The sequence below is a fragment of the Medicago sativa genome, chromosome 1, assembly GCF_051527215.1.
Source record: "Medicago sativa cultivar Bolivia chromosome 1, Bolivia_mono, whole genome shotgun sequence".
In the NCBI taxonomy this organism is placed as follows: Eukaryota; Viridiplantae; Streptophyta; class Magnoliopsida; order Fabales; family Fabaceae; genus Medicago; species Medicago sativa.
The window spans coordinates 84,717,698-84,789,350 of NC_140749.1; the positions used below are offsets into that span (position 1 = coordinate 84,717,698).

Genomic DNA, 71,653 nt, shown 5'->3' on the forward strand with positions numbered 1-71,653 from the left:
AAATCAACTGATTTTCTCTAGCAGTTCTGCATAATATTGTTTGACTCATCATGAAGAGCCTGTAGTGGTAAATCAAATATACCAAAGATTTTCAATTGAGCCTGAAGGGATAGTTTCCACAACCTCGACAACAACAACGTAGTCGCTAAACGTAGAGAGATATTGAAGAGAGGAGAGAGAATTGTAGTTAGAGAGAAGAGAGGATAGAGTGGAGAGAGAGATTGTACTTAGAAGGAGGTTGATATGTTTGGATTGAGTGTGGAGAGGTGTAGGTGCTCTTTTGCTGAGGTGGACTAGATCCAATCCATTGTTATAATCCTAAGGTTAAAAAAAAGCATCTTTTGCTCCCTCACTAGATGAGGGACCTATTGGCTCCCTCATGTTAGACTTGGCCAAAATTCAAATCAATTTTGCACTTTTAAAACCAGTTGTAACCGATTCAAAAGTGAAATAAAACCTACACACAATTCTTATGAAATATTGTTTTTAAGCAATTTATATAGAAATGCATTTGGTGATATTGACAATTTTTTTTTTTTTGGGATAGTGGTTACTAACTACCATAACAAGACATTAGTTAGCCATAACTTGAACTCAAAGTTAGCAAAAAAGCAAACCCCACCATTGCAACATGGTTTGGTTATGGTTATCATCTTGATCCATATTCTGTTTGATGGTGGGTCCATTCCACACCACACACACTCCCTTCCCTCTCAAAATTCCTTTCTCATCCAATTTTTCTTCTTCCAATATATTCATTCAATAATAATACACTTCCTTCTCAATACGACACCGCGCACTACACTACACTCCTTATAAAGCTTTCTACAAACACACATTCTCACATTTCATTCCTTTCACGCTTCTCTTTCTTTTTCTCTTTTTACTTTTCCATATTTCTATTCTATCAACCTTTTACCTTAGATTGAGCGTGCGTTTTATTAATTCTCCATTTTTATCATCACTAATCGTAATTAGTAATTAATTATTTATTGTTATGGCCACTTTTTCATGACCAAATCAATGAAGCCTCGATTTCAATTACGTGGATTTCCATTTCCGTTTACGTTTCTTTCCAAATCCATTGTGATTTACCATTTCTTCAATATTCTTTTAAGACAAATAGCAAAACAACAACAACAGAGTAGTAGTGATACAACAGTTATATTTAGATCTCACTTTCATCTCAAATCTCTTTTGTATTGAGAGAATTGGAAACAAGTGGAAAAACTAAGATTCATAATTCGTTTTCTGTTACGATGAAATTCGCGGTGGCGTTCGCATTGTTGTATCTAATCACAGTGGAGGCATGGCGTGTTCACTCACAAGAACAGAAGATTTATGTGAACATGACGCTCGTTAACAACGCACGTGAAACCGGTGCTTGTAAGTTTAATTAATTTCATTGAAATTATTGGCTATTATTATTATTATTATTATTATTATTTATTGAAATTTTGAGTGGTGTAAATTTATAGTTTGTTTGGATGGGAGCTTACCGGCATATCACCTGGACAGAGGATTTGGAGCTGGTAAAGACAATTGGCTTCTACAATTTGAGGTATATTCATATTTTTCTCATTGTTCTGTTGAAGTTATTTTAAATGACATGACAACTATATGATTTGAAATGATATATTAATGTCTTTGAAGGATATTATGGAAATTGTTACGTAGAACGTTTTTTCTTGATTACTCGGTTTGAATCTACAATCTCCTTGTTGCTTTGAATGACAAAAAATGTTAATAAAAACTGCATTAAATTTTCATATGAATAACTGGCTTAGTTTATGTATATGAGTTTATTATTTGCATCAAGTTATAAGATCGAATACTATATTTGATTTCAGTATAAAAGAAAGTTAATCCATTGTGTTGGTCTAGTGATATTGTTTTTGGATAGATTTAATTTTTTTTTTAAAGTATAAAAGAAAGTTTTTTTTTTTTAAGGAAGGAAGTATAAAAGAAAGTTTAGTCAACAAAAATGAATATCAATAAAAAATTTGAACTTTTTGAATGAACTTTTGTGACCAAATATTCTCTTTTATTTAAGATACTCTCTCCATCCCGAATTAATTGAGTCATTTTCTCATTTTACACATATTAAGAAAAATGTATAAATAAAGGAGAGAGAAAAGTGGTTTTAAGTGCTTTTGTTAAGTATTGGTGCAAAGTGGAATATATTGAATTGGGAATGATGAAAGTAGTATTAATTAGAGTTATAAAGGGGAAAAGTAATTAATATTGTATTAAAAATTGAAATGACTCACTTATTTTAAAACAATTTTTTTTATAAATGACTCAGATATTAAGGGACGGAGGGAGTAAAAGAGAGTAATATGATGTAAAAAAAAAAAAAAAAAGTGAAAGTGTACAAAATGGTGAGTGAAAAAGTTACGGAGTGTCAGGGTTGTTTTGTAGCGTTTGAAAAAGTGGGGGTGGTGTGTATTTTTGGGTTGTGGGGTTAAAGTGTGATGATTGATTGGTTGGTTTCGAAATGCTATACTACGATAGAGTGTGTTTTCCTGTCGTCTCCGCCTAGACTTTTGCGCACGCACTGCTTTACGTTAGCTTTTTCTTCCAACCCCGTCCTTCACAATATTCACTGTTCATCTTAATATGAAACTTTTCCCCTTCATTTTTAATTGTGGTATTGTCCTTGACATGAAATTTTTGTTTATATGTAACTGTTGTTTTAAATTTTAATCCAACAGTAGAGGTTGGATCTAATAAAAAATATTATCATTTAAATTTGACACGTTTCAAATGGAATTAACTTTGATGGAGAGAACCTATGAATATAGAAAAAAATGTTTTTTTTAACTAAATAAATATAAAAAAGAATTGTTAAGAGATTCTAAAGGGAATTTGTTTTTTTAGACTAAAATCATTGTTAAGGAAATGAAACAATTAGATATATTTATTAAAAGAATTTTCATAATATTATCTAAATTTGATACGTTTCAAAGGGAACTAACTTTGATCAAATGGAACTAACTTTGATGGAGAGAACCTATGAATATAGAAAAAAAATGTTTTTTTACTAAATAAATACTCCAAAAAAAAGAATTGTTAAGAGATTCTAAAGGGAATTTGGTCAAAAAAAAAAGAGATTCAAAAGGGAATCGATTTTTTTAGACTAAAAGCATTGTTCAAGGAAGTGAAATAATTATATATATTCCTTAAAAGAATTTTCATAATATTAGTAATTATTTGGTAAAAAAGGTAAACAATTTCACAATATTATTAATTATCTGGTAAAAAAGGTAAAATTTCATAATATTATTAACTATTTGGTAAAAAAAATGGTAAACATTTTCATAATATTATTAATTATATGTCAAAATTAATGGATTTAGACATTCAAAACATTTAATATATTTTTGATTTATTAAACAAATTATTAAACTTTTGTAAAACAATTAATAGTTACCATACGTTATTGTGGATTAAATCAAACAATAATTTATTAGCAATTTATTTATTACATTTTTTATAAATTAGTGTCAAGATTAAATCTTATGTTTTTCAAGGGTGTTAAACCATATGTTTTTAAAAAATTAACTCTATAGTAATTGATATTCATGATATAAAATTTTGACAATATTTTTTTTTATCTGCATAGTGTTTTTAGCTGTCATAGCATTAATCAGCACGTTCTCACCAAAAATAAAATCAACATACAATTATATTTCAAAAAATCAAAGATAAATCAAAACCAGCATTAATTGGTATATAACCTTTTCTATTAAAAAAAATAAGATTAAGTGCACATGTTGTTCTTTTTAGAACATGTCGCATATGAAGTTTGGTCGTTCAAAATCCCACATGTTGTCATGTAGTTGGTTTTATTACTGCAGTACGTCCACCTTCCACATGTGTGGGTTGATGTTTGAAACCGAGAAGACCATCTCCAATGGAGACCCTCAACTTTGAGGTCTTAAATGAGTCTCACACTGACAAATCACTTTTTTATTATTTTTTAATAATAGTACGTAATAAGTACTCAACCATTTCAATGGAGACCCTCTAATAAAATGTCTAAATGAGTCACACCAATAACTATTTATTTAAGACACTATTATAGGGGTCCCACAAAAAACTCAATGACAACTCAAATAATTATTATTTTATTTAAAAGTGGTGTGGGTCCACTTAAAAATGGGGGTGTTAAGTAAGACCCTGAGTCTTAAGAGACCCCATATTTTTTTCCCACATTGGGAGTACCCATTAGGTACTGGATCTTAAATGGTAAAGACCCTACAATGTGGATGGTTTAATATGCTTTTGTAGAAATTCAAACCTCGATAAATTGATGATAAGCTATAAAGAGAGAAAAAGAGCAAAATACTGAAGAGTGTTGAAAACTAAAGACCGACTATGTATCTTTGTTGTATATGTAATGTTTTTTTTTAGGTGAAATGTGAAAATGTTCTTGTAGGAGCAAGTTATTATTTATTTTGTATCCAAAAAATTATTATTTATTATCATAGTTTAAGAACTTTTTAGTTGAATTTAAATATTTAAGGATTAAATCGGTGAGAAAACAATAGTTTATAGACTAAGTTGAATGTTTATTCTTCATAAATTACGTGCTTCGATAACGTGAAACGAAAGATAGAAAGCACTGTTATTGTTGAACTATATATAGGTATGTCGGAGAATAAGTTTTCATACTATATAACTTCCAATCCAAGCAAAGACATTGAAATTGATATCTGAAATGACAAAGTGGATGAAACAGCAGCTAGTTATTTCAGTCAGCTCTGTGGAGCCCAAATCTCAACTGAAGAAATTACCCTTTTAGTTTTGCATTCATAAATTATTAATGATCAACACCATATTTATGGTACTTGCCAGGGAGGTGGTTGGTGCAATGACTTGAAATCATGCTTGGAGAGAGCACAAACCCGCAGGGGTTCAACAAATTACATGACCAAATATGAGAACTTCAAGGGTATTTTAAGCAACAATGCTACCGTTAATCCAGGTAAATCAATATCTGCTCTGTTTTTTCTTTTCTTTTCATCTTTCATCTGAGAATTATGATAATTAACTCCATTCACTTGAATTTCAACGTTCCTTAACTAAATATTTTATTGATATAAAATGCCAAAAAATAGATATATAGAATGTTCAATTTTTCAAATTTAAATTATAGGCTGTATTAAATTATAGCATTTCCCATATAGTATTGTTTATTTATTTTTATGTTCATAATAATTTGTATTAATTGAAGTTTAAATTATTTGCACACCCTAACCTATTGTTCTAGTTACGCCACCGAATACTCTAAACCACCAACACCAACACCAAGTTATCTTTATGATCCATTTGGCATAATGAGATACCGATATTACACAATAATGTCTAGTATTATTGAGCTAGCAGCAGCAGCAGCAGCACTTTTCTAATTTCTACTAATTGGTAGTAAAATGTATTGGTAGGTATTTGGGTGACACTAACTTAGCTCCATTAATTTTTACACTTTTGCTGTAGCAACGGTCCTTGTAAAACAGCTGTTCTTTTGATTTTAAATTGAACGGTCCAGTGACAAATATGTATGCCCAACTGTGTCCATTGAATCTCCACAATAACTAAGCTACATGTTCCTCCAGATTCCCTTTCACGTGCTCTTGTTGTTCCCTTGATTGCTACCTTTTGTTTTTTTTCACCTAACTTTCAATTTTCACTTCTCTTTGTTCTGCATAAAAACTTCCAATCTTGTATCTTGCGTGCTTCCGTTGTCCATTTGACATGTGACCGTGCGAGTTGACAGACATTACCATTCTCGTTTCATAATTCTTAACTCTGTAAATTTCTTGATGTTATGGGTTAAGTAAGGCAAACTAAACATCACAAAACCAACACCCCCTCCAGCTTAGTATTGGACATGGAGCGTGACTTGAGTGGTCCAAAAGAAAAATATAATAGTAGATCACTCAATAAATCTTGGATAAGCTATATGCCATTGATAGAAATCTGGCAAGTGTACCAAAAATATATCGAAGTAATAAAATTTATAAGTTCGTATCCACAGGGACTGTTTCAATTTCTACTCGGCAAAGACGTTAAAATTTAGGATGTATTAAATTTATAAGGTTGCCCTAGGCAGTTGGATTGATTGCGTAAAAATAATAAATTGCAAGTAAATAAACTGGTTGGAAGATTATATGGAAAACAGATGATTAAGCTGTCGAATCCTCTATTGGTCTCTGTGGTAGCTAAATTCTCTAAGTTCTCAATGTAAATTCAGCCTTCACGACAAATTAACTAAGTGGTTTTGATCAATCTCTTGACTCAAAATCCTTTCCTAAGTTATAACCCTATTAATCTCTTAACCAGATTGAATAACCGTGGAAGCAAAGTCAGAACGTCAATTTATATGTCATAACTCTCAATTTCCTATCTCTAGGTTCCTAGTGTTGAGTTAAACAGAATTATTATTTCAGGATTAAAAGCTAGGGCTAGTAGTCATTCAATTCCTAAGATCAATTCATGTAATTGCAAGAAGCTAGGGTTAGTAGTCATACAAAACAATAACATGAAAGCAATAAACACAAGTAATTCTGAATAAAAACTGAATTATATTGATAACAATAGAGTCAAAAGCTAAATGGGTTCACAGATACAATAGATTCATCTTGGCTTAATCAAAGGAAATTAGCTACTCATGTTCATAGAAATAAACAACATAAAAAGAAAACAAAACCGAGAGTTTCGTAGTTGCCGACGTTGCTCTTGAATTTCTTCTCAATTGATGTTGTTGATGTGCATACCGTAGCTGCTCCCTTCAATCGCACATACTGTTTGTGCGTGATGCCTTGTTCTCCAAACCGTGATCCATACCAAAACGTGAATAATATGTTGTGCGGCTCCTTTCTCTTATATAGCAAGCATAACCTAGTTCCTTTTCTTTCCTTCCAAGTTATGTCACGTTTTCTACTTTTCTTTTGCTGAAGCCCATTTACTTGCTAATCTTTGTTTCATACCTTCTATTCACACCACCCAAAAACACTTGTTCATGTGTCAATCATAATTAATTCATACGTGGCAGCAAATCCAATCAACAATCGTGGCACGTTTCTTGGTTCATCGTGCCACGATACTTCCAGAACGTATCAGTGAATTCCACATCCTTTCAACGTGCCACGATTAGAGCAAACGTGGCACGATTCTTCACATTTTTTCCTCTTTTTCTCAATTTCTTCCTTTGGGCTCTTGTTCCTATTTTAATCTGATTTCACCATGAATTACAAGCAGTTGACTCTCTAAACATTACAAAAAGGACACAAATATGACTAAAAAACTAGTAATGACGTACTGTCATCACAACCCCCAACTTGAACCATTCCTTGTCCTCAAGGAATCTACTTGCAATATTGACAATCGACAGTAAAATAACAATTACCTGATCAAGCGATAGTACCCAAAAGTTCAACATCTTACTAGCTAAAGATGAGCTAGTTTGACTTGTTAGCAACCACCAATTCACAACTCCATGCAACAATATGAAAAGGGTTCACACACAGTCGACATGCAATCTACATATTACCATAAGCTTGAAAAGTTTCTAAACGTCAATCAAAATCAATGTCAATGCACACTTTGAGGTCTTTAAGGGTTATAACGGGGCTTAGCTGAAGGTGGGATAATATTTGGATAAGTAGGCTACACAAAATATGAGTTAGGCACTCCTACGGATATTAAAGCATAGATTCAATCCCTCATTCACCCTTTGAAACAACAATTTGTAAAGGTACTAGAGAACATTTGTAACTTGTTGGGACAATCAAGATTAAAGTTACTCAGAATTTCAATGTTTTGTCCCTTTTTCATTCTCTTCTTTTTTTTTTCTTTTTTTTTTTTGATACATCATTTTTGAGTGTATATACACCATTTTCCAGTGTATTTTTCATGATATGTTCTTTCTTTGTTCTCTAGTACCCCCACCCCCAACTTAGTTGGTTGCTAATTCCAGAAGCAACCCCAAACTTAATATTTAGCAACATACTACAATGCCTAACTCAGAAAAACAATATGGGACAAGTCCTAAAAGTCTTTAAGCTTGTAATGCAGTTTGTCACCGAACAAAAAGATCTAAACCTACCGGCTCAATTTGGCTAAAGAAAGGATAATTATTCAAATATAAACAGGGTAGGCATCAAAAAGGCTCACAGGACCAAGCACTTTTGCCTCAGTGTGCTAATGACAAAGATCAATCGACAGTAGAGAAACAATGCAAGTTCTAGAAATGTAAAAGCATGGAACACTCTATATAAGTAAATTGAAAAAGAAAATTTGGCCATGAACCTTACAGTGTTAGATTTATGGGAGTTGTGACTACCTATCTTTAACTGCCGTACACTTCGCCTTTGAAATCAAGGCACTCCTCCTTTTGAACTTTTGGAATACCACTTGAACAAGCATTTGTTACTAAACTGGAAAAAGTCAATAAAACAAACAAATTCATCAATAATAAACAAGTGCAAATTCAATATAGCATGGGGTACAACTGAGTTATTCAAACACACCGACAATTTTCTGACTCAACAATAGAAATAAAATACTGAAAATAAAGACATAATAAAAAGAAGATGGGTTGACTCCCACCAAGCGCTTTCTTTTACGTCATTGAGCTTGACGCTTCAACCACTGTTAGGGTGGCAAATATGTCAGAAAGAACACATCATCCTTCTTCTTCCTCTTGTTTGGTAGGAATTCCATGAATTTGTAACAAAGAAGTAGATGCTCCCATGCGCTCACAGTTAAACCTTTGGAATTTAAGCTCTCCCACCTTAGAGAAGGATATGCATCCATTTGCACACGAGTGATTTCCTTAACCTCTGTTTGTTCAGACTTCGGGAATATGTCAGCACTCCTCACTTTTGGATTTTCTTCCACCACAACCTTGTGACACTTAGTCTCCATCTGAACCAACTTCCTCTGAGACTCATGTGCTTTCTCAACAAGATCACCACACTGAACATCAAACTTCTCAAATGAAACTTGATTGGACACCAAGAAATCATCTAAAATATTTTGCAGTTGAGTATTGTAATCGATGTTGATCACCTCTTTCTTCCCTTCACAATTACTACCTGGTTGATTCGCCTCATAATGACCACAACTCGAGATTTTGTTGTCCAAAATTCTGATCTTAAAAGATAGCATATATTTTTCATACTGCAACTTAGCAATCTCTTCTGTGTCATAGAGGAGTACCCTGTCTATCATAGCTGCAAAACTTGGATAAACTCTTCAGTAGCAAAGCACAAATAAATAGAAGTGAAGAGCATAAATAACAATTTTTTTTTATATATAAACAAAAAATATAAATGACAGAAATCCTAAATAATAACGAAATTACCAAGTTGAAATGATTCAACAGTCCCCGGCAACGGCGCCAAAAACTTGATAAAAATCTGGCAAGTGTACCAAAAATATATCGAAGTAATAAAATTTATAAGTTCGTATCCATAGGGACTGTTTCAATTTCTACTCGGCAAAAGCGTTAAAATAAAGGATGTATTAAATTTATAGGGTTGCCCTAGGCAGTTGGATTAAGTGAGAAAATAATAAATTGCAAGTAAATAAAAATGGTTGGAAGTTATATAGAAAACAAATGATTAAGCTGGTGAATCCGCTATTGCTTTATATGACTAGTTTACCTCTCTTTACTCTCAATTACTATTCATTCTTTACGACAAATTAACTAAGTGGTTTTGATCAATCTCTTGACTCAAAACCCTTTCCTAAGTTATAACCCTATTAATCTCTTAACCAGATTGAATAACCGTGGAAGCAAAGTCGGAACGTTAATTTATATGTCATAACCCTCAATTTCCTATCTCTAGGTTCCTAGTGTTGAGTTAAACAGAATTACTATATCAGGATTAAAAGCTAGGGCTAGTAGTCATTCAATTCCTAAAATCAATTCATGTGATTGCAAGAAGCTAGGGCTAGTAGTCATACAAAACACTAACATGAAAAGCAATAAACACAAGTAATTCTGAATAAAGACTGAATAACATTGATAATAAAGAGAGTTCAACTACTGGTTCATATATTACAATAGGTTCATCATGGCTCAATCAAAGGGAATTAGTTACACATGATCAAAGAAATAAACAACATAGTAAAGAAAATAAACCGGTAGAATTCCGTCGTCGTCGACGTTGTTCCTCAATTCTTTCTCAATCGCTACTGTTGATGTTTCTTTTCATATCCATGTGCCTAATTTCTTGTCTCGTGATGCGTGTCTTCTTTCCAAACCAAATTGTTATCACTGCCGTTCCAAAACCGCAAACGTGAATCCCTTTTGTTGTGCTATGCGGCTTCCTTTTATAAGTGATGTACCCTAGTTGCTTTCTTGGTCCACAAGCATGTTACGTTTTCTTTTGCTTCAGCCCAATATCATTTTGTCTCATATCTTCTATTCACACCACCCAAAAACACTTGTTCATGTGTCAATCATAATTAATTCATACGTGGCAGCAACTTTATTTAATCATCGTGGCACGTTTCGTGGTTCATCGTGCCACGAAATTTCCAGAACGTATCAGTGAATTCCACATCCTTGCAACGTGCCACGATCCTTGCTCAACGTGGCACGATTCTTCTTGTTTTAGGCAAATTTCTATCTTTTCACCAATTTTCTTCTCTTGGGCTCTTGTTCCTGTTTTAATCTGATTTCACCATGAATTATAAGCAGTTGACTCTATAAACATTACAAAAAGGACACAAATATGACTAAAAAACTAGTAATGACGTACTGTCATCAGCCATCTTAAATTTTTATATTGGATCTAAATTATTAAACCGGTTTATAAGGTGATGATTAGTCTCATGTATAAATCTATGTCCATGCCTTTTCCCTTTCAATGAGACTCTAGCACCCTCTCATGCCCAGGAGGGGACATGGAGCGTGACCCAAATGGTGCGATAGTGAAATTCTTGTAACATGTGGTATAATCGATCTTGAAGAGACTCTTATATCATATTAAAATTTGAATTGAACTTGGCTCAATATTACAATATCAATTTTTTAAGATGATGACTGCCCTTGATTATATAAATCAAGTTCGAGCATTCTCATTTCGACTCTCAACATGCATTATATGTTATTTATTTATGAATCTTGATAATTTGTGTCATAAGGACGCAATGTTAAACAATTCAAAAATAAAAATTTTATATGCAACTTTTTCGTCAAAATTACTATACTTAGTGACTTAACATGTGTTCTTAATTATAACAATCGTTGACATTTTCCTTATATTATTACTTTTGTCTTCATTTGTTCATCTCTACATCACTTCAACTCTCCAATCATTATGTCCAGCTCAGATGTCGGTAGACATACCTTATTTCCTTATTTCTTTTACAGCTAAAACTTAGAAGACATACCTTATTTGTAATCTAATATTTTGGGGGTAATGTGACCATCATGCGAACTAAAGTAGTTGTGTTAGATCCGTGACTCGTGCTTTGTTTCTTTCATACATGTAAAAAACCGTATTTGCCCAGTATTATATTGATAATTAACAAATTATTATGCATTTGCACAATGTGCTAGTTTATTTTTCCACCATTGATAAGTTTGTCTATTTGTGCGTGGTGGAAGACTTGTACCTATAGAACTGATCATATATATAACATCCTAATATCAATTGTTACCTTTTTTAATTAACAATGATGATTTCCTATTAAGCGGTAAGTATAAGAAATTAATACTTGAGTTTGATTAAAACAACAGCAAGACTTGTGCCCTCTAAACTCAAATTAATACTTGAGTTTGTTTAATGATTAAAATAACTAATTTGATTAGATTTTTACTTATTTCTAATTGAACTCCGTTTTAGCCATACATATGGGTTAAAACTCAAAAAAGACATTTTCTCATTTTTAATAAGTGTTTTTTTTCCATTTCAGTTTGCTGTTTTATCTTTTAAATTGTGTAAGTTTTATTATTAATTTTATTTTCATTTGCCTTTGACTGTTGTACCAGACTTTTACAACTGGAACAGGGTGAAGCTGAGATACTGTGATGGAGCTTCATTTACTGGAAACAGAGTGTTTAATAATGGGGTAATTTGATATAACTGCTATTTTTTTATATAACAAACATTTTTAAATTCTTGTAATTTATTCAACAAATATTTTAAATTTATGTACAAAGGTAATATTAACATTAAAATGAATCACAAGGATATTTGGGTTAATTATCTTCATGGACAAAAGTCTTTAACGTTTTTCAAAGATAGGAAATTTTAATATGAGCCACTTTACTCTAGGTCCATCGTGGACTAATATTTAAAAAAATGTTAAAAATTTAACGACGATAAACTTCGTCTCTTGGTAGTAGATGTTAATGGTCATGCTTGAAATAATGATTTAATTGATATCGATTTAAACAACGGAAAATAAATAGATAGCTCGTGTTTGTTGAACGACATCAATCAAACATCTGACTTAGACATAAATATTAGAAATGTCTTCTCTCAAAAGAGAAAAAAAAAAAATGTCATGAGTTCTTTTTTGTTACAATGTCATGAGTTCTATTTCTGAACGGTATGGTCGATCGTCGTTGAAATTTCTGATAATTATAATTATTGATCCTTGATGGACCACACCGAAGAGCTCACCTCTTCTTGCTTATGTAGTGGTTCTAAATTCAACTTTACTAATTTGTTTCTGTGTTTGTGTGATGAAAATCAGACAACAAGGCTTTACTTCAAAGGGCAAAAGATCTGGGAAGCCATGATTGCCGACCTTCTGCCAAAAGGTTTAGGAAAGGCACGCAAGGTATATATATATAGTTGCTCTTTATGAAAGTTTAGGTTAACTGACTATATCATATTATTTATGATTTGAATGAATTTATAATACCAACTTTGTATGTTGTTTAGGCTTTGCTTTCAGGCTGCTCAGCAGGAGGTTTAGCCACCTTTCACCACTGTGACAACTTCACCAAGTATTTGCCAACCAATGCTAGTGTTAAATGCTTGAGTGATGCAGGTTTTTTCCTTGATGGGTATGTTAAAGACTTTTGCACCCTCTTTTCTCTATTTTGAGTCATTATTTCAGCTTAATCTAAACATACCAACAATCCCTTTTGCACCCTCTTTTTGCAGAAGAGATGTCAGTTTGAACCACACCATGAGATACTTTTTCAAAAGTGTAGTTACATTGCAGGTAACCTTCAATAATGCGCCATTTATATACATACTTGTGTTTTGGAAATTGAGTTAATTTTAATCAATTACATTTATATGCTTCCTGAAGGAGAAATTTCGAGGTTTTCATTTTCTAAGATGAAAGCGATTAATAGACGGAGTGCATAACATGTACTAATTAACAATTATTGAAAGTATAGTAAGCATTATGCAAACTATTGCGAAGATAAAATTTACCAGTTGCAACTTGCAAGTTGCATTCTCGATCAGTCAACTTAAGCTCAATGATTTTGATACAAGATTTGGCAACATATTTTCATAAGTTTGAAAACTATGTGAGCTGCATTTGTCGTCAAAGATGCAGTGCAGCGATCCCAAATAACTTTCAACAACCGAACCAACAACTGAAGAAGTAGGTTTATGAAACTTGGAATTGGCCTTTGTGAAGATTTGTATGCCAGAAGAAAGATAATCAGTAAAATCATGAAATAACACAAATGATATAAGGAAGCCTCTATTAGGATTTCTTATTACAATATTAGTTGCTGAGTGGCATCATTTGTAATCGATATCACTTTCATAGAGTCCAATGATGTGTATTGTGTAAATAGGTCCCAATGAAATGAAAAGCATAGTGCTCAAATGGATATTTTTAACATCATTCTTGTTTAATACTTCTTACTCATCACTTCAATATCTTATGAAATAGAGAAAGGAATCCACATGCTATTCCCTATATTGAATTTTTTCAAATTCCATAAGAGAAAGAAAAGTGGGTAACAGTAAACAGGCTTACTTGACATAGTTTTGTCTTGTGTAACAGGGGGCAGTAGAGAACCTGAATAAAAACTGCACCAACGCGATGTCTTATCCAGACCTGGTATGTTTCCATGAACTTGCATCATTAGCTCAGGAAGATTGTACAAGATTCTGACATATTTTGTGTTTCATGCAGTGCTTCTTTCCACAATATGTGTTGAAATATATATCAACACCGTTTTTTATCTTGAACTCTGCCTATGATGTATTCCAAGTAATAGTTTCTGAGATGCATTTAGTTCTTAACTTTCTATGATGTACATTATATTAAACTCATAGTTGGTGAATTATGAAATTAATAAACTTAAAATGTCAACAGTTCCATAATATATTGGTGCCACCTTCAACTGATCCCCGCGGGCACTGGATCCACTGCAAGAAGGACCCAGCGGCATGCACACCAACCGAAATTAATACATTGCAAGGTCCCTCTTTCAATTATCTGCCATCAATCTCACATTTATTGATACAGCTTTCACTCACTCTTTTTATACGAAGTTTCTTTTTTAATGTTAATAAGTATTTTAGTATCTTTTGTCAAAGAATTAAGTAGTTTACTCCATAAACAAGTTCAAATTTCATCCTCTTAACTGTGAATAAACTGACTTTCCTTAATTCAATGCACTTTACTCAGGTTTTAGGCTCAGCATGATTGCAGCTTTGAAACCCTTCTACTTTTATTCAAACAGCGGGGGAATGTTTATAAATTCATGTTTTGCTCATTGCCAAAGTGAATCGCAAGATACATGGTCTGGAGCTGATTCTCCAAGAATAAAAAACACGGTACCAATCTCTTTGACAACAAAACATAACGATAAACCTGTTTATTGTATGTGAGATTCTAACTAATTTGTTGGATGAACATTTATGTTGTGCTACATAGTGACCAACTTCTGATAACTACTCAAACCTACGATATGTGTATAATTGGAAAAGGAATCTGAGGTCTAATAGATAATTAGTATAAGATTTTTGAACTATGTTAGAGTTGTAGTATTATATCGTTTGATGTTCAAAATTTGAGTCTTACACTTGGAGAATGAAGTGATATTTAAAGCTTGAACTTTCAGCATAGTGAGTTTTTAATCAGCAACATGGTTAATTGACTCTACGTTTTACAGACTATTGCAGAAGCAGTCGGTGATTGGTATTTTAGTAGAAACAGAAGCAAGGCAATAGACTGTCCATATCCATGCGATACAACTTGTCGTAATTTGATACCTGCTCCTGCATTACATAATTTAATACCTTAAGCTCAGGTAATGCCTTAAAAAAATATTGTAGTTCTCTTGGATACCATGGCGAGTTTATCGTCCATTGATCTGACTCAGTTTGAAATGTTTCAGGTCATTTGGAAGATCAGACTGGAATATTTTCCAACAAGCTTTCCAGTTCTCCTATCTGAGGTCCCTGAAGTAAAAGGATAGAGGGTGATTTTTTTTTTATTCAAAACCATACAAGTATACACGATGCTGAATGCTAGGAGATAGAAAATTCTTGATAAAGGAATGAGACAGAATATGTAATTTGAATGATACTTTTCAATTATGTCATTCATATTGCTAAATATATACACTTTTACTTGATAACAATCAATCGGCTTTTGTCTGGTATCTGAAGAAGGCTGTCATCATCTACATGTTATTCTATAATCTTAGGAGATGGTAATTATTCTTGGTGGTTTTCTTTGTTGAGCTGTAAGCAAGCAGTTTATCAGTTCTTCACTGCAAATAGCAATCCAAAGCAACCTCTGCATTAGATGTTAAGTTATGCCGCGGTAATCAGAATGTAGCACATCAACTTCCATAAATAGTAGAACATATTCTTAGTGAGGCACTGACCTATCTCAGGTCCTCGACGTAGATGCCTACAGCCTATTTCTGATCTCATAAAATATAGATTCAAACTCAAGATTACTGTATAAGCTGGAAGGGAGTCCTAACGTCCCATACAAGCTCTCTTCGATAGTTAGTTTGCATGCTTAACGAAATTAAATATATTCCTTAATTTCTACCACATTGATCCCAAACACTATCCATATTGTGAACCCACCAAATTGAAAAGGACATATTGAGAAGATAAGAAAGATCAATATGATTCTTAAGTCATGAGGTTCACCACCTGATTGACTAGTCATTTGGGTTAGGTCTCTTCAAGGTTTTAAGTCATAGCAATATTTAGTTCTGACCATGTGAGTAACTGACTCAGATACACGAATCAAACACTTATCTTTTACAAATCAAACATACCATAGGTTATGCCATGATAATCAAACCATCAACTTCCATAGAACATATTTGGATGAGCAGTGAATTCTATAACATTATGTTGACACCGTGATTTTGTTCAACATGTATTTAGTGTGGGACTAGTCCACATGTGACGTGTATCTCTGGTATTATGGTGGTTTTTTGAGTTTTTAGGAGGATACGATTTTTTGAAATTCTTTACACACACAAAAAAGCACCACAATACTCTAATTTAATTATTTTGTTCAATATTTTTTTTTATAGATGTCGATCTAGTAAATTATTTCCTTGTAATCATGAGAGAAGTGGGAAAAATTTGAGTTTTGTTTAAGGGAGGGACAAATTTGATTGTACTCAAAGATATGAAGAATAACAAATAAACTATTTTGAGTCGTTAATTAGATTAAAAATTATATAATACACGAGTGACTGGTTTGAGTCAATTGATATAGTCACTAATTTGACTATTTCTTTTAGGGAAATGTTAACTTGTGCCCTCAAGGCACAAGTTTAGAAGCCAAATGTAGAAACTTAATTTTGGAAATCGTGCATTCAATGTCTTGAAAATTTAAAAACTTATTTTTTTCAATACAAAATTTATGTTTTAATTCTTTTTTTAGATTCTTAACTTGTGCCCTTAGGGCACAAGTTAACATGACCCTTTCTTTTATGAGTTTAATCAAATTCAAAGAGATATACTAATTTGGTCCAAAATTATGACAAGTCGTTGTTGTTTTACAAGGATGTACTAATGTGTTTCTAGTTTGTCATTTTTCGTATCCAACTTATTTAAGTTGATAAATTCATTTAAAATGTAAAATGGGTAGTATCAACCATCAATTACTAATCAACAAATCAAATGTAGATCCAAATACATATGTATTCTGGTCATTTTAATTTTATCATATTATTTATGGTCATTTTCCCATTGTATACTATTATTAACTTAGATGTTATAAATTTATTCACATATATTTTTTTTTGACAGAATAAATTTAGGGTCTTGTTAACTAGTGCCCGGGGCATTAGTTAAGGAAACAAAAAAAAGAAATATTTGCATTTTTTTTTGAAGATACTTATACTATATTTGGTTTCCTTAACTAGTGCCCCGGGAGCACTAGTTAACATTTTCCATAAATTATTGGCTTTTTTTCATGTCTGCCCCACTTATGAGTTTTTATTACCAATGTGCCCCACTTGAAAAATTAAATACCAATATGCCCTAGTTGAGATTTTGAAGTATGAGTATGCCAAATCAAATGGCGGACTCGAAGGTGACGTGGCAACGAGTTTGCCAATTAAAATGGCGGACTCGTGATCACTTTTTTCCTTCTTTTTTTATTCGTTTTTTTCTTTTTTAGTTGTGGTATTATATTATTTTAATTATTAAAACATAATGACATAAATTAAAAATAATTTAAAAATATAGTAATAAAATGCATAATAAAATATTACAAATACAAAAATTATTACGGAAAATAAAAACTACAAATGTCCGTCCGTGAAATGGACGCAGTGGAAAGAAATCCAAGGAAATGTGGAATGTGTCGTGAGGCCGGACATTCACGAAAAAATTGTCCTCTTACTAGACAAAACTAGTTATTTTTTTTGTAATTGGTATTTTTTTTTTTGAAATATGTAATTGGTATTTTATATTGTGCTATCTTTTAATGTAATAAATATTATTGTTGTTATATTTTATTATGAAGTTTATTAGTCTATTTTCAAAATATTCTTAATTTAAGTTTTTTGGTTTTAATAATTAAAATTAATAAAAAATAATTCTATAAAACCACAACAAAAAAAGAAAAAAAGAAAAAACAAAAAGAAAAAAAGCCTTCACGAGTCCGCCATTTCAATTGGCAAACTCGTTGCCACGTCACCTTCGAGTCCGCCATTTGATTTGGCATACTCATGCTTCAAAATCTCAACTAGGGTATATTGGTATTTAATTTTTCAATTGGGCCACATTGGTAATAAAAACTCACAAGTGTGGCAGACATGAAAATCACATATTATTTCTTTAAGTTTTCAACGATATTGAATGATGTATGAATATCGTTTTATTTTTGTAAAAAAAAATAGAAAAACCATGAGTTTGTTAAGTTTGTTAAGATGTAGGTTAAATTATACTAGTGGTCTTTAAGTTTGAGGTTTGTAACAGATTGGTCCTTTAAGTTATTTTTGTCACACATAAGTCCTTTAAGTTTGAGGTTTGTAACAGATTGGTCCTTTAAATAATTTTGGTCACACATAAGTCCTTTAAGTTTGTAAACGTTTTCGATTTAGTCCTTCTGCCACATCATCTTAAAGGACCAATCTGTTACAAATCTCAAACTTAAAGGACTTATGTGTGACCGAAATAACTTAAAGGACCAATCTGTTACAAACCTTAAACTTAAAGGACTTATGTGTTACAAACCTCAAACTTAAAGGACCCCGGGTGTAATTTAGCATAAGACGTATTAAAACTTGTGATAGAAGGTGTTGAGTTCAAAAAACAATAGGCTTAAGTGCAATTTTGCCCCCCCTATTTTGGCTGAATCAGAATTTTACCCCCTATTTTAAAACTCGAATTTTACCCCCTCAATTTAATGTTTTTCGGAATTTTACCCACCCTATTTTGAAACTCAGAATTTTAACCCCCCAATTTAATGTTTTTCGGAATTTTACCCCCCACCACATTTGATGTTATTATCCACCTAATTAATTATTTAAATTAAATCATTTTTAGTTACAAAAAATAAATAACTTTTTAAAAAAATAGAAAAAACTTTAAAAATACCTTAAAATGCAGAAAAAATTCTAAAAAAAATACTAGAAAATAAAGATAAAATGTAGGAATTACAATAAAAGAATAATTTTTTAAAAAATAATCAAAAAAAACTTTAAAAAATACCTTAAAATGCAGAAAAATACTAGAAATAAAGATAAAATGTAGGAAATAAACCAGAATAAACGAAAAAAAATTCCATTAAAAATACATGGAAAAACAGTATAAACAAAAAAAAAATACATGGAATTTTCCTAAATTTTTTTTAGAATTTTTTCTACATTTTTTTTTCCGATTATACTGTTTTTCCATGTATTTTTAATGGAATTTTTTTCGTTTATTCCCTAAATTTTATCTTTATTTTCTAGTATTTTTTCTGCATTTTAAGGTATTTTTTTAAAGTTTTTTCGATTTTTTTTAAAATTATTTATTTATTGTAATTCCTACATTTTATCTTTATTTTCTAGTATTTTTTTAGAATTTTTTTTACATTTTAAGGTATTTTTTAAAGTTTTTTCTATTTTTTTAAAAAGTTATTTATTTTTTGTAATTAAAAATTATTTAATTTAAATAATTAATTAGGTGGATAATAACATCAAATGTGGTGGGGGTAAAATTCCGAAAAACATTAAATTGGGGGGTTAAAATTCCGAGTTTCAAAATAGGGGGGGGGGTAAAATTCCGAAAAACATTAAATTGGGGGGGTGAAATTCCGAATTTTAAAATAGAGGGGGTAAAATTCCGATTCAGCCAAAATAGGGGGGCAAAATTGCACTTAAGCCAAAACAATAAAACTACCACTTGAATCAAATCCACCTATCCAATTCCATCCCGCCTCTTCTTCTTCTTCTTCTCTCTCTCATATTATGCATAATCAATTCACATTCATGCGCACACTCCCTTCTCCACTATTTTTGCTATTTTTGCTACCTTTTTTCTTAAACCGCTTCTCTTTTCGTTTTGCTCTTGATTGTGTCTTTAGTCTCGTGGGTGGAGGATGTAGTCAGTTGCTTTAAATCTATAATGGATAAACAGATTAATTAAGCTTACGTACAAGCAATTTCTGCAGCAAACGATAAAAAAGTCATAGTGTTTTTATATAATCTAGTATCTGTTTTGATAAGTTATCCTGTAAAGTTTATTGAAATAAGTTGAAAACAGCTTATCAACACGTCATAAGCTGTTTTCGGAAGTTCTTCCAAACTGTATTACAAGTGGCTATGCCAGTAATTAAGCTCAAATGAGCCAATTCAAATAGGTCGTAAACTGTTCTACAAACACATATTCTCACATTTCATTCCTTTCACGCTTCTCTTTTCACTTTTCCATATTTCTATCAACCTTTTACCTTAGATTGAGCGTGCGTTTTATTAATTCTCCATTTTTATCATCACTAATCGTAATTAGTAATTAATTTATTGTTACGGCCACTTTTTCCTTTTCAAATAAATTCATCTATATCCATTCAGCATAACCAAATCAATGAAGCCTCGATTCCAATTACGTGGATTTCCATTTCTGTTTGCGTTTCTATCCATATCTATTGTGATTTACCATTTCTTCAATATTCTTTTAAGACAAATAGCAAAACAACAACAACAGAGTAGTAGTGATACAACAGTTATATATAGATATCACTTTCATCTCGATTCTCTTTTGTATTGAGAGAATTGGAATCAAGTGGAAAAACTATGATTCATAATTCGTTTTCTGTTACAATGAACTTCGCTGTGGCGTTCGCATTATTATATCTAATCACGGTGGTGTCATGGCGTGTTCACTCACAAGAACATAAGCTTATGGTGAACATGACGCTCGTTAACAACGCACGTGAAACTGGTGCTTGTAAGTTTAATCAATTTCATTTATTTATTTGTTTATTTTCTATGATTTTGTTATTTATTATTGGCTATTATTATTATTATTTATTGAAATTATGAGTGGTGTGAATTTGTAGTTTGTTTGGATGGAAGTTTACCGGCGTATCATTTGCATAGAGGATTTGGACCTGGTGAAGACAATTGGCTTCTACAATTTGAGGTATATTCATATTTTTCTCATTGTTCTGTTGAAGTTATTTTAAATGACATGACAACCAGTGGCGGAGATGTTCATGGGCTGAGGTGGGCCACGGCCCACCCCCAAAAATTAAAAAATCAACGATTATAGGTATATTTTGCGAGATTTTATACAATTTTGTGTCGTTTTTAGGTTTCGGTTGATCCAAATTCCCGTAAAGTGGTGTAGTGGCCCACCCAAAAATTTAAATAATTCAATTATAGGTCTATTTTGCGAGATTTTATACAATTTTATGTAGGTTTTAGGTTTCGGTTGATCTAAATTCCCGTAAAGTGGTGTAGTGGCTCACCCAAAAAATTTAAATAATTCAATTATAGGTCTATTTTGAGATGTTTTATACAATTTTATGTCGGTTTTAGATTTCGGTTGATCCAACACTAAAACTCCTTTACGCGGTAAATTTGCACATGAAATAATTGATCACTTGAATGGATAAAAAATAATTTGGCCCACCCCTAAAATATTTTCTAGCTCCGCCACTGATGACAACTATATGATTTAATCAAAATTGCATTAAACTTTCATATGAATAATTGGCTTAGCTTATGTATAAGAGTTTATTATTTGCGTTAAGTTATAACATCGATTACTACATCCAATTTAAGTATAAAAGAAAGTTAACACACTTGAGTTGGGTTGATAGTATTCGCTTGAGATCTGATCATTATATCTGAGAGTTATTATTTGCATCAAGTTATAAGATCGATTATTACATTCAATTTAAGTATAAAAGAAAGTTAACACATTTGAGTTGGTCGTGTGATATTGATTTGAGACCTGAAAGTATGATAATCCTTAAAGTATCAGGTTCAATTCTTCGATATCAATTTGGATGGGTTAATTCAGTTTGTTAAAAAAGTATAAAATAAAGTTCAGTCAACAAAAATGAATATTAATAACTTAATGCACTTTTATAATTAAGTTTAGTCAAAAAAATGAATATTAATAATTAAGTTTAGTCAACAAATAATCATTAAGTTTAGACTTTTGAATGAACTTTTGTGACCAAATAAATATTCTTTTTTACTACTCCCTCCGTCTCATATTACTTGACCTAGTTGACTCCGTCACGTATGTCAATGCACAATTTTAAACTTAAATTTCTTTAATAATCTAGTAGAAAAAATTACAAAAATTTGATATTTTGAAAATATTAATCGAGACGAATCTAACAACATCTTATATGCTATATTTTGTTTTTATATATTAGTAGAAAAATAGAGTCAAAGCATGTTACATGAATAGTGCAAATATTCTAAATAGGTCAAGTAATATGGGACGGAGGGAGTATTTAGGATAAAAGAGAGTAAGTACGGAGGAGGCAGTCTTGTGTCTTGTGTAGACATAAGCATTTAGGCACACATATACATAAATCAAAAAATTTACTCCATCCGTTTTAAAATGAGTGTCGATTTAGCCAATTGCACACATATTAAGAAATGAAATAAAACAGTCAAATGTCATAACAATTTTACTAATATAACCTTACTTTATAAGAACAAGACAAACTTAAAGTTGCATTGAAAATTGTGTGAGAGAGAAAAGTTGGAGTATTTATTGAGGGTAAAGTTGGAAGAAAAAAATTAAAGTTGTATTGGAAATGTAAAGTGACACTCATTTTGAAACAATTTTTTTTTTGCTAAAGTGACACTCATTTTGAAACGGATGGAGTAAAAGATAAACAAAATAGTCATATCAATCAATATCACTTCAATCCTTTTCTTTTTAATTTTTTTAATTTTATGGGTGTGTGTCTAACATGTCACATTTAGTGTTGTGTCTAACCTAATATTTTGGGTAAGTATGATGTTAAAAAAAAAGTGAAAGTGTACAAAATGGTGAGTGTAAAAGTTATGAAGTGTGAGTGTTGTTTTGTAGCATTTGAAAAAGTGGGGGTTGGTGTATTTTTGGGTTGTGGGGTTAAAGTGTGATGATTGATTGGTTGGTTTCTAAATGCTATAAGATACTCCCTCCGTTTTAAAATGAGTGTCGCTTTAGCAAAAAAAATAGTTTCAAAACGAGTGTCGCTTTCAGTTTCCAATGCAATAATAACTTTTTCTTTTCAATTGTACCCTCCAATTAATACTCTGCACACTACTTCCAAAGTATTATTTTTAAAACTAACCAATACACCCTCCGGTCACTATTATAAGCAAAAGTTTGCATTTTAGATTCATTCATTAAATGATGTATGTGGTCTACAATAAAGACCATATACATCATTAATTGAATGAACCTAAAATGCAAACTTTTGCTTATAATAGTGACTGGAGGGTGTAGTTAATAAGGATAATTTGGTAAAATAACCATTCTCTTTTTCTTAATCATTGCATTTCTTAATATGTGTGTAAAAACCTAAAACGACACTCATTTTGAAACGGAGGGAGTAGATAGATAATGTTTTCCTATCGTCTCAACCTAGACTTTTGCGCCCGCGCTGCTTTACGTTAAACAAGTTTTTTTTTTGTCCCCGTGAGACAAAAAACAAGTTTTTTCTTCCAACACCGTCCTTCACTATATTTACCGTTCACTTTAGGATGAAATTTTTTCCCTTCATTTTTAAGTGTGCCATTGTCATTGACATGAAATTTTTGTTTACATTTAACTGTTGTTTTAAATTTTAATGCAACAATAGAGGCCGGATCTAATGGGAAAAAATTAGACTCGGTCAAACAAATGTTTAAATTCTAATAAAAGAATATAATCATTTAAATTTGACAGGTTTCAAATGGAATTAACTTTGATGGATAGAACCTACGAATATCTAAAAATATGTTTTTTTTTATGGGAAATGATACTTATCGCGAGACATATCTCACGAGAGTATCACGATTGTTTAATTCCCTGTATGCCTTTCCTAATTTATACATTTCCCCCCCTTAAATTCCGCAAAAAAACAAATTATATTGGTTAAAATCTGATCGTGAACTTCTCGGGATAACATATGTCTAGATATATAGCATTACTGTTTTTTTATTAAATAAATATAAAAAGAATTGTTAAGAGATTCTAAAGGGGATTGATTCTTTTTAACTAAAATAATTGTTTAAGGAAATGAAACAATTATTTATATTCCTTAAAAGAATTTTCATAATAATTATTAATTATTTGGTAAAAAAGGTAAACAATTTCATAATATTAATAATTATTTGGTAAAAAAGGGTAAACATTTCCATAATATTATTAATTATATGTCAAATTAATGGATTTAGACATTCAAAACATTTGATATATTTTTGATTTATTAAATAAATTATTAAACTTTTGTCAAAGAATTAATAGTTATCATACATTATTATGGATTAAATCAAAAATAATTTATTTATTACAGTTTTTATAAATTAGTGTCTAGCTTAAATCTTATGTTTTTTAAGGGGATTAAATCATATATTTTTTAAAAAATTAACTCTATAGTAATTGATATTCATAATATAAATTTTGACAAAATATGTTTTTATCTGTCATAGTTGTTTAGCTGTCATAGTATCTATTGATCAACACCTATGAAGCCTGGATACTCCAAAATAGAAACGTACCCATATCGGATACCGATACTCCACGGATACACACCCACGAAGTATCAGAATTAATTATTTTATTTTTAAAAAATATTTTATTGTATACATATAAGATATTTCACAGATACACAAGGATACTTATAAGATATTTCACAGATACGTCTCATAGAAAAAATTCAATAGAAATGATATGATTCAATTTTAGACATGTATTAGTAGAATTTCTTGATGAACCACTTAAAATTATACTCTCTCCGATTACATTTATAAGCAAAAAACAACTTTTTAGGTTCATTTAATGTCCAATGTATTTGGTCTATTATATATAGTTATATACCAAATACATTAGATATTCAATGAACCTAAAAAATTATTTTTTTTATAAATGTGACCGGAGGGAGTAATTCTTATGGATGAAGGTAATGAGAGAGGTGATTCAATTAATCAACATTAAATAAAATTTTTATTGAGTTCTTTTAATGGTGCTTCCCTCGATATCCCACATGTTCAGAATCCCACATGTTGTCATGTCGTTGGTTTTATTACTGCAGTACGTCCAACTCCCACATGTGTGGGTTGATGTTTGATATATATATATATATATATATATATATATATATATATATATATATATATATATATATATATATTTATATTTAAAGAAATTCAAACCTCTTTTTGATATATTGAAAGAGAAAGAAATAGAAAGAGTAATATGATAAATTGATGATACTGTATAAAAGAGAGAAAAAAAAAAGTAAAATATTGAAAGAGTGTTGAAAACTAAAGACCAACTATGTATCTTTGTTGTATATGTAATGTTTTTTTAGGTGAAATGTGAAAATGTTCTTGTTGCAGCAAATTATTACTCCAAAAAAAAAAAGTGAAAATGTTTTTTAGGAGTATTTATTTTGCATCCAAAAAATTATTATTCATTTTTTTTGAAGAAAAAAATTATTATTTATTATTAAGTAATAATCAAAATATTTCTCGTGTCAACTAGAAAGTTTCTAAACTACGAAAAATATATCAACGTGGTCTATAAACTATAATTTTGCTCATCAATCTAGTCCATAGACCAGTTAACTGAAGGACCAAATTGATGTATTTATCATAGTTTAAGGACCTTTTAGTTGAATTTAAAAATTTAAGGATCAAATTGGTGAGATAATGATAGTTTACAAACTAAATTGAATGTTTATCCTTCATAAATTATGTGTTTCGATAACGTTAAACGAAAGATAGAAAGCACTGTGTTACTGTTGAACCATATATAGGTATGTCGGAGAATTATAAGTTCGGAAATGTTAACGAGTGCCCCCGGGGCACTCTTTAAGCACTTTAAATGGTAAGTTTTTAATGATAAGTTATGTATTTAATGCATTGGAAATCGTAATAATTGACTTTTTAAAAGAATTATTACTAAATTTAGGTTGCTTAAAGAGTGCCCCGGGGGCACTCGTTAACAAGACCCTTATAAGTTTCATACTATAAGACTTCCAATCCAAGCAAAGACATTGAAATTAAAATCTGAAATGACAAAGTGGATGAAACAGCAGCTAGTTATTTCAGTTAGCTCTGTGGGGAGCCCAAATCTCAACTGAAGAAATTATCCCTTTAGTTCTGCATTCATAAGTTATTAATGATCAACACCATTTTTATGGTACTTGCCAGGGAGGTGGTTGGTGCAATGACTTGAAATCATGCTTGGAGAGAGCACAAACCCGAAGGGGTTCAACAAATTACATGACCAAATATGAGAACTTCAAGGGTATTTTAAGCAACAATGCTACCGTTAATCCAGGTAAATCAATATCTGCTCTGTTTTTCTTTTCATCTTTCATTTGAGAATTGTGATAAAATATTTTATTGATATAAAATGCCAAAAAATAAATATATAGAATGTTCAATTTTTCAAATTTAAATTATAGGCTGTATTAAATTATAGCATTTCCCATATATTGTTTATTTATTTTTATGTTCATAATAATATGTATTAATTGAAGTTTAAATTATTTGCAGTGCACACCCTAATCTATTGTTCTAGTTACGACACCGAATACTCTAAACCACCAACACCAACACCACGTTATCTTTATGATCCATTTGGCATAATGAGATATCGATATTACACAATATTAATGTCTAGTATTATTTAGCTATCAGCGGCAGCACTTTTCTCATTTCTACTAATTGGTGGTAAAATGTATTGGTAGCATGGTCGGTCCTAAGATTTTTTGTGTCCCGGACGAATCAATAAAGTTGTGCTCTTAATTATTCGAACATTTTTCTTCTTGTATTTTTTGTTGCAAAAAATTCATTAATAATCGGTTTTTTTTAAAAATGTCCCGTGAGCATAGCTCAGTTGGTAGGACAATGCATTATTCTATGCAGGGGCCGGGGTTCGAACCCGGACACCCCACTTATTCACCTTATAAGATGAATTCTAACCACTAAGCTACCTGACAGATTTTTTTTTAATAGAATTAATAAAAGCAAGTTAAAAAGAAATATATATATATATATTACTAACTACGAAGTAAAAATAACAATTATGATGCCCCTAAAAAAAATGGTGCCCTAGGTTGCCGTCCCACGAGCCCACCCTGAAGGTCGCCCCTGTTGGTAGGGGACATAGAGCGTTAGCACTCAATATGTTCATACCTTTTTCTTCTTCTTATTCTTCTCAATAATAGGCTATTAGCACTTTTTAACGCTCGAGAGGGGACATAGAGCGTGACCCAAATGGTGCGATAGTGAAAATCTTGTAACATGTGGCATAATTAATTTTAGTGAAGCTCTAATACCATATTAAAATTTGAATTGAATTTAACGCAATCTTATAAGATCAATTTTTAAGATGATGACAGCTCTAAATTAACCATATTCAAGCATTCTTATTTCGACTCTTAACATGCATTATATGTTTATTTATTTATGAATTCTGCTAACTTGTAGCATGATGACACATGATAAATAACAAAATTAAAAATTTTATATGCAATTTTATGACAAAGTTACTACCCGTAGTGCTTTAACATGTATTCTAGGACAGATGTTTACATTTTCCTTATTTTATTGCTTTTGTCTTCATTTGTTCATCTCTACGTCACTTCACCTCTCCAATTATTATATCCAACTGAGGAGAAAGACTTGCTAGGGCACAAGCTTATGTGCACATGACTTGCACCATCATCATTGAGAGAGTCTTAACTATTTAAGACCTGGTACCTATTAGGTATTTTCAATGGAGATAATCTTTTGCAGGGTCTTATAAGACCCGGGGTCTTACTTAAGACCACCACTTTTAAATGAGACTCACACTCTTTTAATATTAAAAATTGAAATATAATGATATAAAGTTATTGATAGTTGATTAGTGGGTCTCATTTAAGAACTTTGTGTGAGATCTGAGTTGAAGTGATTAAGTGCTTATTAGGTACTAATATTAAAAAATTATAAATAAGTGATGTGTACACATGAGACCCATTTAAGAACCAAAAAATGGGTGTCTCCATTGTGGATGCTCTTAGGCACATACACAAAATATATTTTATTTTACTATTTAAAAAAATAAATGTTATTTAATTATTTTCTCTCTCGACTTTTTCTCAATTATGTATGTGTATCTAAATTTAGTGTCTAAACACTTGTGCTCAACTAAGTATTTTTCCTAACTCAGATGTTGGTAGATACTCCCTCCGGTCTCAAATATAAGAAAAGATTTCTTTTTTAGGTTCATTGAGTAGTTAATGTATCTGGTCTACATTGTAAAGCAAATACATTATTATAGGCTACATACATTATTTATTGAATGAATCTAGAAAATGGATTTTTGCTTATATTAGTGACCGGAGGGTGTATTATTTAGAGACGGAGGGAGTAATTGATAATTTTTTTACTTATTTCTAATTGAACTCCGTTTTAGCCATACATACTCTCTTTCAGCAATAAATTAAAGGGTTGAAACTCAAAAGACAATTTCTCATTTTTTATCCATCAAACTCGACTTGACAAAAAAAAAAAACGACTTTTGAATTACGTTCATTGAGTAAATAAGTTGAATTTAACGTACTAAACTGAGTTGTTCAATCTAATGAATTATCGAATCAAGTTTAGTTGAGACAAATTTGACACGACTCTAACCTATTTCCACCCACTTACAGAAAATCCACTTTAAGAAACTATATTTACTCTTTGTCAAATTATTTATAAAAAAGTGTTTTTTTTTTTTGGCTTTTCAGTTTGCTGTTTTATCTTTTAAATTGTGTAATTTTTATTTTCATTTGCCTGTGACTGTTGTACCAGACTTTTACAATTGGAACAGGGTGAAGCTGAGATACTGTGATGGAGCTTCATTTACTGGAAACGGAGTGTTCAATAATGGGGTAATTTGTTATAACTGCGAGTATTTTTTTATATAACATACATTTTTTAATTCTTGTAATTTATTCAACAATTTTTTAAATTTATGCACCAAGGTAATATTACATTAAAATGAATCACGAGGATATTTAGGTTAATTATCTTCAAGTACAAAAGTCTTTTAATGTTTTTCATAAACTGAGAAATTCTAATGAGTCACCTTCTTAAGTGGTCTATTGTGGACTAGTACTTAAAAAATATTAAAAATTTAATGACGATAAACATGGTCTCATAGTAGTATATGTTATTTGTCCTCCCACTACCAAAAAAAGATGTTATTTGTCCTCCTTATTTTTACGATTGAAATGATTATTTAACTGATATCGATTAAAACAACGGAAAATAATTAGGTAACTCGTATTGAACAACATCAATCAAGCAGCTGACTTAGACATAAATATGAGAAATGCCTCCTTTCAAAAAAAAAATAAAAAAAAAATAAAAAGAGAAATGTCATGAGCAAGGTTTGAAAAAACGGAACGTTACCGAGATTGCGGCCGTTACAAATCGGTATCGGCAGCCACCGTGACCGTTTTTGGACCTTTTCGCTTTGAGAACAAAAATCACAGCCAAATCGCCGTTACGGAACGTCGTTACGGGCGTGAAACGCCGTTACGGCCGCGAAACACCGTTACGCACTCCGTTACAGACTTGAAAATTCAGTAATCTGAACAGGAGAAAAGGAATCGAATCTCATATTAAAAAAAGCACAAGAATCAGAGGCATGTTATAATAGGGAAGAGATAGTTTCTGAAAGTCATGATGAAAAGGAGGAAATAGCGATTTTGTATGAGAAGAAGGCAGAGGCAGAAGCTAGATCTTGAATCTGGAAAAAGAGGAGCTGCGCTGCTGTTAGGAGGAAGAAGATGAGATGACAGTAAACGGGCCTTTGTTTGGACTATTTGTATTAAAATATAATGAAGTTACAATTCCTAATCATACCCCCTTTTTAAAATGTTAGTAGTTTCTTGTGATGTGAACTAAATGTAGTTAATTGATCATGAACTTTGTTTAAAGATATTGTTGACTGGATGACTATGAAACTACTGTTTTAAGATCCTAATTTTTAGGATCCATTATCTTTTTATGTTATTGTTAGGAACTCTCTGATATGCTCTATTTGTTACCAGTTTTTAGGCATTTAGTTTTCAAATAGTAGTTTCTTTATGCATTATTTTAGGCTTTTCTTTATGTATAAATATGATGGTTATCATTCAATAAAAATATCCCTTTCATGCTGTTCACATAACATATTCTTTTCCACGTTAAACCTTTCTATATCCAACAAATTGGTATCTAGCCTTCTTCTTGGAGGGACTTGTGAGTGAAGTGAGTGAAACCCACCATAAAAGCTTAAACACTATTTTCAATTCATCAAACAGATGGATTCTGAAACATCCTACAAAGCCCTACCATTACCTGTGTCTGATGGTGAAAACTATCATATATGGGCAGCAAGGATGGAGGCGTATTTAGAGGCAAATGACCTCTGGGAAGCTGTTGAGGAGGACTACGAAGTTCTTCCTTTGTCAGACAATCCAACAATGGCTCAGATAAAAAATCACAAGGAAAGGAAAACAAGAAAGTCAAAAGCAAGGGCTACTTTGTTTGCTGCTGTCTCAGAAGAAATCTTCACCAGAATTATGACCATCAAATCAGCATTTGAAATATGGAATTTCCTCATAACTGAATATGAAGGAGATGAAAGAATTAGGGGGATGCAAGCACTTAATTTGATCCGAGAATTTGAGATGCAAAAGATGAAGGAGTCTGAAACAATTAAAGAGTATGCAAATAAACTTATTAGCATTGCTAACAAAGTAAGATTGCTTGGTTCTGAATTATCTGATTCAAGAATAGTTCAGAAAATTCTCGTGACTGTCCCGGAAAGATTTGAAGCAACTATCACTTCCTTGGAAAATACCAAGGACATGTTAAAGCTTACCGTGGCAGAGCTTGTAAATGCTATGCAAGCCCAAGAACAAAGAAGAATGATAAGGTCTAAAGGTTCAGTAGAAGGAGCATTACAAGCTAAATTAAAGAACTACAATGGTGGAAGGAATGAGAAAAGAAACCAGAGCAGCAATACAAGTCTCTTTTCACCATGTCCATACTGCAAAAAAAATAACCATACACCAGACAGATGTTGGTGGAGACCAGACGTAAAATGTCACAAGTGTGGTCAGTTAGGACATGTGGAAAGAATATGCAAGGCTCAACATCAGGGAGAAGCTAAGGCTGTTGAAGATCAAACTTTGGAGGAGCAACTCTTTGTAGCATCATGCTTTGCCACCAACACCACTCGAGAGAGTTGGTTTATAGATAGTGGTTGCACAAACCACATGACTTATGATCGTGAGCTCTTTAATGATCTGGACGAGACAACTATTTCCAAAGTCAGAATTGGAAATGGCGCACTTATCGAAGTAAAAGGCAAGGGAACGGTTGCAATTGAAAGCCTTTCAGGTTTGAAACTAATTTCTGATGTCTTATATGTTCCTAAAATTAATCAAAACCTTTTGAGTGTTACTCAACTGCTAGAGAATGGTTATAAGGTGTTGTTTGAGGATAAAAAATGTGTGATTAAAGGTGCAAACAACATAGAAATGGTCAATGTTCAAGTGAAAGGCAAGAGCTTTGCCTTGGATTTGATAAATGAGGAACAACATGCTGCTGTAAACAAGGAAGGAAGGATTCAGGTTGGTGTTGCGTTCCTCCACCATCCATCTATCGTGAACTCTGCGGAAGTGATGAGTTCCGTCGATACAATCAATGGAAACTCTGCAAAATCTGTCAAAGAACCTGTTCCAGGGGAAAACCTGGAACCAAAACAGGATGTTACTGAAGTAAAAGCACAAGTTGATGCCATATGGGAACAAATGAATAAAGGAGTGTCCAATAACGTTATTAGCAGTTTTAAAAGCAAGCCTAACTCTACTGCAAAAACTACGACAAAGAAGAGATCTTTAAACTTGGATGTTGTCCTTGAACAAATCAAGAAGAAAGCAGAACCTGAAATTTTTGTAGGCTATAGCTCATCTTCAAAAGTCTATAGAATCTATCTTACACAAAGCAACAAAGTAATTGTTAGCAGAGATGTCAAATTTCTTGAGTCAAATAGTTGGAATTGGGAAGATTGTGAAAAGTTTGAATTTCAGGAGGAGAATGAAGATGTTGATGATGAAACTGTTAGAGGAACTAGATCACTTTCAGACATCTACCAAAGGTGCAACGTTGCTGTCATGGAACCAGAAGGATATGACAAAGTTAGATATGAATTCTTGACACAAATGCTTGGTGTATGCAGTTTCAGAGTCAAGGAGGAGTGTTGACTGGATGACTATGAAACTACTGTTTTAAGATCCTAATTTTTAGGATCCATTATCTCTTTATGTTATTGTTAGGAACTCTCTGATATGCTCTATTTGTTACCAGTTTTTAGGCATTTAGTTTTCAAATAGTAGTTTCTTTATGCATTATTTTAGGCTTTTCTTTATGTATAAATATGATGGTTATCATTCAATAAAAATATCCCTTTCATGCTGTTCACATAACATATTCTTTTCCACGTTAAACCTTTCTATATCCAACAGATATGCTATGAGTAGTTATTTATTAGTTAATTTCTTTCCAATCTGTCAAACATTCTATCTTTACTAAATGTAGTCTATTTTTATTATTATATTTACTTTAAACAAGTTATAATTATGGAAAAAAGTAGTAATCTAAGTTATTATACATTATATGATAATATAAATAGTTTTAATACGTTTTGTGAAACGTTTTGATTAATTCACACCGCGAAGACCGTTATTTGTATCGCAGCGTCCGTTACAGCCGAAACCGCGACAACCTTAACGCGACCGCGACCGTTATTTAGAACCTTGGTCATGAGTTATTTTTTTGCACAATGTCATGAGTTCTATTTCTAAATAGTATGGTCGATCATCGTTGAAATTTCCGATAATTTTAATTATTGATCCACAATGGACCACTTATGAAGTTGGTACACCGAAGAGCTCATCTCTTCTTGCTTATGTAGTAGTTCTAAATTCAACTTTACTAATTTGTTTCTCTGTGTTTATGTGATGAAAATCAGACAACAAGGCTTTACTTCAAAGGGCAAAAGATTTGGGAAGCCATTATTGCCGACCTTCTACCAAAAGGTTTAGGAAAGGCACGCAAGGTATGTATATAGTTACTCTATGAAAGTTTTGGTTAACTGACTATATCATATTATTTATGATTTGAATGAATTTATCATACAAACTTTGTATGTTGTTTAGGCCTTGCTTTCAGGCTGCTCAGCAGGAGGTTTAGCCACCTTTCACCACTGTGACAACTTCACCAGGTATTTGCCAACCAACGCTAGTGTTAAATGCTTGAGTGATGCAGGTTTTTTCCTTGATGGGTATGTTACAGACTTTTGCACCCTCTTTTTTTGCTCTATTTTGAGTCATTTCAGCTTAATCTAAATACTAACAATCCCTTTTGCGCCCTCTTTTTTTTGCAGAAGAGATGTTAGTTTGAACCACACCATGAGGTACTTTTTCAAAAGTGTAGTTTCGTTGCAGGTAACCTTCAATAAATGCGCCATTTATATACATACTTGTGTTTTGGAAATTGAGTTAATTTTGATCATTTACAAAAGTTTATGTGCTTTATGAAGGAGAAATTTCAAGGTTTTCATTTTCTAAGATGAAAGTGATTAATAGACGGAGTACATAGCATGTACTAATTAACAATTATTGAATGTATAGTAAGCATTATACAAACTATTGTGGATAAAATTTACCAGTTGCATTCTCGATAAGTTAACTTAAACTCAATGATTTTGACACAAGATTCGGCAACATATTTTCATAAAGTTTGAAAACTATGTGAGCTGCATTTGATGTCAAAGATGCAGTGCAGTGATCCCAAATGATATAAGGAAGCCTCTATTAGGATTTCTTATTACATTATTAGTTGCTGAGTGGCATCATTTGTAATCGATACCACTTTCATAGAGTCCAATGATATCATTTGTAGATATTATCTTCAGAGCTGACATATGTTGCGTTTTACAATCATGCTATTCTAAATATAAAGATATGCACATAATAGTCTAATAAAAAGCATAGCGCTCAAATGGATATTTTTAACATCATTCTTGTTTAATACTGCTTACTCATCAGTTCAATATCTTATGAAATAGAGAAAGGAATCGACATGCTATTCCCTATATTGAATTTGCATAAGAGAAAGAAAAGTATGTAACAGTAAACAGGCTTACTTGACATAGTTTTGTCTTGTGTAACAGGGGGCAGTACAGAACCTGAATAAAAACTGCACCAGTGCGATGTCTTCTCATCCAAACCTGGTATGTTTCCATGAACTTGCATCATTAGCTCAGGAAGATTGTACAAGATTCTGACATATTTCATGTTTCATGCAGTGCTTCTTTCCACAATATGTGTTGAAATATATATCAACACCATATTTTATCTTGAACTCTGCCTATGATGTATTCCAAGTAATAGTTTCTGAGATGCATTTCGTTCTTAACTTTCTATGATGTACATTATATTAAACTCATAGTTGGTGAATTATGTAATTAATAAACTTAAAATGTCAACAGTTCCATAATATATTGGTGCCACCGTCAGCTGATCCCCGCGGGCACTGGATCCACTGCAAGAAGGATCCAGCGGCATGCACACCAACCGAAATTAATACATTGCAAGGTCCCTCTTTCAATTATTCTGCCATCAATCTCACATTTTTTGATGCAGCTTTCACTCATTCTTTTTATAAGAAGTTTCTTTTTTAATGTTAATAAGCATGTTAGTATCTTTTGTCTAAGAATTAAGTAGTTTACTCCATACACATGTTCAACTTTCATCCTCTTAACTGCGAATAGAACTGACTTTCCTTAATTCAATGCACTTTACTCAGGTTTTAGGCTCAGCATGATTGCAGCTTTGAAACCCTTCTACTTTTATTCAAACAGCGGGGGAATGTTTATAAATTCATGTTTTGCTCATTGCCAAAGTGAATCGCAAGATACATGGTCTGGAGCTGATTCTCCAAGAATAAAAAACACGGTACCAATCTCTGACAACAAGACATAACGATAAACCTGTTTATTGTATGTGAGATTTTAACTAATTTGTTGGGTGAACATTTATGCTGTGCTACATAGCCACCAACTTTTGATAACTACTCAAACCTACAATATTGGAAAAGGAATCTGAGGTCTAATAGATAATTAGTATAAGATTTTTGAACTATGTTAGTGTTGTAGTATTATATATGTTCAATTCCATTCTTTGTACAAAATTTGAGTCTTACACTTGGAAAATAAAGTGATATTTAAAGCTTGAACTTTCAGCATAGTGAATTTTTTTTAATCAGCAACATGGTTAATCGACTCTACATTTTACAGACTATTGCAGAAGCAGTCGGTGATTGGTATTTTAGTAGAAACAGAAGCAAGGCAATAGACTGTCCATATCCATGCGATACAACTTGTCGTAATTTGATACCTAAAAATTTAATACCTTAAGCTCAGGTAATGCCTAAAAATAAATTGTAGTTCTCTTGGATACCATGGCGACTTTATGGTCCATTGATTTGACTCAGTTTGAAATGTTTCAGGTCATTTGGAAGATCAGACTGGAATTTTTTCCAACAAGCTTTCCAGTTCTCCTATCTGAGGTCCCTGAAGTAAAAGGATAGAGAGTGACTTTTTTTATTCAAAACCATACAAGTATACACAATGCTGAATGCTAGGAGATAGAAAATTCTTGATAAAGGAATGAGACAGAATAAGTAATTTGAATGATACTTTTCAATTATGTCATTCATATTCAGGGCCGTCTTAAACAATTTAGAGACCCCGTTATAATTTAAGATATTGGCCCCATAAAGAAGCACATAAAAAATTGATGGTCTAAAAAAAATTGGGGTAAAAAAACAAAGGGTAAATATATATATATATATATATATATATATATATATAAAACAAGGAAAAAAGACTAAATTTAATAAAAAGGAGCCTGCTGGGACTTGAACCCAAGTCAGGGAAGCTGAAAATTACAGAGGAAGCCGCTTGACCATGGCACTTTTCCTGTTTCATACACAACATTTAACCTATATATCTCATTTTTCATGGACTTGTATTTAAAAAAAAAAATATTACGGGCCCCAAAAAAACCAGGGCCCGGTGTCATAGCCCAGCCTCGACAGGCTATGGGCCGGCCCTGTTCATATTACTAAATATATACAGTTTTACTTGATAAAAATCAATCGGCTTTTGTCTGGTATCTGAAGAAGGCTGTCATCATCTACATGTTATTCTATAATCTTAGGAGATGGTAATTATTCTTGGTGGTTTTCTTTGTTGAGCTGTAAGCAAGCAGTTTATCAGTTCCTCACTGCAAATAGCAATCCAAAGCAACCTCTGGCATTAGATTTCAAGTTATGCCGAGGTAATCAGAATGTAGCACATCAACTTCCATAAATAGTAGAACATATTCTTAGTGTGGCACTGACCTATCTCAGGTCCTCAACTGAGACGCCTATTTCTGATCTCAAAATACAGGTTCAAACTCAAGATTACTGTATAAGCTGGAAGGGAGTTCTAACATCCCATACAAGCTCTCTTCGATAGTTAGTTTGCATGCTTAACAAAATTAAATATATTTCTTAATTTCTATTACATTGATCCCAAACACTATCCATATTGTGAAGCCACCAAATTGAAAAGGACTACCATTGAATCATTGCCGATAGAGTGGTAGCAATGTTATGGATAGCATATTGACAAGATAAAAAAGATCAATAGGATTCTTAAGTCATGAGGCTCACCACTTAACTGGTCATCATTTGGGTTAGGTCTCTTCAAGGTTTTAAGTCATAGCAATATTTAGTTCTGACCATGCGAGTAACTGACTCAGATACACGAATCAAACACTTATCTTTTACAAATCAAACATACCATAAGCTATGCCATGATAATCAAACCATCAACTTCTATAACTTTACATTGACACCATGATTTTGTTCAACATGTATTTAGCATGGGGCTAGTCCACATGTGACGTGTATCTCTGATCTCATGGAAGTTTTGAGTTTTTACGAGGATGTGAATGCGATTTTTTTTTTAATTATTTTTCAATATATATTTTTGATAGATGTCGATCTAGTAAATTATTTGCTTGTAAGATTTAGATTATCATGAGAGGAGTGGGAGTGATATGAGTTTTCTTTAAGGGAGCGAGGGACAAATTTGACTGAACTCTATTTTGGTCGTTAACTAGATTAAAAATTAGATAATACATGATTGACTAATTTATTTTTGGCGGTGGTCGAGATTTGAACCCCGACCTTGCATATATTATGCATTGTTATAGTCATTAATCTGACTATTCTTTGAGTTTAATCAAATTTAAAGAGATCGTACTAATTTGGTCCAAAATTATGACACGCCCTGTTTTAGACGGATGTACTAATGTGCTTCTAGTTTGTCATTTTTCGGATCCAACTTATTTAAGTTAATAAATTCATTTCAAAATGTAAAATAATATCAACCATCAATTATTAATCAACAAATCAAATACTCCCTCCGTCCCGGATTAACTGAGCTATTTACTAAAAAAAAGTGTCCCGAAATAACTGAGTCATTTCAATTTTCAATACTACTTTCATCATTCCCAATTCAATATATTCCACTTTTTCCTCTTTATAACTCTAATTAATACTACTTTCATCATTCCCAATTCAATATATTTCACTTTTCCATTTATTTATACATTTTTCTTAATAAGTGTGAAATGAGCCAAAGGCTCAATTAATTCGGGACGGAGGGAGTATATATTTTTTAACAACGTTGCAGATTCAAAGACATATATATTCTGGTCATTTTAATTTTATCATAGTCATTTTGTCATTGTATACTATTATTAACTTAGATGTATAAATTTGTTCACATATTTTTTTTAGGAGTGTTATTTGAACAACCATTTGATGGACAACTTATAGGACAACCATAATTTACAAAGAAAAAGTAGGTATTGACACGAAAATCAAAGCAATGGAAAGATAAAGTTAAAAATAATGTGAGTATGAGAGAAAATTGTCACAAAAGTTGTCAAAAAATGGATGTTCAAATATCATTTCTCATTTTTTTTTGAAGGATTAAAAACTTGTGAAAAACCATGAGTTTGTTGAGTTTGTTAAGATGTATTAAAGCTTGTGATAGAAGGTGCTGAGTTCACAAAACTACAACACTACCACTCGAATTAAATCCACCTATCCAATTCCATCCCGCCTCTCTCTCTCTCTCTCTCTCTCTCTCTCTCTCTCTCTCTCTCTCTCTCTCTCTCTCTCTCTCTCTCATATATTATGCATAATCAAGTTACATTCATGCGCACACTCCCTTCTCCATTTCTGATCAATCTTCACCGCACAACAAACCCAAACTTCATCAGAAGATGCAATTGGTCATTTGTCTCCGTTTCCAAACCAATGCTTAATCTTTGCTCTTCTTCCTTCACTTCTTCTCAACCCGCTGGTGATGGCGACGTCAAAGACGTGAACAACAACACCAATGCCACTGCTTCTCTCCGCAACTTCAAGCTCAATCAGTCTACTTTCTTGGCTTCTCTTATGCCCAAAACGGAAATTGGCGTCGATCGTTTCCTCCATTCGTATCCACACTATGATGGACGCGGTGTTCTCATCGCTATTTTTGGTACATTTCTTTCGTTTTGCTGTTGATTTTGAAATGATAGTGTCTTTAGTCTTGTGGATGAGCATGTAGTCAGCTGGTTTAAGGCTATGTTTGGATAAACAGTTTAATTAAGCATTTATAGCATAAGCGTTTATCATATAAAAGCTTACATATCAGCAATTTCTGCAACAAACGATAAAAAAAAAGTCAAACTGTTTTTATATAATCTATTATCTGTTTTCATAAGTTATCCTGAAAAGTTTATTGAAATAAGTTGAAAACAGCTTATCGACTTGTCATAAGCTGTTTCCGTAAGCTTTTCCAAACAGTATCACAAGTGGTTATGCCAATAAGTAAGCTCAAATAAGCCAATCCAAGTAGGTTGTAAATGTTGATCAAATTTGTTGGTCAAATTTGATCAACAGCTTACCCTTTCTTTTGCTTGTTGATCAAATTTGTATCTTTTTGGTTTGGCGGGGAGTCTGAATTCATTTGGGTTGGACGAGTTGCCTACCATGATATCATTGATCACAAGGCGAAGATAGACTATAATATAGAGAATTGCTAGCAAAGTAGCTCACTATCTGATACACTCTTTTTAACACGGATTTGACTCTTATTAAGTGAACAAATTAATGGTTGATATTATATGCACATGCAGAACAAATCATGAGTGTGTTGAAATATCAACCCTTAATTTCTCACTTTATTAATAATAATTCAGTTTAGAGTAGCCAAAACCTTTCAACACATTATGTATTATTGGCTCAAAATTATGAGCCTCGCCTCTTTGAAAGCAGGTTCCACATGGTTTAGTAGGATCCACATACATTTTGGCTAGTAATAGAGAATGTGTTGCTAGTACTCTGCTAATATATAAGCAAAAGAACTTTCGACTAAACTCATAAAGACGAACTTGTAATAATTCAATTGGACCACTGAGTTCTGTCCCTAGCTTGGGGATATGTAATTCACTTATTTTTAAACCGTTTTGTCGACTAACATCTATTGTGCATGTATTATGATATGTTTAGTGTTACGCTTTAATTGGTATTGCAATAATACACCATATTAGTTCGTATGGAAAATGTATTTAATCATGAGATCTGTGTGTTTTCACTTTTCAGATTCTGGCGTAGACCCAGCTGCTGCTGGATTACAAGTTACCTCTGATGGGAAACCAAAAATTCTTGATATCCTTGATTGGTAAATAAATCAAGTGGACTCTGTATTTTCATTTGAAATATGCATTATTGGTTTTTCGATAAATATGTGATACGTTTTTTTTTAATCTTCAGCACTGGGAGTGGAGATATTGATACATCAAAAGTGGTGAAAGCTGATGCTGATGGTTGTATTTCTGGTGCATCAGGTCAGTGATAGGGAATCAATTGTGGTCAGGAATTTGTATATATATATCATACCATTTGGCTGTTGCAACTTGTCGTTAACATTCTACATATTTGAACAATAAAACTTAATTTCTCTGCATGCTTCTTATTAGTATTATTAAATTTCTACTTGAATTAACGAGTGAAGTCACAATTGTTAACTTTTCACACTTCTAATTTTTGAATGGGACAAGTATGGCCAAAATAAACTTGAACCTGTAAACTGGATTATTGGGAAAAACCCACGTCCCATATCAGATAGATAAGACTCTTGATAAGAGTTTATAAAGAGGAGGCACTCCTCACCTTATGAGCCGGTTTGGTAAGGATGAGTTAGGCCTCAATTTCAACATGGATTAATCTGAAGTCAAATTAATACCAATACCAGGATTTTGTGTGTTTTGAATACTTGATTTCTATTGCCTGACTGATGTAAGAAATCACGAGTTTTCCCACTTCAACCGTTCTGATGATTTTTCTATAGCATCTCATCGTTTTTGTTTGCTGTTACTTTTCTCTCTTGCTTGTTTCTTCTTCCTAGTGAAAGAATGTGGGAGTAAGTTATTGTCTATTCTTTAAGCTTTCATGTAAAATTGGTTTAGGTGCTTCTTTGGTTATCAACACTTCATGGAAAAACCCTTCTGGTGATTGGCATGTGGGTTATAAATTGGTTTACGAGCTTTTTACAGAAACATTGACCTCTCGTTTGAAGGTAGGGATATAATTTTCTTAAATGCTATAGTTGCTCTTTAGACTTAATATGGCCAATCAATCAAATTTTCCCTTTTCTCCTCCTAAAATTTTATCTGCAGAAAGAAAGAAAGAAAAAGTGGGATGAGAAAAACCAGGAGGAAATTGCTAAGACTGTAAAACAACTTAGTGATTTTGATCAGGTAAATTCAATTTTTAGTTTTATACTTTTTATATATGACAGAGGCAAGTTACTGCATGTGTTGTCGTATTATTACTTTTGACCTGTATTTTTTTATTGTCCGAGTATTTTCCTTCTTTTTTTCTCACCTTTTTATTTTCAATCATATGTTAAATACTGTAAACTGTTTTTGAAAAAAGAAGGGGAATTTATTCCCTTCTTTGATGACGGTTGTGCCTTTTCTATCATATTTTTAGTTACATTAAGAAGTTGCAGATTATATGTTCTCTAATTTTGTCAATAACTTTATGCTTCTGCAGATATAATATTCTTGTTTACATATATAAATCTTCTTTTCCATGTAACATGAAATGTGATACATTTTCTAGCAACATCAGAAGGTGGAGGATGCTAAACTCAAAAAGGCTCGTGAAGATCTCCAGAATAAACTTGATCTTCTTAGAAAGCATTCCGAGGTTGTTAAATGAAACTATTGAAACATGAAACTGTTAATTTATTATAATATCCATTAATTATATGATATTCATATTTTTTTTCATCAAACATATTTTTCATGTTGAAATATAATATTTTGGATAAATGGTTGAAGTGCTGTGGTGAATGATGCATTACAGTGTCCATAACTTCTTCTAATGCGATGTGAATATGGGATGTAGCTATTTTCTTGCCTTCGTTGGTGGTTTCAACCTATGGTTTTCTTGGAGGCTTCTATATTGGGTATAGAGGGGATAGGGGAGCTGCAATGTTTAGTTAATATTCTGTTTTGTGTGCTGCACAAGGATCTCTTCTTACTTGTGACTACAACCAAGTCAACAAAGTAATAAAGGGACTGATTAGGAGCTAATTAGAAGCTAACTTACAGACTAATTGCTTGCTTAATTGCAGTAATCTACAAGATTGCATTTGACCTTGGCCTGTTATTGACATGAGTGCTAAATCCAACATTACTGTTCTCTGTTTTATAAGTGCTCTGCTACTGTTAATTCTGCTCACGACTAGTAGCAATGATAAATATTTAAAAAATGGCTGTTGCTATGTGAAATAAAGTTTGACACAATTCATTCATGGCAGAAACTCAAATTACTTTTATACTGCATTGTGCTTGTTTACTTGCCTTCTGATCCTGCTCAGTGTTTAGTCAATTGATTTTTTATTTATTTAAAAGGCAATGTTGTTTTATGTTTTAGAGCTATGATGATAAAGGGCCTGCCATAGATGCTGTTGTTTGGTATGATGGAGAGGTTTGGAGGGCCGCTCTCGACACACAGAGTCTTGAGGATGATTCAGATTGTGGGAGGCTTGCTAACTTTGTACCCTTGACTAATTATAGGTAGTGAGTACATTTGATTGTTAGTGTTGGTCTAAATTTTAATCTCAGGCGATTGCTTTCGTTCTGAAAAGTCTTGTTAAATTGAAAGATTCTCATTTTTGGACAAAGGATTTCCTACTTTTGATTCCCCATTTTCCATACACATCACAAATTAGTCAACTTTCTCCTTTTTGTCAAGACATATAAGCCTCTTTAATTTGTCTTTTCAACCTTTTATTGTCTGTTGAATCAAACATGTTGTCCTTTTGAGTTTCTATGAATTTAGTTTTCCCTTGTCACTCATATTTCAAAGAAATGCTGAACAGGATTGTAAAGATATATAGCAGAATGATGTACACATTTAAATAGGTCATAAAATAAAATGCGAAGTATTTCTGATTTTGTCTTTGATTTAAAATTTTATTCAGAAATAAATTTTCTTCCGAAGCTGAATGAATGATGAATAAGACTTGCACGGAGTACTTGTGTTATTTTTAAATCATTTCTTTCTTCTGAAACATTAAAAGTTTTATGTTATGTACATACAACATATTACCTAGTATTTACGTTTTGGAGACAACAGTCACAAAGCTTAAGCTGTTAGGTTAAGACACTAGAATGATTTTTATATTACATTCTCTAACACACCCCTCACTGAAGAGTCCTTTGGATACGACAGCGATCAAATTATGGACCACTTGGTTCTATAGGTTTTGATACCATATTATGAACTAGCCGTACCGAAGCTTAAACTATTAATGTGGATTATTGAAACAATTACCATTTTAGTTCTAATCCTCCTGGAAGATGTTCAAATTTAAAATGATTTGAATCCTAATTCTCCAGGACTGAGAGGAAGTATGGTGTCTTCAGCAAATTAGATGCTTGTGCATTTGTAGTGAATGTCTATAACGATGGAAATGTCTTAAGTATTGTGACAGACAGCTCTCCTCATGGCACCCATGTTGCTGGTATTGCTACTGCGTTCCACCCAGAGGTACGGACATGATTTTACCCATAGTGCAAATCCTATGAAAAACATTATTCATTATAATGTATGGTATTATTGTCAGGAGCCTTTGTTGAATGGAGTTGCACCCGGAGCACAATTAATCTCTTGTAAAATTGGAGACTCTCGGTTAGGTTCAATGGAAACTGGAACTGGTTTGACTCGGGCACTGATAGCTGCTGTGGAGGTGCTTCAAATGATTACTTTTCCTCATTGCATGAATATCTTGCATATCAATTATTGGAATGAATTCGTCTTTGACATTTGTTATTTTGTTTTCGTATTCTGTGATGTTTGACATAAATAACACATTACATTCTTGTTTATTTTACAGCATAAATGCGATCTTATAAACATGAGTTATGGGGAGCCAACATTGTTGCCAGACTATGGACGCTTTGTTGACCTTGTGAATGATGTATCTTTCGAGACTTCCATTTTAAGTTTTAACTAATCCAGTTATATGTGTTATTTTCCATTCTCTAAGCTATAGTTGCTTTGGGTTATTTATATTTAGGTGGTAAACAAGCACCGTCTGATATTTGTAAGCAGTGCTGGTAATAGTGGGCCAGCGCTAAGCACTGTTGGTGCACCTGGTGGTACGTCTTCAAGTATCATAGGTGTCGGCGCTTATGTTTCTCCTGCTATGGCGGCTGGTGCTCACTGTGCTGTTGAACCTCCATCTGAGGGGCTTGAATACACATGGTATGTTTGCTTATCTGTGGAAATTTTTAATTGGATGATTCCCTAAATATATATTTCACTTGCTTATGCTAGGTTTGCATCGTTGTCAGGTCTAGTCGAGGACCAACGACTGATGGGGATCTCGGTGTCTGCGTAAGTGCTCCTGGTGGTGCTATTGCTCCTGTTCCAACATGGACTCTTCAACGGCGTATGCTCATGAACGGGACATCAATGTCATCTCCATCAGCCTGCGGGGGAATTGCATTGCTCATAAGCGCTATGAAGGTTCTAGAATGTCATTCTTATTTAGATTATATGATTTAGTTCGTGGCACTTCGTAGACATTTCCTTAATATCCTGATGTGTATAATCTGCACGCAGGAAGAGGGAATTCCCGTTAGTCCATATAGCGTGAGGAAGGCCCTGGAGAACACTTCTGTTCCAATTGGTGATTCACCAGAGGATAAATTATCCGCTGGGCAAGGGCTTATGCAAGTTGACAAGTTCGATATCTTCCCTGTCTTTATCTTAAAAAAATTGCTGTAAATTGTAATATTATACGATTTGTTATTGACTTTAAACAAATAATCAATGACAGGTGTTATGAATATATACAGCAGTCTCGAAATATTCCATGTGTTTGGTATCAAATAAACATCAATCAATCTGGAAAATCAAGTAAGTTCACATCCTTTCCTGGAAATTTTGCCTTTTTCATTCGAGAAACAAAAGGCAGGAAATTGATATTTTTTTGCCTTTAAATAAATTTATTCATGCTTGTACAATTATGAAATCAATAGAATATAATAGCAGGCATTCAAAATTGAAAAAAATTATATCCCTTTATATAACTGTTGATGACAGATCCATCATCACGGGGCATCTACCTGAGAGAGGCTAATGCTTGCCAACAATCTACTGAGGTGAGATCATTCTCAACGTTGGTGTGTGTTGACCATCAGAGCATAGTTTGAGCTAGATCCTTGAAAACTATAGTTTCTAAATCGGATTAAGATTGGATTGTGGGGAAACAACTAACTGATGACTGATGGTTGAATCTAACTCTCGTGCTTGGGTTGAATAAGCAAGAATTTGTTGATTTGACAAACATAAAATATAATTTACTTTGATTTCTACGGTGACTTCAAAAGGACCCTAAAAATATTTGCTAAATTCTAAGTCTAGTCCACCGACCCACAGACATCAAAATTTTATACTAGTTTTTTGATTTCTATTAGAACCCTGTAATAATCTATAGTTTTCACAATTTGATATATTTCCATGTTTATCTTGTGTCATATTCGCTTCTCATATCACATCTGTGCTTCTTAGGTACTGATATTTGATGCATGTTTCTTACGTATATATTTTATCAAAATCTATGCATATATAATCTTATCATCAGTTAACAATAAGTTTTAGTGTAATCCCTTTGTACTCTGAATTGGTTATTTTCTTTATAATTTGTAGTACTTATTGACAGTGGACTGTGAAAGTTGATCCTAAATTTCATGAAGACGCCAACAAGCTTGAAGATTTGGTTGTATTTGAAGAGTGGATTGAGTTGCACTCTTCAGATAGCACAGTTGTGAAAGCTCCCGAATATCTACTGCTCACTCATAACGGTCGCACATTCAAGTTAGTCGATTTTCCTTCATCATCTTACTCTATTCGTCAATCCTTTTCAACTAATTTATAGCTTGTTTAACTTGTTTATAAGAGGTCTTTGGTAAAAGAGTTTATTTTATTAGTTTATAGTGTTTCTCCTCTGGTTGAACTAGCTTATTATTTTTTCTCTTGTTTTATCTTTATATTTTTAATCGAATTTCTGTTTTATCCTCTGTTAAATAGAACAAAAAATAGTAAGTAGTAATTTGAAAAACAATATTTAGTCTTTTAATATAAAGTTACACTTAAAATCTATAAAAGGTGCATCCATAATTATATTCCTACATATTTTATTTTAAATTAATGCAATTAATAAAATATATATTTAAGGACTAATTGTACTAAATAGTTTATATTTAAGATTAAAAATAACAGATAATATACTTTTGTCTACAAAACAAAAATAAATTTTATGATAAAAAAATCATATGAAAATTGGAATGCACTCGGTCTAAATATTTTTTACATCGATAACAGTCAAAATCATCTTATAGGCGGGTGACTTTTAAAATGGTTAGATTAAAGTCTAACATTTGTTATGATGCGACAAGTAATGATTGATTGACAATGTGTTTTTATTTTTTAAGCTACTTAAATAAATCTTTAGGCCTTATCATGTTTCTTACTTAAATTTCACCACCTCTTTAATCATAACAAAGTTGTACACACCTCATTAGCTCATTACGTAATAGATTTTATTTGTGATACATTCTTTATTAACATTGTCATAATTTGAGGCTTGTATTTGGGGACATGAACTTCCCATCTGTAGTCTAGAAACTCGATAGTGTTTTTTTGTGAAAAAATGTCTATTGTTACTTTCAAGGGCATATTCATCATTCAACCTTTTCGTTATCCTTGAACTTGTCTTTCTATAATCTATAACCTTCCACATCGCCGTCCTCAAAAACTTGTCTTTCAAACAATTTCATCAGAAACATTAACTACTTATGTTTCTTTCTCTCTTTTTATTTCAACTAAGTTTCTGTTCGCTAATCCTAATCTATAGTTTTGTTTCAATATAACTTACAAGTTATCTTCTTCTACTCTCAGCATATTAGTGGATCCTACCAATTTATGTGATGGTCTGCATTATTACGAAGTCTACGGTATTGACTGCAAAGCACCATGGCGTGGTCCTCTTTTCAGAATTCCAATTACTATAACCAAGCCTGTGGCCGTGATCAACAGACCTCCACAAGTTTCATTTTCAGAGATGTTATTCGAGCCAGGTGTGCATTAGTCAATCAAGTTAATCTGTATGCTTCTTTTGAGAAGAGTTTATAAAAAGGAGGCACTCCTCACCTTACAAGCCGGTTTTGTAAGGATGAGTTAGGCCTCAAATTTCAACACTTTTTCTTCTGGTAGCACACTAAGGCTGGAATTTGGATTTACATCTACATGGACATCTTAATATTAATGTTATACATTCCAACCTTGATGTTTGAGTATTTTCTTGGAACTTTATCTCTTACCCTATACGCAATGTTTTTAGAAATTTTTCTGTTTTAACTATTTTTTATTTTTTTTTATCAAATTGAGTATCCAATTCCGGTTTATATTCTTAAGTCCAAACCAATGCTTATTGTCTTAATTTTTTGTTTCATTAGGCCATATAGAAAGGAAATATATAGAAGTGCCACATGGTGCATCTTGGGTTGAAGCAACCATGAACTTATCAAGTTTTGATACCCCCAGAAGATTTTTTGTGGATACAGTTCAGGTACTGTGTACAGCCTAAGATTATGTGAAGTTAAGTATGGACCTTTTTTTAACATGCTTTCTACGTGCAGATATGTCCATTGCAAAGACCTTTGAAATGGCGGAGTGTTATAACTTTTTCCTCCCCTGCTGCCAAAAACTTCACCTTTAAGGTAGTAGGTGGTCAGACATTGGAGCTAGTCATAGCTCAGTTTTGGTCAAGTGGAATAGGGAGTCATGAGACTACGAATGTGGATCTTAAGGTAACAATTCATGTTTGTATGACAAATTTATTCTCCCCTCCCAGATATTTGGTTATGCGACTCTAATTCCTCTCTTTAACAACTTGTGGTGAAAGAAGAATTAAGAAAAGTGGGAAATTCATCACGTTTCACCGAAGATACGATTTTACTAATTAATATAAAATTCCAGATTGTGTTTCATGGTATAAAAGCTAGTCAAGAGTTAATTGTACTTGATGGGAGTGAAGCACCTGTCAGAGTTGATGCAGAAGCACTACTGGCATCCGAGAAACTTACACCTGTAGCAAATCTAAATAAGGTTATCTTGTAAAATTTGGTTCCTATTTCTTTATGTTTGTGATTTGGGATAATAAAGAGGTTAACCTCGTCTCTCAATTTATGTTAAATTTGCAGATAAGAGTCCCATATCGACCTGTAGATTCTAAGATCAGCGCACTTTCAAATGATCGTGACAAACTCCCCTCTGGAAAGCAGATGCTAGCACTGACATTAACGTGAATAATTATACATTCCATTATCTGTTTCATTTATATTCATGAGCTTTAGATGGCCTGTTCTGAAGGTTATGATTTCAGATACAAGGTCAAATTGGATGATGGAGCTGAAATAAAACCTCAAATACCATTTCTAAATGGTCGGATATATGACACTAAGTTTGAGTCTCAGTTTTATATGATTTCCGATTCAAATAAGGTATTGCGAAATTTAATTTCCTTTATGCTTTTAAAGATGAGGATTGGGAAGGGTGTTTTATTTGTCGTTTCAGATACTATTTCTCAGGCACGCTGTTCGTTTATTGTCATGTTTATACATTCTGATTATAGCGAGTATATTCAAGTGGAGATGCCTATCCAAACTCTACAAAACTCCCCAAAGGAGAATACAGTTTACAACTATATGTAAGGTAAAACTCCTTCTTGGAACTTCTACTGGACATCCACACATGCCTGATTGTTCCTTGTGTTTCTTTCCATTTAGTTCATAGCTATTCTGTTTTCTACATATCTCAGAAATAAATTTTGTCATTAGTTATTGAAGATAAGTTTTGTGGTTTTAAGGACTTTGAAGGCTTGGTTAGCTGTTAAAGCCTGCAATAAGAAAGTTGGAGTTTTAATAACCAGTGGAATATTTCTAGGCATTAAGCATTGTATATACTCATGATGTTTTATTGTTTCAGGCATGAAGACTTGCAGATTTTGGAAAAGATGAAGCATCTGGTGTTATTCATTGAGAGAAATTTAGAAGATAAGGTAGTATGTTGTATTTTGAAAACTTTATGGTATCCCTTGTATCTTTCACTTTAACTGCAGTGACATTTGTAATAACATGGTTATAAGTATTTTAATGCATTTCATCCCTCAAACTGCAAATCTCTGGTTAATAGGCATGTCAATGATCAATTGTAATTGTTATGTATTCCAAAAAATTTAAGCGCATGGCTGAATTAGAAGTAACATAGAGGTATTGCTAGATGAACTCAAGTAGGGAGAATTAGAATTAGGTGTTTCGTGAGATTACTTATTCCCAAATTCAATTATTTTTTAAGATCTCTTAAAATTGTGATCCCCCATTAACGTACACATTTCACAATACCTTAAAGAGGATATAATTTATAAATTTAAAATACATCATCAAAACAAAGGTAGTTTATTACATTCCTTCTATATATTTATTTAATTATTATTAGTATGTTTGTCTTTATTTTCAGGACATCATTCGGTTAAGCTTTTTCTCTAAGCCAGATGGCCCATTGATGGGAAATGGTTCCTTTAAGTCCTCAACATTAATTCCAGGGTACGTTGCTGGGTTACAGTCCCTAGCTACCTCTTAAAGGTTTACATTTAAATTTCACCTTGTTATAGTGCTGACATTTGCTTATTGATAGCATAAAAGAAGGATTTTATCTTGGTCCACCACCAAAAGACAAGCTTCCCAAGGTATATTCTCTTTTCTTAACCACTTAGGTATTTCCATAGGACCATTGTTAATATGTAACAACATTTATGGCATTTCCACAGAACTCTCTGCAAGGATCTGTATTGGTCGGATCAATATCATATGGAAAACTATCATTTGCCGGACAGGGGGAGCATAAAAACCCAGAGAAGCACCCTGCATCATATCGAATTTCTTATATAGTTCCTCCAAATAAGGTTGACTTATTCTCTACCTTATGCACTTACCCGCTTGAAGATCTTGTATGCTCCAATTTCCACAATCTCACACACGCGTGTTGGTTTGCACACGCACTCAAGCTGCACCGGTGTATATAAACTAGCATAAAATGTGTGATGTATGTTGATGTCTAATCACACTCTCTTATTGCCTTGTGTTTGAAGATTGATGAGGACAAAGGAAAAACTTCTTTATCTTCCAAGAAGACTGTTTCTGAACGTTTAGAAGAAGAGGTATGAATGTTAGTCATATTCGGCACAAGAGCTTCCTTGTTTTCTATCCACATTTTTTGGCATGGCTGAATATGCATTCTTTTACGTCTATTTGCTGAAGTGTTATAAAAAAATTAAGTGTTTTGAATTGTTATCTACTTTAAATTTTCAATAGTTTAAAGTGTTTTTCAAATGAGTACATGACCAATAACAACAAGGACTGCACATGGTTAATCTTTTAAAGTTGAAGCTAATTATCTTTACGGATTTCACTCAATAACATTTTAAAACATTTTGCATTTGTTGATTTTTCTATTGAAAACCCATCTTTGTAGAATCTTCCATATTCTCTCAAATATAATTAAAAATGGGTTAATAATATAATCCAAAACGGACAAATTCTAGTTTATATTTTCGTATGCTTTGCAGGTAGCCTTGTGCTGTTGTTGTACTTTTCTTTTCTCTGTAATGATCTTTTTAATCAAAATTAATGCATCAGTAATTTAATAAAAAATGATAGATAAACATTGGCTGTCATGATGAGTGGAAGATGTGTACATTTCTGTTTATGTCCAAACAGTTTACACACACAAGATTATCTGGGGTCTTTGTAGAGGGTCCTAATTTTGTTTTACTTTTCCATCTCTCCATATCCAAAAAATTCACTTAAAGTTCTTAGTCATGAGTGACAATGTAGATTATATACTGTAGATTTCAGATAGTATATGTTTTGTCCTAATGATAACTTAAGTTAGCCTTGGCTTGTCTACTAGGTGCGAGATGCAAAAATGAAAGTGCTAGGAGGGATAAAACAAGAAAGTGATGAAGATCTCTTAGAATGGAACAAGTTGTCTGTCTTGCTCAAGGTATATAAATTTGATCTAAACTCCTAGTTTAAGTGGTTGACTCACCGTCATTTGTTTCAGGACTCTTAATTATATTGATTTGCTTTTCATTTTAAATATTTTTATTTATATTTTTTGAAAAATTCATTCAGCTGTTTACTATGCACATCCTAGATTACAAATAATAGCAAAATCTGTTATGTTACCTTGTAGTCGGAATATCCAAAGTACACTCCGTTGCTTGCAAAGATTTTGGAAGGCTTGGTTTCTAGGAGTAATATCAAAGACAAATCCCATCATCATGAAGAGGTACATACCACGGTAATCAAATGTTAGATAGTATTTCCTCCTTTCCCAGTCTCTAGTTTTCTTTCCTAACAGTTAGCTTGAAACAATATTTTTGCCCCTTCTCCTAAAATCTAATATCTTTGAAGCATGATCTACATGATCTGAACTTTTGATCTATCATTAATTTCACAAAAAGCTTAGTTGTTTAATGTGTATATACGAGACAATACTTACTGTTAATGGATCTTGTAACACGTGAACACAAAGGGTGGGGATCTAGTAACTCTAAAGAGTGCAGTGTAAATATTGCATTTTTACACTCTTGATTATCTTTTTCGCATGATTCAAAATTTGCCAATCAACATTCTTTGGTATCTTATTTAACAGTCAACATTTATATTTTGAAAGCATATTATACATTAATGTGAAATCCTATCTTCCTAGCCGTGCAATTATGTAATTATCATGCATAAAAAATAAATTACCAAGTAAGTTTTTAAGTTTTTTTAAATTCACGACATTGGGTTGATGCAACTAAGTGTTGATAAATAGTTGTTCAGTTTTGTGTTGTGTAAATGATTTAAAAAGGCTTATTCTGAGACAATTACGAATATGCATTGCAGATAATTAATGCAGCAAATGAGGTGATCGACAGTATTGATAGAGAAGAGCTGGCAAAAATTTTTGCACTGAAAAGTGATCTGGATGATGAGGAAGCACAGGTACTTAACACTTTTCATGTGCTTTTAGTTATCCCTGTTACCTACTTATGTATCACTGTAGTCCTCTATTTATTCAAAATAAAGGGAGAAAAAAATTAAAATCAGGAAATAGATCTTATGAAGTTTGCACGTCCATGCAGTGAAATCTCAATGGTTAGAATACATGTAACCATATTTATCCTTTCTATTTAATTGTGCAAAATGCAAAACTTTAGGGTTCAGATCATTTGCAGTTGATTTTTTAACTGAAAAAACATCCTAATCCATATAGTTGACACGGCAGTTGAGTGATATTTGTTCAGAAGATTTTGCAGTCTCACATTATTAACTATGACTTTTGTGCTTGATTTTTGTAATTATAGATGTTGATGCTATAGTTTGTCTGAAAACAATGACATGATACTTTGAACATTTTTATACACCAAAAGTGTATTAAAAGTTCATTCAGTTGTTGTTTAGCTAAATTTTTTATGGAACCTCATTCTGCATGGAAAAATAAATTTTGGTACCACATTTACTACTTACACTGTTGTTTTTTAGTTTGCATGTTATTGGTAATTGATGATATTTTAATCTAACTACAGAAAACCAAGAAAAAGATAGAATCAACCCGGGACCAGTTAGCAGAGGCACTTTACCAGAAGGGGCTTGCACTAGCAGAAATTGAGTCTTTAAAGGTTGGAGATTTTATACTATTTAAATCAATGTATGCTATTGTAAAATATAACTTGTTAGTAACTCCAGAATTTAGAAAATATCCCTGTACTGACTACTGCGGCAATTTTTTCCCCTCGCTTGAACTCAAACCATTGACATAAAGAAGTGCTACTCTTCTTTCGAGAGCTTGGAATTACATTAGATCAGTCTAACTACAATTTTCATGATTTTTCCTGCTTGTGCTATGTAAAATTCGGAAGAGTGTATTTGAGTGTTATGGTGTTACTGTGTTAAAATAAATAAAAGCTTTTCAGAGTGATATTAATGTTATTTACTTTTATTATCAATTGAAAGTTGACATGCTTGACTTGTACATTGTCAAAGGAGGTAGATAACTCCCCGGCTGCAGCTACAACAGAAGGTGCAAATCCCGTCGAGCAATCAAAGGATGATGGCATTCATCCAGATTTGTTTGATGAAAACTTTAAGGAACTGAAGAAATGGGTTGACGTTAAGTGCACAAAATATGGGATCCTGTTGGTGACACACGAGAAACGTAGTCAAAGGATTGGGACAGCATTGAAGGTATTTTCTTTTTCAAAGTCTTGTTATGTTACAGAATCATTTGTTCCCTTTCTCTTCTATTCTTTTTTCTCGTTTCTGAAAGTGTTTCTATTATAATGATCAAAGAGTATTGGTAAAGGGACAATTCTTTAATAAACAATGATATTAATCTTACCAGAACCTTGTTTTTCAACTGGATGCAGGTACTAACTGACATAATTCAAGACGATACTGAGCCTGCGAAGAAGAAACTATATGAACTAAAGCTCTCTTTGCTTGAAGAAGTTGGATGGAATCATTTAGCTACATATGAGAGACAGTGGATGCTTGTACGTTTTCCCCCTAGCTTACCCCTTTTCTAGGGTTTTCCATATGTGAAACAGGTTGCTGTGGAATGGCATTCCTTGCCAGTTGCATCAGCATAAGCTTTAAGATATCTTAGGTATCCATCCAATCATGTTTTGTATGGGTTTCAATTATATATGCATCAAGGGATTGCCATTTACCATCCCTTGGACATTGTAATAATCACAAAATTAACTTGGATTTAATGATTCTTTTTGTCATAGTTTTTTATATTCAATATTTTGAATTTAGAATTCAGTATCTGTAGGGATGAATACATATAGGAAAAATTTGTGATCTTATTATTGATATTTCCAACATACTTGTAAAATAAAACCAAACAAAGGGATTGCTAAAAAAAATTGGCTCCTAAAAAAATTGGCTCCTCAATAACAAGTGGAGGGCCGCATGGTTGGAAAGCCGATCAATTAACTATTCCCTCTGAAATGAAATATAAGTAAAAAAATTCAAAAAAATATAATTTAGTGGAGTAAGTATACCCTAATTAAGGGGTTGAACAATGAGAGGAAGTCCATGAGCTGGCCTTAGGGAGAGCATGATGGCTGGTGAATGATGGTAATTTGGTGAAACCTTAAAAGTGAAGTTAGAGAGAAGTATTGTTAACACTATCTTGTACTCCATAAATGTCAAGTTTCTACCCACACACATTCTCCCTCCAAACCCAAAAGGTAAATACCCCATCTTGTGTTTGCATCCACCATTAACATCATCCATGAACCTCTCTGGTTTGAACTCATTCACATCATCTCCCCATAATTCAGGGTCATGGTGCATTGCTACTACATCGATCCACATGTTGGTTCCATTAGGCACTGTTACATCATCAACTTGAATGTCTTCTCTTGCTTGTCTTTGCACATTTGGTGCTGGTGGGTATAGTCTTAGAACTTCATTCATCACATATTTCATCTGCATGTATATAATAAAGCTCATACATATTAAAAATTGAACAAAATTGAATTTTCAATTAATCCTAGTCAAATCTATACATCTTTTGCAAAAGATCATGACATGCACATACATGGATAGCACATGTTTAGTCTATCCTATTGATATATATTTAATTATTTATGGGATCGTGTGCTCCATTTGATTTAATTTTATTTAGTTTAGTATGAAAAGCAAAAAAGAGATTGAGGTCTTTTTTTATCAATTTCAAAGTCAATCTAGTACATACCGCGTCATTGTACCAAAAGCTAATGCTTTATCGTAAACTAAATAATAAATTACGAAAAAAGTGATACTTTGTTTTCCATAACTTGATTTATATTTTTCTTAAAATATTGAAGTAATAGCCTTTTGCTGCTTTAGGTATGTTGACGTAATCGAATCATAGTGTTGGTTCATAAGTTCCTAATCATAGAAACTCGTCACCTTATCAAGACAAAATGATAATATTTTTTTAGGGGAAGACAACAAAATAATATTGGACAAGTGAAAAAACTTTCATTATATCAAGATAAAAAAATTCGCATGTTCGTGCTATATGATATCACATAAATTTAGAAATATACATTACAACAGAAATATTTGAAAGGTAAAAATTATATAAGATATATATCTATTCAAAATTATATGATTATGAAAATTCAAAAATATTGTTGATTAAAGTTAATATAGATGAATTAATTAATCGTTAAAACAAAATTGAACAGAAAAATAGGGAGTTATTTTTAATTTAATTCCACCAAAGGCACAGTTATTTTTTTAATAAAACTTGATGGCCAAAAACTATATACTATATATAAAAATAAATACTATATATCGAAAACATAATTACCTTCTTTAAACCAGCAAGCATCGTGATATCAAGCTCATTGTTTCCCACAACTTCTTTAATCTCTTGTCTTAATTGATTTTGCCAATCTTCATGTGTGGCTAGAAGCAACAAAGTCCATGTGATAGCAAGTGCTGTTGTTTCATGTCCACCAAAGAAGAAAGTCTTGCATTCATCAACTACTTCTCTTGATGTAAGTGTTTTTCCCAATTTGCCATCTTCATTATTTTCTTTTAGCAACAATCCTAATAAATCCTTTCGAGAATTCTGTTTAGGTGAATTTTTCCTAGCTTCTACAATTGACAATAAGAGTTTGTCGATTTCTTTGCCAAGTTTTTTGGCCTCTAAATTTTTCTTGACATTAAAGTACTTGCCAAAGGGAACACCTACATATCGATTGGTGTTAAAGAGAGTCATTTGTAAGGCTCTTAACTTGTCAAATACCTCTTTAGCATTTTCATCTTCCGCACCAAAACTTGTTTTTGCTATGATCTCTCCGGCTATTGTTATAATTTCTTTCTCCATGTCGATTTCATGGTTGCCAAAGTTTATTTGGCTAGTCCATCTATCTATCATTTTATTTGTAGATTCAATCATCATGCTTGCCATCACCTATACGTTGCACAAGATATAGTGTAAAACTTATTAGAATATGCCAGTGGCAAAGTAAAAAATAAATAAATAAAAATCAATTTTAACTAACAATAGAATTGAGAGCCGTTTGTTATATTATTATATAAAAAAAAAAGTGATTTTGAATTTTAAAAACTGTATTGGCAGCCCTAAATCAATTTGTATGGTGGGACATTATTTATATCTTATTACATGGGTTGGTGATGGAATTAGTAAAAAAGTTGAATATTCAACCAGGTACAAAATTCTCTTTTGTATATTCAAAATGCTGAATGTGAATATTTTCCCTACAAATTCCATACTAAGGACAGAAAGAAAGATACCTTGAGGTTAAGGGGATTGAATGCTGGTGCAACAATGTGACGGTGACGTACCCAATCATTACCCTCGACCATGACCAACCCACTTCCAAACATGGGATCTCTATCATTTCTAAAAACACTTGGCTTTCCCCATCTCTTTGCCATCACTTCTATTGACATTTTCTTCAAGAATTCTGCATTCGCAATGTACAAAAATGGTTCTGTACCTAGCCAGTAAATGAACACCTTACCTACACAAACAAATATTATTCTCATAATTAAGATTGAGTTTCTAGTGCAAAATATTGTACAATATGGCTAGATATATAACTTATAAGATTAGTGTATTATTTCTATGTTAAAAAAATTCTATGTTAAAAAGGTTTTTGTATCGGCAGGGCCGTCCCTATATATTTGGAGGCTCGGCTCTCAATCAAAAATAGGCCCCTAATAAAATAAAAATGTAATTTTTTTAAAAGAGCAATCATCTATTTAAATTGAAAATAAGATCCGTAAAAATAAAAATACAACTTCAAGCTAATATCTTTATCAATCTTCTAAGTTGTTAATTTCCCTAGTTAATTTGCACACATGTAAAAATAAAAGGTTTATAATGTTTTATTTGAGAGAATAATTATAATGTTTATTCTTTAAAAAAAATTATGATGTTTGTTGTTAGAGAATTAGAGCTTTACTATTTTATACGATAAGTATTGACGAAAAATTACAATTAATGCTCTAAGAAAAAAATATATTGTGTTTTTATTTGTAAATATAGAATCTAATATGTTAAGGAGAATTTGGTTGAATTGAATAGAGTATTGAGATTTAACCAAAAAAAATAGAGTATTGAGGATAGACGAGACTCAAATTAAAAAAATTAATAAAAGAAAAAAAAGGAAAAGAGAAAAACTGGATAGAAAAATTAATCAAAGAAGAAAAACTAAGAAAATGTAAAGAAAAATCAATCAAAGAAGTAAGAAGAAGAAAAGGAAAAGAAAAATTAATCAAAAAGAAACAGGAAATTTAAAAGAAATAAAAGAAAAAAGGGAATCCTGGGTGTTGAACACCTGACGCTCACATGGCAACGCTAGCTTATACCGCTGGGACGAGAGAAGAGTTGCTAAGTTTTTGTCGCGCTATTTCTATATATTATGTTTTTGTATGCAGTCTACCAAAAAAAAAACATTTGGGCCCCCAAAATTTGGAGGCCCAGCTCAGTAGAGCTGTTTGCACCCCCTCAAGGACGGCCCTGTGTATCGGTATTGTAGTTGCACCAACTATATTTGCATGCTTTTTGCTGTAATATTAAGGTTTTGGTCAATTTAAAATCAACTACGTAACCGTGACTGCTGCCACAATTTAGAACAATGGGGAGACTTACCGTACGATTTTTGCCAAGAAGAAAAGTAAGGAAAAACTTGTGAGTGAATATCATTTGAGAGATTTGAGGATGCAACGCAAGATTTAATGCTATTCTTTATTTTCATCTCTTCAATGTTTCCAAATGGAAAACTTGGAGTTGGCCCTCCAAACCCATTTCTTTTAAGCTTCTTGTGTATTTGGATAGGGAAAATCCACCAAGAAAATGTTAGTATCAAGAGAAATAAGAGGCATAGTGTTGCCAACAAGGCAACAAAGATGCCACATAGCCATATAAACTCCATTTATCTATGTATATATATTGTATGATCGTATTAATATAAGCTTTTTTTATAAAATAAAAAAAAAAAAAGATATTAATAAGCTTCTATATATATATCTCTGTTTGTCTCTCTATTTTAAGCTTCTTTTTAATGTTTGGTGCTTTGATGTTGGAACAAAAATGATTTGGGTATTTATAGAAGAAAAGGGATTGGGTATTATATGGAACCGTGGCATTTGACTATGAAAACATATTTTGTTTTCCGTGGAACCCTTTGACCCTCACATGGTATAGATTTGAATATCTCTTCTTATTTGGTCCAACTTTTGTTTTGTTTCAAATGTCTTGGTCGGAATTGTTTTCAAATATTTTTAGTGGGACCAAAGATATTATCGGCTGCATAAGTTAATCATCATTTTAGGCTGTGTTTGGTAACACAAATAAGTTTGTTGGATGAAAATGTGATGTGTTTGGTAACAAGCTTTTCTCACGAGCTTATAGCTTTGTTTGAAAAGCTATTTCAAGTAGCTTTTTAGCTTATAGCTGGTAGCTTTTTACAATTTCTTCCATTTTTAACCTTTAATATTATTTTTTATAAAAATAAATTGCCCACTAAAAAGGAAAAAAACTGCCCACGTTCCTTTTTTTTGTTGTTGTAGAAAACTGCGCACTTAGGTACCACTCTATTATTCATTTTTCTTTAATTCTCTTTTTTTTCGTTGATTTTTATTTTTTTAACTCTAGTTCTTTTTTTTTTAGGATTAATTCTAGTTCTTTAAAATATTGTTCCAAAAGGCACACATTCTATTGAACTTATATATTCATATTATCATTTTTTTTTTCTTTTGACTTGTTTACTGATTAAAATAAAAAGAAAAAAATCATTAATAAAATATAAAAATATAAAAATGAAGGTACTGTTTGGCCCAGCTTTTGAAGAACTTATCTTCTCCTTAGAAGGTGAAGTTGGGCCAAACACAATTTAGACTAAGCTGCTTAATTAAAAAGTAACTTTTTAATATAGAAGAAAAACAAGGAAAAAGAACTTTAAAAAGAAGGAGATGAAAGCTACTTCTACAAGCCTCGCCTAACTTATTTTCCATACTCTCCTCTTCGATTCCCGTGAGGAAACCTTTTATGTTTTTTTATTTTTATTTTTTCTTTCTTACGACGTGTGCTCCTCTATTGCTATGTATTATTTTTTGTTTTAACAATATCATTTGGTTGATATATTGCTATAATTTGTTTATGTTAAAATTGGCTATCTTTTGTTAACCATGTTCACAAATTGGTTATAAAAAAAACCTATTCAAAATTAGGTACTGTTACTTTGTTTTTGAAAAATGATATACTAGTACTTAAATAATATTTTTCTCATGAGATCACTCTAGCACTTGCTCTTTGAAAGAAAAAATACCTCGTAAATTAAAAGGTCCATTATTAATATATGTTTAATCAATAATTATTTTTATTCAGGCCTTTTGATATAATTTACATTCTCGTTAAATGATTTCTCTTTTGTAAAATATTGCATTGAATATTTGAATATAAATATTTATAGGTTTTTAAATTTTATAACATATAATATATAGATTTAAAAATAATTTTTTCTTTTATTTTAAAAAGACTTAATCGTTAAATCCTAAGGCTTTTTCATCCATAAAAGAAAAAACATCGTAATTTTTTTATTGTTTATGAAATATCTTCAAAAATTACTTAATATGACAATGGGTGTGTGTGTGTGTATATATACGAATCACGTCTTTAAATATAATATTTTTAATTTAGTTTTTCATTGCAAAATTATTTATTGATTACTTAGAATAAAATAAGACTTTCTTAAAATAAATTCATTTTATTTGAAAATATTATCAAACACTTTAAAAAATATTTTAAAATAAAGAACAATATTTACCAAACAACTTTAACTTTATTTTTAAAGCTCTTATTGTTGACTTTAAGTTTAAAGTAACTTTTATGCTAAAAATAAGTCAGGCCAAACGGTACCGAAGTCAGACAGGATTTGTTAAAAAAATATATCAATTAAATTCATAAATCACAGTTTTCATTTTGAAGATAAAAAATACTTTGAAATAAATTAAATATTTAAGATAAATATATAAGTTTTTTTTTTTTGAAGGAAGATAAATACTATATAAGTTGAAAATATTTATAAATGTAATTTATAAAAAAATAAAGATACATGTACTTTTATGTCATTTTATATTTATCGCTCATTTTAAAAGTTAATTTTACCAAACACTTTAATTTCAAACAGCTAGCTTTTCAGCTATAAGCTTTCAGCTATCAGTCATCAGCTATAAGCTAGCTTTTCAGCTATCAGCTAGCTTATCAGCTATCAGCTAACTTATAGCTTATTTTTACCAAACAGAGCCTTATCCTTAATATGTTTTTTTAAAGAATGTCCTAAAAAATTGTCAAGGATGGATAAAATTTTGTATAGCGGCAAATAAAAATATATTTAAATTATCAAAAATATTATCAAAATTATAATTTTTTTTTTTTTGAAACAAACAGAACTTAGCTCATATCAAAATTATAATTTAACACAAATATTAGTAGTTACTCTGTCATTAGTTATTTATTTGTCATTTTTGAATAATATTTTTTTATTGTTATTGTTATCATTGTACTTTGTGTTAAATTATAATTTTGATAATATTTTCGATAATTTAATTTTTTTTTTTTTGTGGTGGCCGAGGTTTGAACCCCGGACCTTGCATATATTATGCATTGCCCCTACCAACTGAGTTAAGCTCACGAGGACAATATAATTTAAATATATTAGTTTACATTAAAGTTTTTCCATATATAAATATATTATTATAAAATACAAGTGACATATAATAGCATATAAAATCATATTCTCTAAAATACCATGTAAAATATTTAAATGGAGTTTAATTTTATTAATTGATCTATATGTTAACTCGTTAGTATATTTAAAGATATGACTTGTTACTTATTTAAATAAGTCAATCTCAAATATATTGTTAACTATATTAACAAGTCATCATATCAAATTTTAAAAAAAATCAGACTCAACTAAAAACAAGCCTATGACTGATAGCAGTCCGATCTAAGTATTAAATTGTTTGACCAAATAAAGTTTGAATTCTATAAAGTTTAACTTGGTCTAGTCTATTCTATTCAAACACCTATTTTTTTCAGCAATTAATTATATAACAAAAATATGTCGAATTATTTGTAAAAAAAAATGTCGAATTAGCATAGGGTTTAAGACATGTTAGTGTGGATTGCAAATGGAAACATGTTTCCATAAATTCGTTTAGAGACTTCACTAGACTTTAATTTTCTAATGCAAATTCATCAGAATTGATTAAAAGAACACTATGAAAAAATAAATTGACCATCTTCAATTTCAAATGTTTATTTTATGATTTGGTAAGTGTAAAAGAGGAAATTGTCCAATTCATATAAGGTGTCATTTATGGTGGGAAGGTTTGTTACTTTTGTACATGGCACCTTGTTAATTAATGTTTATTTATGAATATAACCATGCATTAACGTAAATTTATTTATGAATCAAGACAATTTCTTTTTGTTATAATTCTTGACATGGGTCCTTCACGGGTGAAAAGTTTTAGTAATCATTCCTACGATTTGCAAGACGACGTTTTTTAAGTATCAATTCACACTTTTTTATTTAAAATTTTATTTTATACTAAACAAATTAAAAAAAAAAGGAAAAAAAAAGGTCATAAGTGAGGTTTTGTTTTGTTTGTTTATGTGATAAATATATTAATGGACATCTAAGGTTATATTCATTTATGTGGAGGAGAAAAATTTAATTTGAAAAAAAGTCTATTGCCGGGTAAAAATTGTTTCCCATGATGAGAAAATTTGACCCTTCTGTCTTCTCCCACCATACACGTCACGTTCAGTTCATATGTAAATGTGAGAAACAAAAATGGTACAACTTCAACAAAAAGAATAAGGTTCTTGTCAACGTGGTATATTATTAGTACTAGAGAAACAAAACTCAGCACCGTCTTTAGTTTCCAAAAAAAAAGAAACAGAAAAATGTGTACTGCGTGTGCATTGCGAACACACGAGCTCTACGCGCAGGCAAGAGGGGGCATTGTTTTACCCTTTATTATTTTATTACTAGTCTACACTACCAGTGATACATGAGCGTATAAAATACTATTACTTCATTTAAATACTATTTTGTTTTGCACAACAATATTTAAAAGGATTTGACTTTGTTACCAATCCATCTGGATCAACTTGCAGATACATCAAAATGGTTGGATTAGACATCCTGACTTTGGTTTGAACTTTAACTTCTCTGTTTTTGTGTGTGAGTTTTTAATGGTCATTTGTCATATTTTTTGTTTAAAAGAAATATTTAACTTTTATTTTAACTATCTCTAAAGTCAAACACAATCTAATACTTAAAATAATTGTGCATCGAAATTTAATATATCGTAATTCTAACTAACTTTTTGGTGAGTAAAAAAAATAAAATTAAATCATTGGTTACGTAATGAAGTAATTGCATAAGGTGAATAATGAACGTTATATGATCTTTGAATAAGAAACCACAAGAAGTAACTTAAAAAAGAAAAAGAAAAAGAAAAATGGTCTTATCTATGATTACATTGACAAAAATAACTATTTGTATTATTGAGACAAAAGTTTCTTTTTTTTTAACAATAAAAAATGGAATATATATATTTACAAAGCTAGGAATCTCCAAAGTACAAGGTGTACCAGGAAGATCCCTAGTAATTACAAAGATGCAATGTTAGGCGAAGTTATTAGCCAATTCCCAAACATTGACCACCAAAAGTTAAAACCGTAAACAAAAACGGCATTACGTACTAGCTTTTAGCCACCAAAGAGAATACCGCTTTACTTTATGCAACAACTGATCTATGGAACTACCTGTATTGTTAAACAACCTTTGATTACGGTCATTCCATATGATCCACGCACAAAGCAACCAAACAAGCCGCATAAAAGAGCGTCTTGCTCGCAAGCCACCTGCTGAATGAGTAAATTGATAGGAGTGGTCTGAGACATTAAGAGGGTTTGGTCCTGAGACACCAAGCCAAGACCGCACCTTATGCCACAGAGTGCCATAAAAATCACAAGAAATAAATAAATGTTGAGAAGTCTAGATAAAGACAAAAAATTCTTAAATAATTTTTTTAACAAATTCCATTAAAGCACTCGTTAGTAAGATATTATATAAAAAATAACATTCTAATGTTACTCTTTTAAATGAGAAGCCAAATTTTAAAATGACGACTTCTTATCCTTAATTTTTTTTTTAAAAGAAATTCGATTTTAGAAGTAAAATTGATCTCCCTTTTTTCAGTTATATATTAATCAATTGTTTTTTTGAGGGGATATTAATCAAATGTTATTATATTATTTGCTTTGAAATATATAGGAAAAAAATTATAATTAAAAATAATTTGAAAATTTATTACAAAAAAGTGTAATTAAATTAAAACGGTGCTTATGCTAGATTTTATAAGCAATAATTGCAGTGTAAAAGCATCACACGGTAAAAATAAGACATATCAATTATGTTGGTGCCTTAATATATTATTTATTAAATAAAAAAGAAGACATGGAAATGGATAGCACCTAGGGGACTACCCAAACACCTAAGTAAAACCGGATTCCACTTGAGGGCCACTAAAATTCAAATGGGATAAAACCAAGGTGAAGGAAAAAAGAAAAAGAAAAAATGCAAACTAAAACCTAGGTAGTCAATAGCGCACTATAACATTGTAGTGGAACAATTGAGGGCCGCATCGGGAATGGCTATAGCAGAGCAGTTCACAATAGAGGTCGCCCTGGGTGCAATAGTGATGTTGCGGGTAGCGGATCCACTATTTTGTTTTGGGTTAAATAAGTAAACAATCTCCCTAAATATACTTACATTTTATTTTAGTCCCCCTAAAATATTCTTTAGGTTTTTGGCCCCTCTAAAAATTTTCATCTATGAAAATAGTCTCTGCTCTAGTGTAATACTCAATGTAGATCATGGACTAATTTCATAGATGAAAATTTTTAGAGGGACCAAAAGCCTAAGGATATTTTAGGGGGACTAAAATCAAATGTTGGTATTTAAAGGGGCCGGTTACTTATTTAACCCTTTTGTTTTTAATGCGAAAACCATAAATTTTAAATCGTTTCGAGGGTGATTTAGGGATTTTGGATTAACCCCTAAAGTTTAAAGTGTTGTCACGTTGGTCTCTAAAATAAAAATTGAATTAAATCTTTCATTCTTTAATTCATGACTAGTTATTTTAGTCCATGACCTTAACTCTTTCTAACAGGAATGGTGATGTGTTCAAGGACTAAATTTTTTGGTTACGTTCAAGGACTAAATTGAAAGAGAAGACATAATGTTCCCTCTTAAAAACTTTTTAATCTGAAAAATCACTAACCCTAGTTTTTTTCTCCCATTTCAATTTTGTTACGTCAACCATCTTCTGTGAAGAAGAAGGTGATGATGGTGGGAGGTGGTGCACATGCGTTTGAAGTCAATCATTTTTATTGCAGATGAAACCTTAGTACATCTTTATTGTGGTAGAAGGATTCCTAAAATCCATATTAGCTTGAAAAACTAGTTAAGACTAAGACAACTTATGCCCTTCTACAGATAAAACCAAGAAACAATGAACATCAAAGACATTATGGTGTAGAATTCAGTTGAAGATATCCTCTATATTATCCTAATTAAGAGGTTGAACAATGAGTGGAAGTCCATGAGCTGGCCTTAGGGAGAGCATGATGGCTGGTGAATGATGGTAATTTGGTGAAACCTTAAAAGTGAAGTTAGAGAGAAGTATTGTTAACACTATCTTGTACTCCATAAATGTCAAGTTTCTACCCACACACATTCTCCCTCCAAACCCAAAAGGTAAATACCCCATCTTGTGTTTGCATCCACCATTAACATCATCCATGAACCTCTCTGGTTTGAACTCATTCACATCATCTCCCCATAATTCAGGGTCATGGTGCATTGCTACTACATCGATCCACATGTTGGTTCCATTAGGCACTGTTACATCATCAACTTGAATGTCTTCTCTTGCTTGTCTTTGCACATTTGGTGCTGGTGGGTATAGTCTTAGAACTTCATTCATCACACATTTCATCTGCATATTGGAGGAATAAATAAATTGAACATTAAAAAAGTATTTTGTCAATTTTTGTTTCTTGAATTTTCAATTAATCACAGTGAAACAAACACGTTTACTTTTTCTTCAATAAAAAATTTGCTTTTATAAAAATGTATCATTTTATATCCAATTCACTTTTAACTATAATCAATTATGTTAAACTCAATTCTATCAAAATCAATTTTTATTACCGTAGGACTAAACGCACGCTTAATTTAGCAAAAAATTGAGTGATTTTATGTGAACAATTAGAATAAAATAGAAAGTGGCACTCTTTTTTGGCAAAATAAAACTGAGACTTCAACGTTAATCTCAATCATTCATCCAACAATCAATATCGTCAACCATATGTGGTAACTTGTGAGATATAAATATTTAAAAAGAAGAAAAAGAATATGTTATTCCACGAATATTTCATTTATGTATATATGTTGGAACAAATATTCCAACAATATCTCTTTCATAAGTAGAGTCACCAGTTTCCTTTAAAATGAGGTATGCTATATGACTATATCAAGCAAAAATATTATAGCGAATACTTCAGGAACTATCAATTGGCCAATCAAATTCTCACTTCAGCAGAATACATGGTCAATTGATGGGGTACATGGAAGTTATTAGAGAAAGCTCAATGCACCTAAAAAACTCGTGTATCACTTATTTGCTATACATAGATTTGTGGTTTTGAAAAATAGTTATTTTTGGGGTGCAAAAATAGACTTTTAACCCTAATCTCTCTTAACCTAAATTTATCTTTTGCTTAACTAATCTTATTGTATTAATTTTATCATTTCTCCAAAATATAATAAATCGGCTCAATTGGCAAATGTCAATATTGTGAAGTTAAATAGTTTCACTAAGATTTAAACTAGAGACGTCACAATAATTATATGTGTTAATTTTAGTCGGTGATTCTTGCTTTGTTTACTGATCAAATTTTGTATCAAGTTTCAATAATTAATTATATGAGAACAAAAATGAATGAATATCGTGCTCTGCTCCGTAAGCAAAAACACTCGCATGCTTCAGTTGCATATACGCGCTTGGTCGCGTGGACATAAACATGCAGGTCAACGCTAAAAAGTTACCATTGAAGTTTGACCATCCAAACATCGTCGTTTCAAAAACACACACGTTATGTTACTATGATACTATCATACTCACACTGGTACAGGAAAATACCTAGAGCATTGTTACATTTTTTAATGGTGTTTTTTTCCATAAGACTAAATGACTTCATGTGCATGCATGGTATTGAACTGTTCATATATTGATAAAAGAAATTGAGATTTTATGTTATAAATAATATTAATCACCATAATAAAAATTTCAAGCATATGTGTGTGTCACCAAATTAAAATATATAGTGATTATAGATTTACCTTCTTTAGACCAGCAAGCATAGTGATATCAAGCTCATTGTTTCCAACAACTTCTTTGATCTCTTGTCTTAATTGATTTTGCCAATCTTCATGTGTGGCTAGAAGCAACAATGTCCATGTGATAGCAAGTGCTGTTGTTTCATGTCCACCAAAGAAGAAAGTTTTGCATTCATCAACCACTTCTCGTGTTGTTAATGTCTTTGCAGATTGGCTAACATCACTATTTTCTTTTAGCAACAAACTCAATAAATCTTGTTTAGAATTGTTTTTGAGTGACTTCTTTCGTGCTTCGACTATGGACAACAAGATTTTGTCGATTTCTTTGCCAAGTTTTTCAGCCTCTAGATTTTTCTTGACATTAAAATACTTGCCAAAGGGAACACCTACATACCTATTGGTGTTAAAGAGAGTCATTTGTAAAGCTCTTAATTTCTGAAGCACTTCTCTAGCATTTTCATCTTCCATACCAAAACTTGTTTTTGCTATGATCTCTCCTGCTGTTGCTATAATTTCTTTCTCCATGTCGATTTCATGTTTGCCTAATTTTATTTGGCTAGTCCATCTATCTATCATTTGATTTGTAGACGCCATCATTGTTCTTGCCATGGCCTATCAATTTGATGTGTGAAACAAATTAGAATTATGTATATTTATGGGTAAAAGTATATATACACTATTAGAAAAAAATTAAATAACGACGAAAATTTATAGACGGAAAAGGATAAATCCATTTTAATTTTGTTCCCAAGTGACATCAAATTTTATTAACAATTTTTTCTTCTAATTTTCGTCTCATAAATCACATTACAAATGTCTCGTAAATGAAATTACAAATGAATCCAATGAAATATATTTTTGAATTGATGATGAGTTTCACAAAATTGTGAATAGCTACCATGATTATTTTTAAACTCTAAACTGTAGTTTTTTTTTCTCCACCAAATAAAACTTAGTTTTTTTTTTTCAAAATTACTACTCACTCCGATCACATTTATAAATAACTTTTGCTTTTTTAGATTCATTAAATAACTGATGCATCCAGAATATAATATAGTCCAGCCCTGAATCAATTTGTATGGTCGGACATTGTTTACATCTTTTTACATGGGCTGGTGATGGAATTAGTAAAAAAGTTGAATATTCAACCAGGTACAAAATTCTCTTTTGTATATTCAAAATGCTGAATGAGAATATTTATCCCTACAAATTCCATACTGAGAAGAGAAAGAAGGATACCTTAAGGTTAAGGGGATTGAATGCTGGTGCAACAATGTGGCGGTGACGAACCCAATCATTGCCCTCAACCATGATCAAGCCATTCCCAAACATGGGGTCTCTGTCATTTCTAAAAACATTAGGTTTTCCCCATCTCTTTGCCATCACCTCTGTTGACATTTTCTTCAAGAACTCTGCACCCGCAATGTACAAAAATGGTTCCGTACCTAGCCAGTAAATGAACACCTTACCTGCCAAAAATAATTATTTTCCTTATTAAGATTGAATTTCTAGTTCAGAATATATATTGTTCAATATAGATATATATAGGACTAGTGTTTTTACGATTATACAAAAATAATCTTGTAAGATTAGTAGTATGTCACAGGAAAACTTACCATGTAATTTTTGCCATGAAGAAAAGTAGGGGAAAACATTAGAGTGAATATCATGTGATAGATATGAGTATGCAACGTTATTTTTTCTTTTCATCTCTTCAATGTTTCCAAGTGGAAACCTTGGGGTTGGTCCTCCTAACCCACAACTCTTAAGCTTTTTATGTTTTAGAATAGGGAAAACCCACCAAGAAAATGTTATTATCAAGAGCAACAAGAGGCAAAGTGTTGCCAACAAGGCAACAAAAATGCAATCTAGGCTTATCAACTCCATATGTTTTCCTATGAAACTCTATGATTTATGATTTCTTTATTTGATGATTTGATTGTGCTGATGAAAATGAAGTGCTACATGGTTGGTATTTATATATGGACAGACTTATGGAGTGAACATAACAATCCGTGGGCTTTGACCGAGGAAGGAAAACAGTACTTGGCTAATTCTATTTTGTAGATAAAGTAAGGAATCTAGATGTGTTATTTGAACAATTATTTTTGTGATAATTTTTGAGACAATCATAAATTTATAAAGAAAAGTATGTATTACATAGAAACTAAAATAATAGAGAGATAAAGTAATAACATCATACGAATATGAAAGATAAAGTTGTGACAAAAAGTATCATAAAATAATTGTACAAATATCATTTCTCCTATCGAATAGAGATAAGACATGAAAACATAATTTAAGCCTCAACTAGAGAATTAAAACGTTAACTTAGTTCTATATGAACCAAATGAAAATTGAATTTGATCTACAAATTGAGATTATTATTTAAATGATTTGAATTTAAAATATATATATATATATATAATTCAACTTGTTTGATTAATGAGTAGTACCGACTCCGTTACATACACAATCTTAAAAGTATATTGTTTATTTTTAAATTTATATAAATGATTTTTTATTTTCTTTTAAAAAATTGGGAAATATAAATAATAGTGATAGTAACGAACATTAATGTTCTTGAAATTACATAGTCAAACTCTTCCCATTGATACTATATTTCTTGAACAAATTATATAATTGATTTTCTGTATTCTAATAATTTATGTTTAGTTTTCAGAAAGCATTAAACTTTTTTTATAAATAGTTCAATTTTCAAGTTTAATTAGTATTCTGGCCGGCTCTTTTTTATTGGTTTTATTTGCTTCAACTTTTAAAATCCTTAACTTTTGCTCTTCTTTTTCCGCTGGGGTGGGTGACAATATAAGCAAAGCACACTGTTTAGTTGTGTCTCATTATTCTAAAAACACTCTTTAGTTAATTCAAAACAAGTGAGATATGAAGACTCTCTACAATACTATATACAATCTGAGTATAATTTAGAAAATGTTTTGTTCTGTCCCTGTGAGCTTAGCTCAATTGGTACAGACAATGCATAATTTATAATTTATGTAAGGTCTGGGATTCGAACACTAGACACCACCAAAAAGAGAAAATGTATTGTTCTTATATAAACTATAAAAAAATTATCGACTAACATTTTTAATGTATGTAACTAGTTAATTTTGCTCAATACTGTATTCCTATGCATACGTAGTTGTTTAAGGTAGTGACTGGTCCAATCAATAAAGCAATCATTAGCCCATGCAATTAGTGAGTAAATTGCTACTATCATTCTTCTATTATAAGTTCATATAAATCATTAAATATATAAAATCATTGTTTTCTTTTTTGACAAAAATAAACTTTTTTTTAAGGACAAAAATAAACATATTTATTCATTAAAATTGATATAGTACATCGAAATAATACAAATTCTATATCGCTAAAAATGAAAATGATGAATCTGCAAACGAGTTCACATCATCCATGTTAATAGTATAAAACGACTAAATGCATATGTATAGAAATATTACTCCATTCAATTCTCGATAATATTTATGTCTCCAGATCTGCAAACATTGACAACACCAACGTCATTGATCGGATATGCAATTGATCAAGGCTAATCTTTCAACATGAATCAAATAAACACCACACTAAAACGGGAATAAAAAACACATCGCTCAAAGACGAGAAATAAAAACAAACAGAGTCGTCCTAAGATGAAGAAATTACAAAACTAACGAAAGAAAACTGAAAATACGTGGAAATCACTTACTTAACTAAAAGATAAAGAAAAATAATTTGGATGGGTAACTTTTAGTCAAAATTGATCATAAATCACCACTCTTTGATAGATTAAAAAGAAGAAAAATGGCGACATGTAGGGTTTAGGAAGTAGAGAGAGAAAGAGAGGCTTTTTTATATAATAAAATCATTGTTATAAATGCATAGTGGCCACTGGCTATATAATTATTCAATCAACTCAATTTTTTTTTTAAAGTACAAAATGATACTAGTATTTATTTTGTGACATTTTTCTTTTCCTAAAATTGGAGTTAACATGGAACGAAGAATGTTTCATGGTTTAGATCCCTCTCAACTTAAATATAAAGAAAATTGATGTATTACCAAATTTATCTACTTTTTGACCCTTTCTTATAATTAATGTCAAAGAGAGTAATTTATTTATTTATTTACAAATGTTAAAAAGAGTAATTTTTTTTTTGGGAAACATGCTTATAGCATTTCATTAATAATAAGAGTTTCAATACATTCGGGTATATCAAAATAAACAACGGGACTAGCTAGTAACATGGTTTCTCTTGCAAGAGCATGAGCAACCTCGTTGGCTTGTCGCCTAACAAACTCCACCCTAGAGTTAGAAAAAAGAGAGCTAAACAAAGAATGACATGATGAAATAATACAACCAAATTCAGATGTGTCGTTCCTAGTAGAAGGAAAGACATCAGACGTCAGCTTAGAGTCCGTTTCAAAATCCACGTTATCAAGTTGCATGTCACTTAACCATTGTAAGGTCGAATTCAAACCCAAAGCTTTACCCACATCAACGGAAACTAGGCAAGGATGACTAACAGTCTTGGCCAGAACAAAAGTACCATCAGAATCACGAATGCAAATACCAATACATGTACGGTTGAGTTGAGAAGAGAAAACAGCGTCGATATTGCATTTATACCTCTCCGGCAAAGGGTGCTGCCACCTAGTTACAACATGTGGCAACAAAGTGGAACCCCCCCCCCCCCCCCCCCCCCCCCACACACACACACACACACACATCAAGAGGTGATGGCGGCTGGTGTTGAGTAGATGATGCCAGCGTAGCGAGAGCATTAACCAACTGCCAATCAACGACCATATTCCTAGCACGCTCCACAACTGTAGCGCTGGTTTCTATAACATTATCCCAAACTCTGAGATTGCGGTGTTTCCAAATGGTCCAAAGAGTAGTTGCCAGACGTTAGGTTAGATCAACAGACGAGTTATCAAGTAGTGAGAATATAGCATCTGTAGCCGAACCAGTAGTAGATAAAACATGCTGAACAGAACCCCAATGACCGGTCCTATTCCAAACCTGGACAGCGAAAGGACAATAAAAAAATACGCGAGAAAGGTCTTCATGATTCGATGCACAACTAGCGCAATTGGTCGGGCAAACAACGCCCTTGTCAAGAAGACGGACGTGAGTCGGTAAACAGCCCCGACACATACGCCACACTAAATTCTTGACCTTCGATGGGACCTTGAGCTTCCAA

At 31.9% G+C, this 71,653-nt stretch overlaps 5 protein-coding genes and 1 long non-coding RNA gene across 9 annotated transcripts; 3 read left to right on the top strand and 3 right to left on the bottom strand.

Annotated features, from left to right (window-relative positions):
* Positions 1 to 843: 843 nt before the first annotated feature.
* On the top strand, positions 844 to 15,610 carry LOC146958417 (pectin acetylesterase 9-like). Its single transcript, XM_085739937.1, has 13 exons — positions 844 to 1,386; positions 1,479 to 1,561; positions 4,861 to 4,990; positions 12,011 to 12,090; positions 12,721 to 12,807; positions 12,912 to 13,036; positions 13,137 to 13,197; positions 14,002 to 14,058; positions 14,134 to 14,211; positions 14,317 to 14,422; positions 14,632 to 14,780; positions 15,119 to 15,256; positions 15,344 to 15,610. The coding sequence occupies exons 1-12, from the start codon at positions 1,260 to 1,262 to the stop codon at positions 15,248 to 15,250; spliced, it is 1,215 nt and encodes a 404-aa protein (XP_085596063.1). The 5' UTR covers positions 844 to 1,259; the 3' UTR covers positions 15,251 to 15,256; positions 15,344 to 15,610.
* Positions 15,611 to 19,965: 4,355 nt separating this feature from the next.
* Positions 19,966 to 35,893, top strand: LOC146958418 (pectin acetylesterase 9-like). Its single transcript, XM_085739943.1, has 13 exons — positions 19,966 to 20,864; positions 20,977 to 21,059; positions 26,291 to 26,420; positions 28,925 to 29,004; positions 33,141 to 33,227; positions 33,328 to 33,452; positions 33,555 to 33,615; positions 34,344 to 34,403; positions 34,479 to 34,556; positions 34,662 to 34,767; positions 34,979 to 35,127; positions 35,469 to 35,594; positions 35,681 to 35,893. The coding sequence occupies exons 1-12, from the start codon at positions 20,711 to 20,713 to the stop codon at positions 35,586 to 35,588; spliced, it is 1,233 nt and encodes a 410-aa protein (XP_085596069.1). The 5' UTR covers positions 19,966 to 20,710; the 3' UTR covers positions 35,589 to 35,594; positions 35,681 to 35,893.
* LOC146958419 (uncharacterized) lies at positions 35,395 to 36,936 on the bottom strand. Its single transcript, XR_015024636.1, has 2 exons — positions 36,893 to 36,936; positions 35,395 to 35,744 (listed from the first exon to the last, which is right to left on the bottom strand). It is a non-coding gene; the product is annotated as an uncharacterized LOC146958419 (long non-coding RNA).
* Positions 36,937 to 38,299: 1,363 nt separating this feature from the next.
* On the top strand, positions 38,300 to 53,704 carry LOC146958420 (tripeptidyl-peptidase 2-like). Of its 4 annotated transcripts, none has more exons than XM_085739938.1 (34): positions 38,300 to 38,777; positions 39,884 to 39,962; positions 40,055 to 40,128; positions 40,750 to 40,859; positions 40,960 to 41,040; positions 41,408 to 41,494; positions 42,227 to 42,369; positions 43,195 to 43,345; positions 43,422 to 43,544; positions 43,692 to 43,775; positions 43,875 to 44,062; positions 44,152 to 44,326; positions 44,423 to 44,544; positions 44,640 to 44,719; positions 44,906 to 44,964; positions 45,525 to 45,679; positions 46,763 to 46,941; positions 47,320 to 47,432; positions 47,503 to 47,673; positions 47,843 to 47,971; positions 48,067 to 48,167; positions 48,249 to 48,366; positions 48,498 to 48,577; positions 48,851 to 48,923; positions 49,382 to 49,467; positions 49,559 to 49,610; positions 49,692 to 49,826; positions 50,013 to 50,081; positions 50,834 to 50,926; positions 51,119 to 51,226; positions 51,817 to 51,915; positions 52,500 to 52,592; positions 52,957 to 53,157; positions 53,340 to 53,704. In XM_085739938.1, exons 1-34 carry the CDS (start codon positions 38,429 to 38,431, stop codon positions 53,496 to 53,498), a joined length of 4,119 nt encoding a protein of 1,372 aa, XP_085596064.1. In that variant the 5' UTR covers positions 38,300 to 38,428; the 3' UTR covers positions 53,499 to 53,704. The 4 variants fall into 4 exon arrangements, with proteins under 4 accessions (XP_085596064.1, XP_085596066.1, XP_085596065.1 ...); XM_085739940.1 differs by having other exon boundaries at positions 51,119 to 51,214; XM_085739939.1 differs by having other exon boundaries at positions 41,417 to 41,494.
* Positions 53,705 to 53,762: 58 nt separating this feature from the next.
* LOC146958421 (cytokinin hydroxylase-like) lies at positions 53,763 to 58,027 on the bottom strand. Its single transcript, XM_085739942.1, has 4 exons — positions 57,599 to 58,027; positions 56,236 to 56,465; positions 55,283 to 55,891; positions 53,763 to 54,411 (listed from the first exon to the last, which is right to left on the bottom strand). Exons 1-4 carry the CDS (start codon positions 57,879 to 57,881, stop codon positions 53,983 to 53,985), a joined length of 1,551 nt encoding a protein of 516 aa, XP_085596068.1. The 5' UTR covers positions 57,882 to 58,027; the 3' UTR covers positions 53,763 to 53,982.
* Positions 58,028 to 64,400: 6,373 nt separating this feature from the next.
* On the bottom strand, positions 64,401 to 68,377 carry LOC146958422 (cytokinin hydroxylase-like). Its single transcript, XM_085739944.1, has 4 exons — positions 68,048 to 68,377; positions 67,671 to 67,900; positions 66,435 to 67,043; positions 64,401 to 65,028 (listed from the first exon to the last, which is right to left on the bottom strand). The coding sequence occupies exons 1-4, from the start codon at positions 68,316 to 68,318 to the stop codon at positions 64,600 to 64,602; spliced, it is 1,539 nt and encodes a 512-aa protein (XP_085596070.1). The 5' UTR covers positions 68,319 to 68,377; the 3' UTR covers positions 64,401 to 64,599.
* Between the last annotated feature and the right edge of the window lie 3,276 nt (positions 68,378 to 71,653).

What these genes read in the sequence shown, in the direction of transcription:
- LOC146958417 (XM_085739937.1), top strand. Translation starts at nt 1,260, where the DNA reads ATGAAATTCGCGGTGGCGTTCGCATTGTTGTATCTAATCACAGTGGAG. An exon ending in GCAGGTTTTTTCCTTGATGG is followed by an intron (nt 13,037 to 13,136) that starts GTATGTTAAAGA and finishes CTCTTTTTGCAG; the next exon opens with AAGAGATGTCAGTTTGAACC. An exon ending in CTGCCTATGATGTATTCCAA is followed by an intron (nt 14,212 to 14,316) that starts GTAATAGTTTCT and finishes AAATGTCAACAG; the next exon opens with TTCCATAATATATTGGTGCC.
- LOC146958418 (XM_085739943.1), top strand. Translation starts at nt 20,711, where the DNA reads ATGATTCATAATTCGTTTTCTGTTACAATGAACTTCGCTGTGGCGTTC. An exon ending in GTTTAGGAAAGGCACGCAAG is followed by an intron (nt 33,228 to 33,327) that starts GTATGTATATAG and finishes TATGTTGTTTAG; the next exon opens with GCCTTGCTTTCAGGCTGCTC. An exon ending in AAAGTGTAGTTTCGTTGCAG is followed by an intron (nt 33,616 to 34,343) that starts GTAACCTTCAAT and finishes CTTGTGTAACAG; the next exon opens with GGGGCAGTACAGAACCTGAA.
- LOC146958420 (XM_085739938.1), top strand. Translation starts at nt 38,429, where the DNA reads ATGCATAATCAAGTTACATTCATGCGCACACTCCCTTCTCCATTTCTG. An exon ending in CTTGCCAACAATCTACTGAG is followed by an intron (nt 44,965 to 45,524) that starts GTGAGATCATTC and finishes ACTTATTGACAG; the next exon opens with TGGACTGTGAAAGTTGATCC. An exon ending in AGTTGTCTGTCTTGCTCAAG is followed by an intron (nt 50,927 to 51,118) that starts GTATATAAATTT and finishes GTTACCTTGTAG; the next exon opens with TCGGAATATCCAAAGTACAC.
- LOC146958421 (XM_085739942.1), bottom strand. Translation starts at nt 57,881, where the DNA reads ATGGAGTTTATATGGCTATGTGGCATCTTTGTTGCCTTGTTGGCAACA. An exon ending in TTCTTGGCAAAAATCGTACG is followed by an intron (nt 56,466 to 57,598) that starts GTAAGTCTCCCC and finishes TTGTTTGTGTAG; the next exon opens with GTAAGGTGTTCATTTACTGG. An exon ending in TCAATCCCCTTAACCTCAAG is followed by an intron (nt 55,892 to 56,235) that starts GTATCTTTCTTT and finishes TGCAACGTATAG; the next exon opens with GTGATGGCAAGCATGATGAT.
- LOC146958422 (XM_085739944.1), bottom strand. Translation starts at nt 68,318, where the DNA reads ATGGAGTTGATAAGCCTAGATTGCATTTTTGTTGCCTTGTTGGCAACA. An exon ending in TTCATGGCAAAAATTACATG is followed by an intron (nt 67,901 to 68,047) that starts GTAAGTTTTCCT and finishes TATTTTTGGCAG; the next exon opens with GTAAGGTGTTCATTTACTGG. An exon ending in TGCTTGCTGGTCTAAAGAAG is followed by an intron (nt 65,029 to 66,434) that starts GTAAATCTATAA and finishes TCCAATATGCAG; the next exon opens with ATGAAATGTGTGATGAATGA.